The sequence below is a fragment of the Micropterus salmoides genome, unplaced genomic scaffold (genome assembly GCF_014851395.1).
Source record: "Micropterus salmoides isolate LMB-PRFRI ecotype aquatic unplaced genomic scaffold, ASM1485139v1 Ms_hic_scaffold_8, whole genome shotgun sequence".
In the NCBI taxonomy this organism is placed as follows: domain Eukaryota; kingdom Metazoa; phylum Chordata; class Actinopteri; order Centrarchiformes; family Centrarchidae; genus Micropterus; species Micropterus salmoides.
The window spans coordinates 22,291,007-22,351,954 of NW_024044570.1; the positions used below are offsets into that span (position 1 = coordinate 22,291,007).

The following is a 60,948-nucleotide window of genomic DNA, read 5'->3' on the forward strand; positions in this document are numbered from 1 at the left end:
ACAACCAGTGGAGAAAGAGAATTGATTTAATCCAGAAAACTGGCTAGATTTAGACATTATATCCCCAGTGGGGAAATTTATCCCTGTTTTGCTTTATTAGTGCCTCTGCTGGTGAATGCCAAAACTACAGCTTGAAGAGGACTAGCTTGGACTGAAATGTAGTTCAGGGTTGAGAAAGTATGGAGGGCTCAGGGTCTGCAGGTTTTTCACTCGAACACAAGTTCATTTAAAGTTACTGCTGTACTAAGAAAATCAGCTGATGCTGCCTTCAAATAGAAAAAAAATATGGCACATTGTAGCTTTTTTTGTAACATAAGTGGTACACTAAGTTTTGTCCCGTGCTCATCTATTTATATATGGATCAGAGTATTTTACTATTTTTGGACCTACCTTTGTGAATAGAAGAATGATAGAAGAACAAAAAGAAAAGCCATCAGCTGTCTGAGCTTTAAGCTGGAGCATCTAAATCTGGAGTCCCTTCAAGCAACTCGTTGCCTCTCTGAGATTTTCTTTTTACAGTACAGCAGAAGCTGTCTGTGTCTGCGTGGCCACGGACACATGGACACAGCCTCAGGGACAGGGGGAGGTGTGCTTACATGAGCTCCTCACAGCATTGTAATGAAGTCCTTTGGTCTGGGTGTCATTGTGGTGTATGGTGCCTTGGGGGGAAAATAGCTTCGAAAACAGTGCACTCTTTATTTTTCTCTGAAAGCTGTGAGCTTGATCAGCTGCAAACACTCCATCAAATCTTTCACTTTCTGCCAGAATATCAATGGCCAAAATGAAACAGTTGTGTTAGTTGTGATTGTGCACACACGAGAAGGTGTCCTCAGACTGTCTGTAAATATATTTGTGTTTGTGCACACTAGGTGGGGGGGGGGAGAAGAAAGAAAAGGATATTACTTTATATTATCATTAGACTGAATGCCAACAACAGAAGGCAAAAATACAATAACACGAGACAGTCTGCGCACTCAGAGGGGGAATTTCAATAGAGCTTATATGGATTTAGCTCGCAGCCTCCTTCATTGACTCTGCTTTGCGCAAGAGCTTTGCTGTTAGGGAAGAAATGCACACTAAGTTGTTTTTATTGCTCGGCAAAGACAGGGTGGAGTGGGGTCACCTTCAAACAGACACTCATACACTCTCAACAGGGGGAAGAGTCTCCTCCTGTTGTCATCGTCTTTATTTTATCCACAGATGTGCGAGAGCTTAGAAAGAGAAGACAGACTGCAGACAAACATATTAACTATCAATTAATGTCTACTGAGACAGCAAAAATGTAAGGAAACTTTAAAATTAAATAGACAGCATGGTGGCACCAGTGAGAAACCCAGGGGTGAGCGTGGACTGGTGCAGCAGTTAGAAATCAGTTTCAAACACATGCACGCACACACGCACACACACATCACACATAGAGAATAAGTTAATTAGACTGAATGGCTTTAGGGAATTGGCAACTAAATCATGTTGGCTTTTTTCTCCAAGCTCACAATGAAATTTAATTATGTAGTGAAACTTGCGATGGCAGAATACACCTGCAGAAAGTCAAGACTGAGTCCAAACCAAACCACCACCTAATATCAGCTGATGTTAGCTTATCACAAATATATATCGGTATCAGTGTATATGCTGGCCGATAAGTAACAAGAAGTTGAAGCCCAGAATTGCAGATGATATATTGAGGCCTACATTGTCCACCAGAGAGCACTGACTTCGACTGTAACATGTCCTGCTCAGTCGATATCTTGTTCACAATTCTAAGAAAACCAAGCAGCTGCACTAATCAATATTGTTAACAGTGGGTCATTGGATGTGTAATGTGAAAAGGGTCATTTTGACAAACCCACAGAGAATTATCACGTGCCAGCTCCAGCTCTCAGGAGGTTTTCAGGGACTTTCAGCTCATTGTTTTGGTTTTACAGCCCACAGCTTTACTGTCTTGCATCAGTCTCACTGCTGTCATCAGCGTTTTTTTTCCAGATTCATCAGGCAGCTGTTTTCAGAAAACAACCTCTAATAAACTCAAAGTGCCCTACCTGCCCAGCACCAAACGGCACACAGTTAGAGCTGCTAGTTGTGTGTCATTATAATGCCCCCAAATTACAAACAAGTAAACAAATTATATGCAGGTTTAAACGAATAGTTTGACATTATAGGAAATCTGTTTATTCGCTTTTCTTGCTGAGAGTCATATGAGAAGATTGATTGAATAAATATAGAGCTCCTGTCAGCGGCCACTTAGCTCAGCAGCTATCCTGGCTTTGTTCAAAGGTAACAAAATAAGCCTGCCAACACCTCTAAATCTCATTAATTAATCTGTACATCTTGTGCGTTTAATCCATACAAAAACCAAAGTGTAAAAAGTTTATGGGGTTATGTGAAGGACTGTTTATTGGCCTGGCACAGTAGCCTAACCTCCTGGATTCTTGTTGTCTTTAACTTTCAGTTAAAGTAAAGTGCTGGAAGGAGGATTTTGTTACCTCTGGACAGAGACCAGCTAGCTGTTCCCCCCTGTCCCCTGGCTTTGTGCTAAGCTAAGCTAACTGGCTGCTGGCAGTAGCTTCATATACTGACATGAGAGCGGCATCGACCGTTTAATCTGTCTCTCAAGAAGATAACCCATTAGGGTGAACTATTCTTTTAAGCGATCCCTTGAAAGATATGTTATGTGTTGAGGTTTAAAAAAGATATATTGGCCGATATATTGTTATGAGAGTATTTTAACTCCAAAACATCAATATCAGCCTCAAAAGTCAGACGGGCTATAATCCTTGCCACATGAGCACATTATTATCATATAAAAACTCACACAACTTATAAATTCAATCTGTTTTAGATGATTGCAGAACTTTGAGTGGCAAATATGAAGTCTGGGAAGCTACAGATCAAATAGATATATCACCATCATTAGCACCATTCTGCTCTTTTCTCTTTTTCCTCAACAACACCTTCATTTTGAAGAAGCTTCATATCCACGCTGTTTGATCTCCCTGAGAGCGCTTTGGGGATTAGTTAAAATGACTCTGCAGTTAGCTTTTAAATCACACAATGCCTCCCAAAAATAGTGTCCTCTCAGCTAATGCCTAATCATTGTGCATGAGCAGTGATAGCTTAGCGAAGTCTGCAAGACAGGAGTCAGCCCTGGCACTGCAGTGACCAATTTGTAGGATGCTAGTGGGCCATCATCTTGGTGTTTATGAAATATATATAAAAATAAAAAATGAATGGAAGAGGACAGTTGTTCTGATAATCCTATCATTATCTCTAAACTAATTCCTTTAATGGTTAGTCAGCTCACAAATACTGAAAAGGATTCATGCCACAATTCTTGCTTTAAATCACAACAGCTTGGTTGGACTCTCTGTTCAGAATTAATTAGTCCAAATCTTAGGCCGTTTCCAATGGTGGTTTAATACAAAAGAACAATGCATCTTAGTCAGGAACAATCTATGTTAATTATATTAAAACTGTTGATCAGATTTCCCTCAGTTGTCTTCTGCATTACCGTCAAGCAGCAGTCTTGGTAATTACATGCAGTTACTCGATGTGCCCACTAGAGGGAACTCTTTATTGTTGCACGAAACTAACAGGTGCCAATAAATCCTCCTCTTCAAGTCTCTGCACTGGCTCTAAAGTCCCCTTCCACTCAAAAACATATTTGACCTCCACAGTGCAGAATGATGTAAGTGCAGTCTGAGACAACAATTTTAATATTCATCTGCTGTGGCGGGAAGACGTGTAGGTACGAGCATGATAGTGCGACATCACAAGCCAGTTGTGGTGCAAAAATGCAACAAAAATGTGATGAAATTTGAAACTTTTCAGTGAAGTAGGAGACATCTTGTGTCCAGCAGTTAAATAAGAATATATGACTAAGAAAATAAAACATATTTGCATATTCATAGATTCTGGACTTTGCAGAGAGGATTAGCTTTTCTTTTACGAATTTTTAAGTAGTTTATTTAACTTTGCATATCAGACAAATTAATAACCAGAGCAAAGTGAAGCTGCTTTGTGTAGTTCTGGACCCAAATTTAGCATCTCTGAATCAGAGCAGAGGGACATCAATTCATCAACACGTCATAAGCACTCAGGTGTGTGTGATAATTTAACCACCCTACTCTATGTTTATCAGGTATGTAGGGCTGTTCAAATATCTTTGTCCAGCTACCAGTTTCAAACCAGAGTATTAGTACAATGACAAAGAAAAACCTGCAAACTCTCGTACAGCTGAGACAGAAATAAAAAAAACATTTGGCATTTTTGTCTTGAAAACTGACAATTCATTGATAATAAAAATAGTTACATTGACAGAAAATCAGTCGACTAATCGTTTCAGCTCTACTGCTGTGTTACTTTGGTGTGTGGTAGTGATGAACATTAAATGTAGCTCTTATCAGCCAAATGTTTTCCTGAACTCAAATACTCAACAAAAAGAAAGACAGGAGAAAATGTGTTTATTGCATAAGTTGCCATGGTTTTACCACTGCATCTCTTTTATTAGCAAAATCATGGAGATTAGTCCACTAATGTGCCCATCCAATGAAAACAGAGGGTTGGGGTCTCGGGGGGGGGGGGGGGTATGTAACTTCAAACCATCACAGATCATAATCAATAACAGTGCACTTGTACTCAGCCACCTGTCTGTCTATGCACTGAACACAGATCTACATGTGGTCCTACTGTCTGCTACAAGGCCGCCATTGGCATCCTCTTTTCAAAGCTTCTCTTTACTTTGTTTCAACCAGGAATGTTACAGTTTGTAGCGGTGCATCCACAACGTGCACTCATTAATTAGAAGAGAATAGCTTCTTTTGGTCGCTTAGAAAAATAAAACTTTGAAAGAGGATGACAAGTAGAGGAATAAAGTCCCTTTGTTTTATATTGTGCACACTCTCACACACACTCACACACTCAATCACAACAAAGCTCCCACTCGCAGCACACATGCAAACCACACATCCGAAAAAGGTTTACACACAGCTCTCACAGTATGTCAGAGTCAGAGTGAATTGGTCTACAGAGTGATGTGGTCTTGCTTGGTTTGTCCAAGGAGGCAAAAAAAAAAAAATGATGCGACAATAAAATAACCAGAAAGAAATGGATAATATGGACTCGGGGAGGCTTGTGAAGCATTCAATGGTAACATCTACATAAACCTCTAACATCTAACTCAACAAAAATAAAACACTGCAACTAAGGCATGCAAGGCACAAGCACCTACAAACGAAAAGACAAAGTGTTCATTCATGGACAAAAAAATGTCAAGGCCCCCCTTTTTATATAAAAATTTAAAATAATGATAATATGGTAAAACGAGCACATTTTAAAAACTGTGAAAAATCCCCGGCCATAGACATACAACGGTACAAATACTTTACACAAAATGTTTTTTCCTACACACCGTCTTTAAAACTTTTAGAGATGAACATAAGTTAATAAGAGGTTAAAAGTGACATTCTCAGCAGGGTCCATGAAGTTCCCTCCAGTCAGAGTCCCCTTGAATTAAGTCACTATGTAAGCCGGCCACCAGGTTGCCTGAACAGAAGACGACAAAGACACTATGATTAGAGGACAAAAATGTGACAGACCAGACCGCACACCACTGTCTGTCCGGCTCGTTCTTCAAGCTGCAGGCGTTACCTTTAGAAAAGGCCGCAGTCCTTCAGGTTGTTCTTGATGATGACGTCAGTGACGGCATCGAACACAAACTGCACGTTCTTGGTGTCGGTGGCACAGGTGAAGTGGGTGTAGATCTCCTTGGTGTCCTTTCTTTTGTTCAGGTCCTCAAACTGGCACTGAATGTAAGCTGCTGCCTCCTCGTAGGTGTTGGAGCCTGGGGGGGCACACCATTGTAAAATGGCCAAATAAAATGCGCCGTATTTGTATAGCGCCTTTCTAGTCTTTTTGACCACTCAAAACACTTTTTACACTACATCTGCATTCACACACATTCATACTCTGAGCCTAAGTGCTCAAACTAAACTAATGTGGAGAGCTTGTTTGTCTTTTACTCTTACAGAATTTGTGTCGAATTAGCTTAGATTTTAATAATCTGTGAAATACGACCATCAATAAATACTGGTGAACCTGACAAGGACACATTGTTAAACATAAAGCAGCCCACACAGTTCAGGAGCAGAGCAGAGGAAAATAAATACATATCTCTGTCATCCATAGAGACTGTCACGCCTTTGAGTGGCAACAAGGAGCTGCCTGTTTGAAAAATGGATCACTGAATGTGAGCGAGTATGTTTTGGACCTCACAGTCTGAAAACCAGACGCCTGTGTAGATTTCTGTGTTTATAGCGTTATACAAATCATATGTTTGTACAAAAATGACTTTAGACTGCATGTTGCTTTCAACTTTTCATTGTCAGGCTCCTTGGGTCAAATCCTCCGAGGCCTTTAAGACCTGCATTGCAATTTATGATTCAAATTACCTTGTTTAATTCATTTGTAACTAATTTTTTTAAAGATTTAAGGACTGGCAGGCGACCCTACTGATAAGCTCAATGTGGTCACTTAAAAACTCCAGATATACCGGATTGGTTTACAAACAACACTAACACACAAAGTACAGTATTTGCAGGTGCAACACACATGCTCTACATACAAGTGTTTCTATAAGCGTCTCTCTTACCTGCATATTCTGGGTAGCAGATTGTGAGGGGGCTCTTTTTGATCTTTTCCTCAAACAGGTCTTTCTTGTTGAGGAAGAGGATGATGGAGGTGTCCGTGAACCACTTGTTGTTGCAGATGGAGTCGAACAGCTTCATGCTCTCGTGCATTCGATTCTAAATGGGAGGAGAGAGACACGCAATGGTATCCAACCAGAGAAGCTGCACAAACCGAATTTAAAAAATGACATCAGGGTATTTAAAATGGTCAGAAGAGGTCTTACCATCTCCTCGTCCTCAGCCAGCACCAGGTCATAGTCACTCAGAGCTACACAGAAGATGATGGCGGTGACGCCCTCAAAACAATGGATCCACTTCTTCCTCTCGGATCTCTGTCCACCTACATCAAACATTCTGCAGAGATCACAGACACACACTGTTCAGTAAAACACCACACTAATATCCACTCATCAAGGTGTATCTCAACTTTGACTCTTCATCCTGTCAGTCATTAATCATAATTCCATATTTCCCTGTAGCCATGGTGTATCATTAGGAAGACCCTTGGACTCAAACAGGGGTAGGCAATTATTTCAGAAGCATTTTTTGTTATATTTGTTGAAATTCTCTTCTCATCCTGACAGCTGAATCAAAATGCACTGAAGCTGCTGGCTGCTGCAGGACTGCAAGTATGGCTGCTCGATTATGGCAAAAAATAATCACAATAATTTTGGTCATAATTGAAATCACAATTATTAACACAATTACTGATTGATTTAGGAAACATCTTGAATTTATTGAACTTTTAAAATTGAATGCTTTATGCATTATCCAAAATAGCCAATGAAATAAGAAATAGTAATCAAATATAATTAACTTTAAACAGCAAAAAAAAAAAAAAAAAAAAGGAGTCATTCAGCTTACTTTCTAGTTCTGTTGTTGTAATGTTAGCAACAGGAGAGGTGTATCGCTGTCTGGAGCTGCTGTGTTGTTCTGGGACCATCTCGCCCTCTGTTTACTTTGCAGCAGCAAGTAGCAACAGTTTGCTAACCCACAACCTAGCTAACATTAGTTAACGTTACATGCTGTGTCGTTGTTCACTCTATGTCATTGTATTTGTCCTGGTGTTGGATTTCTCCACAATTGCTTACCCCACCTTTATGATGCAAAGAAAAAGCATGAGTTCATAATATTTAATTGAATTTACAGAATGTTCTATAACGGGATATGTATTGTTAGTGGGATATGAATTTTAGTCATTTCGCACAGCCCTAGCTCGAGCTGAAGTAAACAAGCCGACTCAGAGGGAGTTTGGACTTTTAGGGAAAATGGTGATTAAATTTTTGATTAATTGCACAGCCCCAACTGTAAGCACTACCAATCATTACATTCGGTTCGGATGCAAACATAATTTTCAGTCCACACTTCTGCAATAGCTGTTGCTATGAGCAGTTAACATTTTTAACACTCAATATAAGAGTTATTTGAAGATGGACTTTGGGGTTACATTTTTCTAAAAATGTATTTAATTTTTATTTTACATATTTTTTGGACTGCAACCTGCACCAGGCACCACCACAATGAAGGCAAGATGAGAGAAGGTGAAAGCGTTTGGTGAATAAAACACGGTGTACAGAGGAGAGCTGTGCAACATATTTCGATTTAAAATTTACATTGTCTTTTAACAACATCTCATCCACACTTGTCGCCATTTTCTGATGTTATTTTTCATGAATAGCTACGCAGGAAAGTGACATCTTAATGCCACCTTAATGCCACTCTGACTGGTCAACTGTTTCTTTATCCCACTGAAACAGCTGTCAATGAGAACTACACCAGACCTGTTTGAATCACTGAACAAATCTGATATGTGGGCGGTGATTCAGAGGTGTGGAACCAGACTAGAAGAGAGCACCCCTAGTCATGATGTAAATTCAGTTAAGTGACTGGACAAACTGTGGCGGTTGTACTCACTTGAAGTGCAGGTCCTTGAAAGTGAAGTGCGTTTCCACAATACCAGTAGTTTTGACTCTGGTCCTCAGCACATCCTGTTGGGTGGGCACATAAGCTCCGTGGGATATCCTGTCCAAGTCATTCAGGTAGCTGTGGGAAGAGACAGAAAGAGAGAGGTGGACACCAAGAATTAGGATCATTCTGCCAAGTACAGTCCCACACTACTTCCTGTGTGTAGGTGTCAGTGCAGCCAACTCACTATGCTGCCGAGTCGTTGAGCTGGTACTCTCGGGAGCGGCTGAAGCAGGCCTGAACTCCTCCGTCTTTCCACAGCCGCTGGATGACCCCAGCTAGTTCGCCTGTCATAAAGCCTTCTTCTGCTGAACCCGCAAGGACGAACAGCTGCCGTGCATCATCCTGACGAGACAAAACGCTTCCGATAAAAGTCATAAGCAAGAATTGTTTAAATATAAATATTAGTTTAGTTTAGCTAGGGATGTGTATTTTCCAGCTGCGCAGTTCTTTACAAAATATTGAGACTCCGAAGATGAATAATGTTTACAGTGCATTTAATATCAAAAGAAACAAGACTAATGCTGCCCACACATACACAATGGATAACTGGGCTGATTTTGGGCCCGATTCGCCCCTCCTGACAATCGCGGGTGCGTTCCCGATTGGAACAGATCATCGGCCCTAATAATCCTGTCCCACAATTTTACAGACATAATCTTAAGGTTGCTGACTCCCCGAATTGTGCTTTTGTTTGCGCTATAAAATGTATAAGCCATGCTAATTCCTTCTTCTCAGCATCAAGTTCTTCCACAGTTTAATTATCTTTTGTTGTATTTCTGCACAAAACATAGAAAACACACGTGCAACTAGCGGTCTCCATGTTTGTTTATGTCTGAAGTCAAGTTGGATCCCGTGGGTTTCTGAAATCATTTAATATAAACACCATGTGCATGGTCCTGCGTCTTGACTGAATTGTTTGGTGTGCATTCTTATATATAAAATATCTAAAAATCGGTTAATTGTTATGCATGTCGTATCCCACGTTTTTAAAATCCTCCACCAGGCATTAGGAGCATTGTCTTGTCTAAATGTGTTGCATCATGGCAAAGTTACATCTATCTCTAATAATGTTATTAATCCTAACTGACTGAATTTGGACTAAATAAGGGGCAGTCATTTTTCATAACATCACAGTAAAACCTCTCCGATATACATGCCTGTTTGGAAACAATGTAAGTAATGAATTAAAAATGGCAAATTAGCTGTCGCTCTTTCAGCCTTAACACATAAAAAAATTTTCAGTTCAAAAGCTACAGTGTCTTAAGAAGGTTAGTGGCCAAAAGTTGACATCTGTAAGAGCATAAAAACACGAAAGAAAAGCTTTGGGTGCAAAATTGGTCACGTTGACAGAGCCAGGCCAGTCACGCTGAGCCAATGACTAAGACTCTTGTTATGCCAGGAAAGAAAAAAAAAATAATAATAAAAAAAAAACAGATTTACAAAATGTAACAAGAGGCTGTTCAGAAAAAATACACAGCAGTCTATTTTTCAACATGAGGTAATAATATACACTTATCCACACCAATGAGCACAAAGTCTCCTAAAGTCAGGGACAACACGAATGCTGCTGATTATTAAGTGTGAAACTTATTCTTGTTGACTGGCAGCATGAACATGCACTTGAAATGTCCTGGTCAGCAGCACAGCAGGGTGTTCGTATCAACCGAAGGACACATAGACAGCTCTCGTGTCTGCTTTAATGAAGCGTTTTGAATGTGATACTAAACCACTACCAGCTCTATCTGACCTGCTGCACAGGAGGCAGTGAGAAGAAAATTGCCAGGTAGGGAAGGGTGAAATATGACTAAGTAGTTGTTGCCCTTACAGCACCAAGCTATATATTTTCACAGAAATACAACCTGTAATGTCCCCAGAAAAACTTCACTCACCGCTCTGGCTGCATCGGCAAAGTCAATCTTGAGGCGCCCCATAGCTCTGATGATGGCAATAATGGACTGGATGGTGTTGCTGTAGACCACGGCCTTGTACTGCTTACACTCCTCCTCTGAGTAGCCCGCTTCATGGATGATCCTGACAGACAAAGAGAGGACATTAGCACTTATCTCCAAGTAGCTTTTTCATGGATTTGTCATCCAATAAATTATAGGCAAAAAATGGCAAACTTTACTCTCAAACTGAGAAGTGTTTTGCATCCTCAAATCTAATTCAACGAATAAAGATTATAATTTGAGCTATTTTCTGAAAGATAGATGATTTGTTTTATTATTAACCATTTTAAATGTATTTTAATTGTTTTAGAGACTGAGACTTTAATTGTTTAAGTTACTTGAAGTAATGAGTCATATTGAAAAGGTTTTCCACCCAAGTATACCTAGCAAGACTAAATACTCATACGCAAAGCTTCACCTTAAAAAATTACAGAGAATAATGAGAATAAAGTTATTCAACATAAAACTTGCACGTGATGATGATTATTAGGTGGCCGATATCTCAAGTTACTGCTAACTGTAGAGTAAAATACTGAGTGTCCATAAATATCAGGTAACAGTGAATGATTGAACAAGTGAATGGGTTCACACAAAGTTAATAAGTGTCCATCTGTTGATTACCAATAATCACAGATGTGTCAGGTGACCTGGTGCACATACTGTCAAGTGTCACGTACGCTCTATGTATTCTGAGGTCAATCAAACGAACTAAAACACTGCTCTGTGCTCTAGGTGACTCTCTGAACAAACAATACTTGTAAATGTAACCGGCATGATCGGTGTGTTGTTAAATGTGATGTTGACCATCCACACTTACTTCATCTGTTTAACAATTGTACTTTTCCCAGACTCTCCAGCACCTGAAACAGAGCAGTCGATACAGTTACATGACATTCATTATTTTAAAGTATACATCAAAGACAAGTAGGCACAGTGTTGACAAAATGCCCCAAAAGCAAGCACAAGTTAATTGCTGACTTGTGTGTGATATAAAACACACCACATCATGCATAAACAGCTGAATGAAGGGTTTGTTCTGACATGCAGCTTTGTTTATCTGTGTGGCACCAAAATACTTGAATGGATCATTCTGGTTTAAATTCATGCCAGTTGTCATGGCCTCTCTTGTAATTGCACTGTGTGAGCAAACATATCCATACTTCAAAACAGACATGCAAATCATAGTAAAATGAAGCTTTCATTTTTGTCATAGGTTATGTTTTATTGCTCTGTTTCCCATTCAATGGTGCGTGGCAAAGGTAACCAGATAAGAAAACAACAATAGTCCCTCAAAAAAAAGGGGTCACATTATCACACTTTTTGTAGACACTCTTTGTCAGCTTGGGACGGTTCTTTAAAGCTATATTGGTTGTATTTTCACAGAAATTTCCATTATTCTGCAAAATTAGAATGAGGATTGTTTTCACTTTAACCCAAAACTAGATACAATATTCAATAGTCACTGTGCAGTCAAAACAAAACAACATATAAATATATAAAGTGCTAAATTAGTGGGATGTAATGGCAGCTTATACCCCATACCCAAAACAAAAGACAAATCACAGTCAAATACACATAACTATTTACCAATTAATTAGCTATTAACTTTAACCTGCAACACATCAGAGGTTACCCTGTCACAGAATGCAGCGAGAAGTGCCAAAGTCCCAGTTTAGCCGGGTCAATTGGATTAATCAACTGGATCCTCTCGTCAATGAGATTATAAACAGCTTAAAAATCCCTGGGTTAGATACTCATGATGCATCAGACTGTCTGGACTCTAAGCTGTCAGATGCATCTCATGTGGACAATTTCATCTGTGTGAGACCGCTATGTGATGCAGTATGATTTCATCACAGCCTTAAAAAGAAATATGAGAAAGTTAACAACCATATAATGGTGTAAATCCGTGATCCATTTGAATCAGCCAAGGAATTGCTTGGTGCATAATCTCTCTCATAGTTCTCCCGCTACCTCTGAGAAACAGGCGTGTTTTCAGGTGAGCACACAACATTTTAATTACCATATCTCTGCAGGGACTCTCAGCTCCCCAGTGAGCAGAACTGTTCACCAATTCACCGTCCCATATGATAAACAGCCATGCACCACACAGCTAATATTACTGCAAACATTAAAACACTTAAATTTAATTTCCAAACACACACACACACACACACACACACACCTCAATGAGCTGCTGAAATTGAAGGGATTAACGGATGGCAATTACAGGGGGAAAAAGTGAAAGAGGCAAAATGGTTTGGGTTTAATCACTAAGCTAGGATATTTGATGGGGCAACACTGGCTGGACCAGGGAACACACATTCCCCTTAGGTCACATGAGATGCAGATGTCTCCCCAGCGAACAATAAACACTACGCCTGCATCTCTTCTGTGCTGCCTTTTCTGCTACTGTAGATGAAAACGCCGCAACACATAAAGATCAATCTTTATTATTTGCATTTGCGAGTGCACAAACAGTCCTCCCACTCAGAACACTCGTCGCAAGAGCATGTCATTTGCAGATTACTGAATTAATGCAAACACCCCCGGTGGGAAGCGCGACAGAGTAGCTGCAATAAGCATGTATGGAAAGCTGCAGCTCTCTCTGTCTTGCTCAGAAACACACAGAATAAACACACATCCAACGTCGCAAATGTAGAAGTGAAATACATCCATGTGTTTAAAGACATATGGTAATTTCTCCATCAGACAACAAACCCACAAACTAATCCCAGACATCTCATGCAGGTGCTTGTGGGAACAGAACCCCCCACAAACATGAAGATTCAAATCAGGTCCCTCTCAAATGACGCACAAACATACAAAACCCGATTGCTGTAGCTTTTATGTACAGTAGCTGTGATTCTGGTGAAATCATGCGTCTGAAAAATAGAACTGTGATGACACAGAGATCTAAATTAAACCCAAAAAATGCAGATTACTGTTTTTTGAAACAGCTTGTACGCTGCATGGCCCAGGCAGACATCCAGTTAGCATGCACTAGCTGTCTCTGTTGTGTGTATACAGTTGACACAGATGTGTATTGTGATCTGCCAGGGTGCATAGGTTGCTATGCAACCTTTTGCCCGTCTTTTACTGACTGTGACCGCCAGTCGTGGCCATCAAGCTACCAGTAATAGGGAGAACTGAGAGAGCAGGTGTAGCAGTTTTCCTTGAAACAATTCCAGATAAAACTGTGAGTGTAATACTGATATAGGTGAAAATGGATATCACCTGGAAGATTACTTATTGTTACATCCTACTATGACTTGAATGTTGTCACTTAACTTAAAGGCTGCATTACAGTTCAGTGATAGGATTTTCTGAACATAGTTGCCAGTTGTATCTGACTGAAGTGGGAGAGAAAGCCTCTGCCTGCTCTACCACCATATTCAAATATCAATGATTCTCCCTCAGACACACCATCTATATTCCCAATTTAAAAGGATAAAATCCGAGTATGAAATCACCATTAGTCTTAGACAAATCATGACATTAATAATAAAGGGTATAGATTAAAAACATTGCTTATTTCCTTCGAGGTCTAGAGTTTGCAGAAACTTCTAGTTGTGCAGGATAGTTTGCATTACCCCTAAACCCACCACTACATTAAGTAATATTCCCACAAACACCAACTTTAACGTCGTATGAACGGACATTTATTTAAAATCCGTTAAATAACATTAGCTAGTCTCCTCCAGTTTTGCAGATTAACGTTAAATTAGTAGACTGTAGAGTCAACCGGCCTGAAGTACGTTAGTGTTTATATTCTGCGAAACAGGAATAAAGCTAACGTTACTAGCTTCTAAATTGTAATTTTACAAAAAAGGCAATCTGTAACACTAACAGCGACAGTATAAACATTTCAGACTGGCAGACCTGTTGAGAAATAACATCGCAGACTTTGCTTTAGGTTACGCTTTCTGTAAACTAATCCGCGTTAGGGCGCTAACTAGCTAAGCTGCTAATTGCTTAGCTAAATTATCTTATTGACTTAGCAGCTCCGGTGGGAACAAAACTAACCGCACAGACAACTGATTACCAATGTGAGGACTGAGATAATTTGATTCGCTGAGAAGAAAAACAAAGAAAGAAAAGTCCAGCAACTAACGTTAACGTTACAACTTTATAGCTAACTGCATGGCCACCGTGCAATTCATACAACTTAACGTTAAAACCCCAAAATGTCTCAAACTGTTACCATTTGTTTGATTTAACCCCGTTAAGTTATTATTTGACTTTACGCAGCTGTTACATATTACACCTTTAATTATACTTATACACACACACATTTTAATATGTAACGGTTGGTTAACGTTATACAATTAAAGCACACGGTGGGCTAGGAAAGGTTCCTCCTCTCCAGCAAATAGCCCGAGCCCTCCGTCCATCTCGCTTACCGAGCAGCAGCAGCTTCACCTCCCGGGCTGCCTTTTCTCCGTCGTCCCGCAGATTCCTGTCGATCATCTTGCTCCGCTCCTGCGCCGCCTTGTCGTCCGTGCTCAGAGTACATCCCATCTTCTTCTAACCTGACCACCGAATAAATTAAATTTCAAATAAAAGATGTAGACTACAACACAACTTTTAACTAGGAGTGCAACGGCATGCAAAAGCTACCGAGCTAGCATCCAGCGAGAAGGAGGAGGCAGTTTGTCTATCCAACACTTGAGATTCAAACACGCCTCACCAAGACAAATGTCTAATACTAATTAACCACAAAGAGCAGCTTTCACGATAGCTGGCTCCGCGGCTTGCTCTTCAACTACTCGAAGGGGCCGAGCACAGCCAGTATCTTTCACAGGAGGAAGGGAGTCGACCGCAGCATCTGCGTCTCAAAATCTTCGCTTCCTGTTCCTCGCACATACCACTAGTGTGAACTGCGCATGCGTGGCAGAGCAACAAGCTTCTTGAAACATTTTAAGCTTGTTACTTATTCCACGACCTGTCTGCTGTGATTACTGTGGAAAACCGTTTACTCCAAGAAAGTAACAAAGTAGGCCTACGTGAAAAGTTAGGCAAATTTAAAAAAAGTCACACATTAATAATTAATAATAGGCCTAATTAAATTATGGTAAAATGTTGCATAAGATAATATATTCCTTTATTAATCCACCATAGGTGAAATTCGTGTTTGCACAGCAGCACAGAGGAATGTAAAGAACAAAAGTAGAAAGTAGAATCAGATCAAATTTGGATGTCAAAATATACCTTTTCTGATTCATTATGTGATGTTACTCACCATTTCTATTTTTCTAATTTTGATTTTATAAGTCGAAATATTGACTTATTTACTCAAAATCTGGATGTTTAATTGAATTACAGTTACAGTGTTTTCCTGGCATACTGTAAACATTTATGGAGTGCAGACTATCAGGCGACAAACAGGCAAATCAGCAGTAGCAGAGTATGCAACACATGAGTGGGAGAGAGATCAGTATAATGGATACTTCATCGGTGCTGTCAGTGCTGATTTGCATCGCAAGCCTCTGTCATGTGCTGCCGATGCTCAGTAACATGTTTGCATGTGCAGCTTATGCAGACACGCACTGCTTAAACAAGACACTTTTAGTCTTGAAATGTTCAGCTAAAATCTGATGTGTTCAAACAGATATGTAAATTTGGATTCAGGTGAAAGAGAACAGACTTTGATTTCTTTCTTCACCTCTTTTCACACAATTTACTAAACATTTGTCACATTTGTTTAAATTCTAAATGGACATATTAATGCTCAAGTTCAAGTTCCTAAAGATTATTTGTTATATTGTAACTTTAAAAATATACATTTGGAATGAAATACCGGACAAGGCTATAAAAAAAAATCTGACAGAAACATGAAAAATCTCAAATGTATCCACGTACAGATACAATACTTCTTACAAAATAGAAAAGCGGAGAAAAAAGTATAGCTCTTGTCAAAAACATTCTGAAGTTAAACAAAGCTTCACATTTAACACAGAATTTACAGATCCAGGTAAGAGTGACAGGGGCCACAACAAACTGCTGTCCAAAAGAAACATCACTGAATTAAGGCAGGTAAGTCAGAAAGAACTGAAGAGATTTATATAACATTGTTGGTGAAGGCCTGCTGTCCTTTAGTGAGAAGCATCCCTGTCAGGTAATGAAAGGGCATACTGGGGCTCACAAATGAGAGTTACACCCTGTGGTTAAGTTTTCTCCGCGACCACATCCAGGAATTTAAATGACGGGCAGATGACTGTGTGATTCAGGCATAGGAGCTCTGTGGCCAGAAGCACCTAAAATATGTACAGCAGAAATTAATAGTACATGAATTTCCAAATGATGTGATCATACATGAGAAGTTTAAATGTATAAAAATGTATGATTCTCATTACAGAGACCACACAATCACCTGACTGTGTGATCATGCACACAGGTCACATACACATTTGTGGCGCAAATATGGAGAAATATCAAATAAAATAGGGTGCCTAAAATAAATTTATTTTCATGCTCTCTTGTAATGATCAGAATAAGTTTGACCTCCAGTGAACCATAATATTCTTGATGGCTTATGTATAAACGTGATGGGAAAGGGGTTGCGATGCGGTCAGAATTCATCTCCTCACTTTACATGTGATTTCCATTGCAGATGGCCTCTGCATCATGCAAACTAGCACCATATTTCTTTCCAATCCTCTCTAAGTGAACGTGGAAAGATTTTCCTGTGCATGTATGACACAAGAGCAGGAGAGGGACATCAGGTCAACAGTACAAAACCTCTTTCTAATACAATATACAACAGAGCATTCAAGTTTCCAAAGGAGGGCGTGTTCATCTTTTTTTTTTTTTTACAAGTGGAGAGGGACGTGTGTTATTGTTGCCATGACACAACCATGCCACCGCACCCCCCAAGCAACAGGAAATGTTTTGACTCTTCCAAGTGATGGAGCCTCATGAGTGTGAGATTAATGTTGAAATGAAACTGCAGCTTGTCTACACTCATTGTATTCCAGAGATCAGGGCGTCCAAGTGGGACCTATTAGTGCGTGTGCATTATACAGGCCTCTATACCCGGCACAGATAGCTGCAAAACATTTACTGTCTGTTGTTTAAACTTTACTCAGGTCACACTGTGGGTTTCATCACATCAAAATCACAACATCACATCAAAGTCTATATTCAAAAGATCAATGATCAGATAGTCAATCCACAGTTACTCCAAGATCTAACAAGAGCACTGGCTGATGTGACTTTGGTAACAACATCAGCTGTCTGTGAACACCAGAACCAAACTGGTTATAGAGTCGACTGGGACATAATAAACGTCACATTACGTTTTATTATTGTACATGTATGAATAGTTGTAGGTGTTTTTTTTATATATATTTGTCTTACACTGGTTCATTCATGCTAGAACATTCATTGAGCTTAGTGTGGTAAGAAGGAGATCTCACCAGTAAAACAGGGTAAATCACACGTTTGATTGAAATTAGAGCAAAACTGATAGAGATCTGTATCTCAGTGTTATTTATATATTCCCAGTGGATTCTCCTTATTTTTAAAAGGACATTTTTGAAACTCTACGCTTAGAAATCACCTTTTCCCAGGTCCTTCTAACTGGATATCTGACTGGACCAACAGGAACTAAACCTGATGTCATCGACCCACAGGGCAGCAACCATGTGTTTGGTCAGCCTCCCCTCTTTACCACACCAACTACACCCACCGGAATGACCTTGACTCTGAAATAAATCAAAGTGGCAGGGAGGTAGTGCATCTCTGTCAGGCTTTAGGCCTGTACATAGTTAATAGTTCAGAGGGGGCTCTTTAGGGAGATACATACTGCTAAGCTTTTGGGTCTAATGCAGATGAACTGTCAGACAGCAATCCCCCTTTTAGACCACAACTAAATAAATGTGTTCTTTAAACTCTCAGGTCAAATGAGTGACACAAAAGGGAATCCAGTAAGCTGTATAAACTAAATCCTACTTACCGATGGGCCCCAGACAGTGAAGACATTCATCATGGCCTTGAACTAACTTGATCTGATCACTACCCATCCAAAATGGTGACATCTGGAAAGCACTTTTTTTTTTAAAATATGTACAAAGACACACCAATGAATCTAATTAATTTAGATCAGTTTATTATAAAAGAAACACTCCAAACATTCAAAGAAAAAAAATAAGACAATCAAAACCCCGTTGATTTCCCAGTTACAGAAAAATCTCCAAGGCCAAGGAAAGCTTGTCAGCTGGACAGCATTTTTTAATTTTTTTTGTATTGTGTCAGATGTTTTCCTGACATCTGTTGCAAAGGGCTCATTTCCACCATTCATATGAGGAGAGACAAATCAGACGCTAGGCCCTACCATGTCATCTCTGTCAGCAGTTATCTAGTCAAATTGTTCTGTAACTCTTTACAATACGGTACACAAAACTGTGAGTAGCTGTGAAGGAATAAGTGAGAAATGGATCTGAAATGATTTGATAATTAATTATTAATTAAGATCCTGAATATCTCAGAATTGAGGACTGTATAGATGATAATGGAGAGTTACTAGAGAACTGAAAGATACTAATGAATCATTACATAAAGATTAGTTCATAAATATCTGTGAATCAACATGCTGACCACTGTCTCCATGAGTATTTCCTGATTAACTCTGAATCAGCCACTGAGCGGCACAAAACTAGTAACAACTCAACCAAGTCCAGTTGCCCTTGATTTTAACCTCCCTTGGTTAACTATGACCTGGATGACTGAGAACTTTCACAGACATCTAGTAACGACTCAGTAATTACTTAACCATTAATTACTCTTTTTGTGCACCCCGAAGAAAAGTGTAAATCACTTCCACTTTTGGTCGGTTAAAATTTTCAGATTAGGAGGAGGAGACAGCATGAGGATTTGCTGGAGAGAGAAAAGGAAGACATTAGTCCTCCAGATGGCAGCAGAGTCATAAAGCAGCCAGTCAGTAGGAGACAGAACCATAAGAGCTGGTGACCAGTGACTGAAGGAGGGACTTTTATTGGGACCTTTCAGTAAACGGCTTTCATCTGTAAGATGGTTGTAACTGCATGTTAACAGATTACAGACAAACTATTCACAAAGTGTTTGCATAAAGATACATATGAGTCCTTGAGTTGGTGTCACTATCATTCAGTTTATACAAACTCCACCAATTTTACACATGAAGTTCAGTTTGTTTGTCACTAGCTACTAAGCTTGTGAAAACAGCTATATATTGCCTTTGGCTTCATGGTGTCTCAGTTTGGGATTGAAGTGGGCATCTGCGGTACAGAGGTTCTAATAAAATATGCTATTACATTGTATTATGGGAATTGTAGGATCCAGTGTTTTGTAGCTTGACCTATACTCGAGACAAAGTCAGGTATATAACCTGTACCTATATACCCTTGACCACTATGTTTTAAATCTGCCTCTTGCGACTCTTTACTTTAACACAATTCATTTGTATTATTTTGATAAACATGCATGAAGATAAATCATAGTGTCCTTTCACCATGAGTTATGGAACCTTCTACATGGTAATGGTTAATATTTAGTCTTTTGTCTTTTAGTTGAAAATGAACCATCAGAGATTAGCTGAGTGTAGTACCACTAAACATCATCACCATTTATTTTATGGTGATACTATTTGAAACATTTTTCTACCGTTAATCTACAAAGAAGATAACCGAAATTCGGTGGTCATATTTATCATTAGCCCTAGTTTGTATGTCTATTGTCATTAGATTGGAGTCACAGAGCTAAGCATTTGTTTAACTAAAAAGTAAATCTTTCAACATTTTAAAAAATCCAGAAGTTCCTTTAAACCTTTGACCATCTCTTACCTAATTCAAATACAGATGGTAGCCGGAAAGACTCATGTCTGTGTTCAGTTTGTACAACATGGAACAAAATGTAAAGGTTTTTGTCATGATTTTGGTCTGTCTGTTTGGTCTGTGTTTCTTGTTTAATGTGTTAGAATTATGTCCCTGCTTGTTTTGTTGTTTAGTTTAAGGTCTCTGTGTTTTGGGGTCTAGTGTCCTGAGTCCTGTCTGTTCCCTTTTCTGATTCGCATTTCACATGTAGCCTTGTGTCCTGTCTTCCTGATTTCCCCTGATTTGTACCACCTGTTAATCACCATACCTGCCCACCTTGATTACCTATTATGTCTCACCTGTTTGTTCCCTCCCTGCTCTGTATTTATTGACTGCTGTTCAATCCAGTCCAGTCCAGTCCATGCTGTGTGTCGTTTGTGCACAGTGTGTCTGATGACTTTGCCTGAAACCCTGCCTGTTTGGTTTAGCAATCATTGTTACTTTGCACTTTTATTTCTCACCTGCCTTTCTCCCGTGATTATTGTTAGATTTGTTTATCAGTCTCCCTTTGGATTCATGGCTCTCCGTTTGTACTATTTGTTGTTGTATTATTTCTGGACATTGTTGACCGGTGGCCCAAATCCCAAGGCTGAACACCATGATGAATTACAGCCAGTCTTTGATGAATCATCAGAGGAGATTATAATGTCACGATTCGCTCCAGGCCCCCAAAAGAGTTACGGTAAACGTCTGTGTCATCACCATTAACCTATCAGCTCATGATGTAATATATAATAATGTTAGCAAAGAAAAACTTTGATGATTTCTCTCTCTTTCTGTTAAACATTTTATGAATTCCACAGCTTTGTTGTTGATTACTGAATGCACCAGTAAATTTCAGAAAGTGCGAGACTGTCCTGTCAGAAGTGTTAGATAGAGGGCTGCTATTGTGTGTGGCCCCTCGCCATTCAAACAGCTGCTCGGGCTCCAACTAGATGACCTAATTTCCTTGCAGCCTTGGGGCTTTGCTTCATATAGTGAAGAGGAAAGAGCTTCATTGTAAGCTGTTTTTTTTTTTATTCACACAGAGGGGATGGCGACTTTGAATAGAGAGTGTTCTTCTTACTGTGAGGACACTAAGAGATGTATATAATTTTTTAGGACTTACGTTGCAAGACTGCTGTGCTTACATGGGCAAGAAACGGAGGAAGTTAACAAATGAGAAGAGAAGGAATGATGAGAAAGGCGATTTTGCGTGAAATGGAAATATATGTGTGCTAGGGGTGATGGCTTTTATCATACATTATTGCTATACATTGTATGCCCTGCAGCAGTGCATCCTTTATGTTTTCTGTCACTCAACACTTTCATTTCAGCCCATGAATACAGCAGTCTGTGTTGAGCTTTTGAACGTAGGTCAGCTTGCGTGTAACTTGACAGGAAAAACATATTCCATCTGACACAATAAAACAAAGGATGAAGCCTTTGGTGAAACTAAGCCCTTTAACCAGCCCATTCACATATGCAGACACTATTTAAGTGCTTGTGCGAGGAAGGAAGCCTTCATACAATGTTACTATGCAAAGCAACCGCCGGTGGCCAGCAAGGACTAGATACGACTGTATGACCCTTATGGATTATACATTCAGAGTCAGAGCCTTAAATCCAAATAAGGCATCGCGCAATGGAAGCATCATGAAAACATCTGTCTTGTTATGTTTTGACATTTCACTGGGAATCAAGATAACAATAAATAAGTAGCTACAGCCAACAGACGTTAGCTTAGCTTAGCACAAAGTCTGGAAACAGAGGGAAAATCCTAGCCTCGCTCTGTCAAACTATTGCTTTAACTATTTTACCATTCATATGTTACTTCTCATTATTACCAGAGCCTAATTCAACTTTTATTGTAAGGTCCATGTTATCATACATCATCAAATAATCCTTTGTTTTTTATATTAAGAATAACAATTATTGCAAATAAGAAGATGTGCTTGAGTGTCTTAGAAATTGGAAAAATAGGCCTTCTAGGAGACAGGAAACCAAAGACACACATGTAGTGGAGACACAGAGTCGAAGCCTCGTATTGATTTGTGTTCATGACAAATGGTGAAACAGCAGTGTGAGTGAAGCTCATGCCCATTGACACACCAATACAGTTTTCTACGACATAACCGCCCCCACATTACATTAATCAAATAATAATATGTGGTATTAAATCACAGTGATTACACAGAATAGAAAATTTGCAGAAGTCTAACACAGTTTACATTATATCCAAGCAAATCAATTAACAGACCAATGCTGATGTGATCAATGATACATCATCATAAGGCTGGACCGGGACAAGCACAATAAATCATTTCATATCAAATCATGCTTACGTGCCCGGCTCAGGCCTGTTTGTTGGCACGATCCTCATTTCATTTGCAATATTGTTTTGTGGAGAGGGACCATTATTCTTTGTGATAATTCCATCAAAGTAAGGTCATCCACCAACTGGGGCAGGCTGCGTCACCGGTTTGGTTAAAAGGTCAAAACAACAGAGTCTTAAAGGTTAACGTCCTGCAGCAACAGAAAACAGTGAGATCCTTTGCTTTTGTCCTCTTTTTAATAGTGCTTTACCATTTGATTTCATTGCCACAGCCACTCAAACTTCTCTCCACATAATCGCCTACAGCTTTGTAACGCAGGAGAATATGATGCGTTTATGCTGGAGAGGCCAGTGCTTTCCATGGTCCTGAAACAAACATCTGTCTCTGTCTGTCTCCGTCTCTAGTTTATTCAAATTTGCGACCCTAGCTTAAGGGATACAACACAGCAGTCACTAATAGCCCCCATAACCCCTCCCTGCTCTGTCCGTCAGTCTCTCTTTCTCTCTCTAACACACACACACACACAGACTTACTCACTGGTTCTTGTCAGAGGAGGAGCGACATCAACGTAGGGTTACTTTCTGCTTCCCTGCTTCAGTGTCTCAACAGAGGTGAGAGTAACATGGCCCGAACTAAAACAGCTCATCCATGTCATTCACAGCAAAGAAGGTAAGATGACATTTCTCTCTGTTTTTTTTACCAAACCTCTGCAGGTGATTACACTTTATTTGTAGAAAATTAACCTAACTTGTGGAACAGCTACCTGGGACAGATTTTAATAGCTGTTAGCTCAATATAAGTATATTTTGTATAAAGTCAGAAAACATTTTTCCTGTATTTCAGTTTTCACATGAATCCCTTCAGGGTGTGATTTTTTTTATAACCATGTTAAGCTTTCTTATGCTGTAAAGTAGAAACGCTTGATTTAAACAATCATAGATCAAATTAGGGTATTAGGGTAAATATTGTAAAATTATATATATATATGTGTATATATATATATATAGAGAGAGAGAGAGATAGATAGATAGGTAGATAGATAGATAGATAGATAAATAGATAAATAGATAAATAGATAGATAGATATTATAAGGACATTAAAATATGATGAAAATGTCACTATAAACTCATAGACACACTAATGTGATAACTTAAAAATTGAATACTTTGCTCTACATGCAGTTCCAGTTTCTATTTTCAGAGTTTTATTGTTCCCCTAAGGCTGCTCCAGAAATGTTTATCTTCATCACTGTCCTGAGCTGAAAGGTTTCAATCAGCCACCGGCATCAGATCCCGACTCTGGATTCCCCTGTCTCCCTGCTCCCGAGGAATCCCCCTGTTTGTGTTTAAGAGGGAAATTAGATTTGAAACAGGCAGCTCCTCCCTGAAAACTGTAGGCCTAACAGATGAAATCAAGTTTTTAATCTTTGCTCATTACCCTCCTACTTCCTCTGCTTGTGTGGCACTGCAGTTGCCTTGCTTTAAAAAACGCTGACAGTTTTTAGAAATGATTTTCATCTTTTGCCTCCCTTGTGTGTTAACTTCTCTGTACCTTTTCACCTCAGTTTTGTAGTCCTCATAAAGTCCCTCTTTTCCCCTTCTCCTCTGCACTTTTCTGGCTCCACTGCAGTGCAGCATTGGACATTCAATGGTTTTCTCTTCTCTCCGTTACACTGTTGTGCGAGGCCAAAGCTCAGGCTGATGTGAAATTTCCCACTCTTCAGATTCAAGACACACTTCTCTGAAATCACAACTAACTTGTGTGGCAAACCCACTTACAGTAACTACAATAACAACTAACAATAACATCATCAGAGACTTTTGCCTCAAAATACTGCAGTTAAAAACAATTTCAAGTCTGTCAAATACTACAAATGACCATAAACAATGCCTGAAACTAAACATATGTACTGTATTTTTCTAGGTCATTTTGTCTCATTTATGGTCATTTTTTGTTTCATTACTCAACATATTGTGTATTTACATGCTTTGCAGTTGCTGTTTGAGCTGGAAATCCATCTGTAAAAACATCCAAAATGATGTTACAGATTCTCAGTTAGTAACATGTTTGGCTGACAAAATACAGCAAACTATAAAATACATTTATGAGACAAAAATCAATTTTGCAATGAAACAATTATAAAACACAACACTTTGATCCCTTGTAGTCGTTAATCCTCCTTGTGATGAAACTGTGTACTCTGAGTAACATCCGCAGTCGCAGTCCACACCTGCTTTTGTCTCTGCAAACAAGCCCCTTGTTTCACCATTTCATCTGCCAGCTCATTACTGACTCTGTAGCTGACTGTTGTATCGTTCATGATCTCAAAGACAGTGCAGACTTTTTAAAGCAAAGCTCACCCTGCCAGAAGAGTACTACTATATCCTAGAAGCATATTACTGGTACAGCTGTTGCAGGCAGCATCTGCTGGATCTAATTACTATGTTTCTGTGCCTGTCAAAGAAATACTGTTTGCCTCTATGACTCTCTCCAGTAGCCCTGAATAACAATTAGTGAGGTCCAGTAATGTGGGTCTTATGTGAATGAAGGGAAGAAGTGAGGACGGGCTATATATATAGGTGTGTGTGTGTGTGTGTGTGTGTGTGTGTGTGTGTGTGTGTGTGTGTGTGTGTGTAGATAAGGCAAATGTAAAATGCAGTGGCAAACAGAAAGGTTTTAAGCCCAGATTGAAAAGATTTGAGAGTGTTGTGGTAGTTCTCCAGGTACGTGGTACATAAAAACTGAATACTTCTTCTCCATGTTTAGTTTGGACTATTTAACAGTAAGCAGACCTGTCCTAGATGACCTGAGAGGTCTGGATGGTGCAAAACAGAGCAGCAGAACAGAAATGTATTTTGGCCCTAAACCATGCAGTGCTTTATAAACTAATAGTACATTTTAGATTTATTATTTATTTGACAAACAGGAAACCAGTATAAAGATGGTGTGATCCACTCTCCTCGGCTTGGAGCTGTTTGACTTCTTACAGAGACCTGAAAAGACAGCAGAATTAGTTGAGCCAACTGAAGATAAAGGATAAACAAGTTTTTTCTAAATCCTGCTGAGACATAACCAATCTTTTAATTCTTAATATGGGGCAGCATGGTGGTGCAGTGGTTAGCACTGTCGCCTCACAGCAAGAAGGTGTGTGTGGTCTGCATGGGTTCTCTTAGGGTGCTCCAGCTTTCTTCTCCGTCCAAAGACATGCGGACTGTGTCAATTGGTGGCTCTAAATTGTCCTTAGGTGTGTGTGTGTGTGTCTGTGTGTGTGTGTGTGTGTGTGGTTGTTTGCCTATGTGTGGCCCTGCGATGGACTGGCAACCTGTCCAGGGTGTACCCTGCCTTTCGCCCGATGTCAGCTGGGATTGGCTCTAGCCCCCCGCGGCCCTGTCCGCAGGATAAGCAGTTGACGACGGATGGATGGATGAGTTAATTCTTTATATGTTCTTAAAGTGATAGTTTTTGTAATGTGTTAATGTGGATGTTAAAATTTAGCTCTGAGTTTATGACTGCACCATGATTTCTGGCCTGGTTTGTGATCTTTAACGTTGAAGCTGAGCGCTAATTTTTAATTGTCCAAAGACAATTATTTCAGTTTTATCTTTGTTATACTGGGGAACATTTTGGCCCATCTAATCAATGATTTGAACGATGTACTTACTCAGTGCTCTTATGAGACCATCGTCATCTGGTTATATTGTTATGTAAATCTGTGTGTCATCTGCAAAATTTATTGTTTTACATAATTTGCCCTAAAGGGAGCGTGTAGATATTGAACAGAAGAGGCCCCAGAATGGCGCCTTGGGGAACTCCACAGGTTATTTTTGTAAGCTCGGATATCTAATTACTGATCGACACAAAGTAATCATCATTCAAATAAGATTAAAACAAGTTCAGCCAGAAAGTCCCATCCAGTTCAATCCCAACCATGTCGAATGCAGCACTGAGATCTAATGACACCAACGCTAAAACATCAAAACAATTGTTAAAGACCAGTTCAGTAGTTTTACTTATAAATTGAGGTTTAATAGCTTCCTTGAAAAGATGCCTACAACCTCAAAACAGATTGAAGTTATCAATATAGTTGATCCCTTTCAGACCACATGTTTTTCTGAGCCATGTATTCTGCTGAACCTGTTGATTCCCCTGTTGTCCAATGTTTGTCCACTAATAAAAAACAGGGCTTCCACTTTTTTCCAGAGAGTTTAATGAAATTCTGCTTTAGCACTACTGATCGCTCTCTGTGAATATCATTGGCCTCCCATCCGTAGGTCAATCTGATAAATATTGAGGTGTTACTTTATTAACAGAGGCCATCTCCACTTCTGTCTCTTTGAGATATATTAATGGTTGAAACCTGTTTTCCAGTTGTTATGTATATGTTATATATATATATATATATATATATATATATATATATATATATATATATAAGGGGTAGTATAGAAAATTATGATTTGAATGTGCAGTTCCCCTCAGCTTTACAGAGCTTTAGAGTGCGTTTCAGCTCATTGTTTAGCTGTCTGGCCGCAGCTTTACTCTTTTGATTCACTCTCACTGCTCTCATAGTGTCGTTTTCAGCCGTGGCAGGCAGCTGTTAGAGAAAAGGCTACAATACCTGCTCAGAACCAAACATCTGGCAGACACAGTTAGCGACTAGCTGGTGAACACAGTGGAGAATTTAGCAGATTAAGAGCTAGATATTTCCCAAAAAACAAAGCTAAAAGAGAGTGAATATTGGACCTACTTTTTCCAGGTGGCTTGATACATGATTAGCCACATCAACCTAAAAAGGTGATGATGGTTAATGTGTTAACAACTTGTTTTTGCTGCAGTTATTGCTGGTATAAGTAATTGTTCCTGATTACATTTCTGTACTTTTTAAAAAATTTAATATTTTAACTTTGTGTTGTTGACACTTTGACTTAAAAGGACCTAGACACTTCTTCCACCACAGCCTAAACGTACATTGCATTGATTCACCTTAATTCCTTACTGACTTAGAGACCATATGTTTACCATTATTGTTACATGCCTTACTGCGGCCCTAAACCTAACCTTAACCTTCACCAAAAAACAAGTCTTAACCATAAAATGTAATAGTATACCCAGTGGGGACCTGATTTTGTCCTAAAATGAGAAGTAAATCCCTTTGATGGGATCACGTGAACAGACTATTTTCCCCACAACCTGATTAATGCAAATACACAGGCATGCCCTGAACCTAACTTTAATTTAACCCTGATTCTTATACTAGCACAATATTACCCAGTAACTCCAAATTCACTATGAGACCAACATGTCCTCATAACTCAAATCTAAGAATCACAGGCTTTCAAGGTCCTGAGAATTATAGATGAACTAAACCCTCACACACACACACACACACACACAAACACACACCCCTACTCTTTCTCATGTACGACAGAAACAGCCCAGAATGGGTCTTTGATGAGTAAGTGATAGAGTTAGAGATGCTCTAATGAAGTTTCATCTTGCTGTAAGAGCAGGAGGGAACCATCTCTCAGGTACAGATTGATGTTATCATGTGGCCTAATGGAGTCACTTACAGGGTTTTAGCAATATGCAACAACCCTGATGGTCTCTTTACATTGATTTTCTGATCACAATACATCAGTTAATCACATTGTTATGCCGTGTATATTGTTGGCCATCACAGCCCATTATAAATACAAAAGAACATCTATTTCCATATGCATATCATATGGTGTTTAGTAGATGCTTTTATCCAAAGCACCTAACCCTGATTGCCGGAATTTTTAGTGTAGGTTGTCCCAGTAGAAATCTGTTTGTACACTCACTGAAACAGTCTTTCATAACTCACAGAACAGGCAGTTTCTGTGCCAAAGACGTAATTTCCCCCCACTTCTTTTCTCACTCAGAAAGCAGAAATTGTTGTGCAGGTAAACGTTTCGCTTCAGAGAACCTGCCCTGGCTTGACATTAAAACCATGGCTTCCATTTAGGTTTATTTGGACATCTGTCTCAAAGAGCAAATACATAAGCACACATAGACACATCCATGCACACTTGGACACACAAACTAGGCAGTACCTATTCCACATCAAGGAGCAGATATGTTGTTAGGAAATGAGTCCTCTATGCCTGCAGGATCAAGTTAACAACTTGACATTTTTGAATTGGCTCTTACGCACATATTAGATACTCTAAAAGGGCATTTTGTGACTTTCAAAGCAGGACTGGAAATTTAAATGAACTCTCAAGAGGTGTAGGTGACCTGGTAAGATGCTCCTGTTCAATCTGTCAGTTCAGATTTGAGCAGAGTTAAGATTTCCTGGTCACTTAAGCTGTGGGTGTAGACTTCAGCAAGGAAACTCACATCAAATAGTGCAATGGCTTAAAAAATAACAAGTAGCATCTGCTTTTGAATTTATATTTGATACTTTTTTGTGTTTGACCATTCAGGTCAAATCATATCTACAGATGATTAACCGATATAAGATCATAACCATAGACTGTATATGAAAAGATAAAAACACATTTCAAGCCTTTTTACTCCAAAACAAGTTTCAGTGTGTTATTCCTGATATCAGTATGTGGTGCCGTATATTTTTAAACACAGCTGCTGCGGCCTTTATTTGCTCACCTGTCCATCCTTCACACCTGGGCCAAGCCAAAGGCTCAAAAACACTCAAAACACCTGCCAGATGTTTACACGCTGAAAGTTACGCATGATTTTGTATCTGTAACTGTGCAGACAGACAAATGCACACACAAATTGTCATCACAAAAAGGCAAACTAGTTGGCTAATTATTTTATCACCTTTGTGTTTGACAGGTATTGTACCTGTAAGAGTCGAGCTTGAAGCATCTGAGACGGAAATCCAAAACTAGACAGTATGGAGACTCTGAATTCATCCCACACCACCAATATCAGCAGTGGTAATAACACCAGCCTCTTCTCTGGAAGTCCGTACACAACTGTGGAGATTGTGCTCATCATCCTGGTGGCTGGATCTCTGAGTCTGATCACCGTCATTGGAAACATCCTGGTTATGCTCTCTATAAAGGTTTGGGTTTTCTTGATTATTCATGATTAATGAGTGTATTTAAAGCATCCATCTCTGGATACCTTGAAAAGTATGGAGAGTCATTTTATTCAAAACCCCACCCAAAGTGTGTGTCTGGTAACTTGTTTGAAACTACACACATCCTCTCCAGTGATCCTGCGGGGCCACTCAGCTCAAAGCAACCCAATTGGACATTGTGCACCACCCAGCTGGGTAGCGCCAATTGGACATAAATTAAATCGGCTCACTTAAAAAGGAAGTAGAGCGAGAACACACCCTGAATTCTTTATAATTTTTAATAAATCTCTTTCACTAAATCAGGTCTGTACTTGGATTTGATTCCTCTTGGAGTAGTTAAAGCTGCTACTGAATTGCTGCATATGACTGAGTTGTCTGGGATATCGTCCCCATAATATTGCCAGCATCTCTGCTTTGAATACTGACATCTACTCTGAAATTCTATGTCCGTTTTTAATTCTTAATTCAGGAATGGTTACTCCAAAAGCCACTTCCCTAACACTCTGGATCCTATCGATCCCTCTGTATAAATCTTTAAATATGCACTCCATTGTTATTGCAGATGAGACTTAATTTCCTTGACTACATCTCCTGATTTCTTTCTTTTGTTATTATTCAGCATGTATGCATAAACTTCATTTTCTGGGATTAGCCATGATGGTACAACTAACTAACACACTGCAGGGCACAAATTAATGTTAATACCTATTTCCTCTGCCTTAGATTTGAGCTTATTTTCAAAGTTTGTCTCTATCCAATCAGTGCAACCCTGCTGGGTGGCAGCACATGATGACTGATTAGGTGATGTCTGCTAACTGGATAGGTAGCCTGCAGTTTGGGAGGGGTTTTGAATGAAATGGCCCTCCCTAGAAAGCACACCCAGACTCAGAGATAAGAATACAGCATGTGCATCCCTGTGCACAGCCGTAATCTAATAGAAATGAGAAAACACACATCACATTGCACAAAAAAAGATTAGCATCTGACAGCCTGCTCCATGTTGTCTCTCTAAAGGTAAACAGAAACCTGCAGACCGTCAACAACTACTTCCTGTTCAGCCTGGCCTGTGCAGATCTCATTATTGGCGTCTGCTCCATGAACCTCTACACTGTCTATATAGTGATTGGCTATTGGCCTTTGGGAGCAGTGGTGTGTGACCTGTGGTTGGCTGTCGATTATGTTGTCAGCAACGCCTCAGTCATGAACCTTCTCATCATTAGTTTTGACCGTTACTTCTGTGTCACCAAACCGCTGAGCTACCCAGCACGCCGCAGCACCAAGATGGCAGGCCTGATGATTGCTGCAGCCTGGGTCTTGTCCTTCATCCTGTGGGCTCCAGCCATTTTGTTCTGGCAGTTCATTGTGGGCGGGAGAACCGTGCCGCAAGGTGAGTGCTACATCCAGTTCTTCTCAAACCCAGCGGTGACATTTGGGACAGCCATAGCAGCTTTTTACCTACCTGTGGCCATCATGATCCACCTCTACTGGCGCATCTCCAAGGCCAGCCGCAGCCGCATTCGAAGGGACAGCAGGAAGACTTCAGGTACCAGTCTGGGAGAGGGCACCTATCACAGCCAGGAGAACGGATGTGAAAGCCAGAAACACTGCATCACAACAAGAGAAGCTCAGGAGGAGGCTGGAGATGTGGAGGTGAAGGAGCAGCAGCAGAACGGAAGCGGGCCCTGCATGGACGAAAGAACTGACCAGGTGGACTCCACGGCAGACAGCATCCACGCTTCAACATCTAAGGACCCTGCGGCCCCTGTTTCAGATGGCACAGATTGTGTGAAAAAGACCAACCAAACGCAGCCACCTTCCCCAGAGAACTCAGCCGCTGACAGACAAAGTTTGGTCACAAGGACACTGTTTAAGGTAAATTTCATTACTATATAAAAAGCTTGTACATTGACTAACAAAGACCACGGCAATGTGAGGTATAAAAAGGGGTCAAGAGGAGAGGGACGAAGCGGTGAAGAAAGGAGGCATGATGAGATCGAAAAGGGAGGTATGAAGGGGGTTGTTAAGGGTATTTTTGGCCGTAGAGGCTAGGAACAAAAGGGGCGAGAATCGAGGGCTCATCTTTATAAGCAGCTTGCTTATGACCCCCCTGTGGTAGAAAAAGAACAATTACTTGGTGGATGGAATTACTTTGTGAGACCTGAGACAAATGGGAGACAAAGGGGTCAGGCGAGTTTATATTCATATGTGCAGGTGATTGGATTAGGGAGCCACAGGTGGAGGAATTGAATGAGGCGCGGGTGGTTGGATTAGTGAGAGAGAGAGGTTTACGGTTTTATTTATTTATTTGACTAACTGTGTGAATTTAATTCATACAGTTCATTAAACACACACACATTTACTGTATTTTTAAATTTTAAATCTATTTTTTATTTAAACACACACACATGTTTACTGTTTTATTTTATGTTTTTAATGAACTGTATTAATGGAATTGTTCTTTTGTATTTTTCTTGAAGCTTTGGCAATATTGTTCTTTTGACAATCATGCCAATAAAGCAAATCAAAATTGAAAATTAAAGAGACAGGTGTGGTCTTGTTCCTGAACTTTAGTTATAATAACTTCTTTTGAGATTTAGATGACTAAAGAACACAAATTATCAATCACAAATTTCACCAAATTTGCTAGCAGTGGGGCCCTCTAGGGATGGCAGTGTTGACCGCATTGATCCAGACTGAAATGACTCAACTATTGGATGGATTGCCCTAAAATTTTACACCTATTTCTGTAACAGGATGAAGTCTAATGACATCGGTTATCCCCTGAATTCTCCTCTGGCACCACCATGAGGTTGACATTTGTGTTGGATTAACTGTTGGATTAATTGCCATAAATTTGGTTAAGACATTCATGTTGCCCTCAGATTGAACTTTAATGAACTCTTAACTTTCAGTATAGTGTCATCACAAGGCGAAAAGTCTTTTTGTCCAACACTTCAGTTTATTTAAATATCTGCAAAAATAATGACATTCCCATCAATCTTAACTGTACTTTGTGTTTACTGCTAATTAACAAACAATAGCATGCTAACACGCTAAACTAAGATGATGAACACAATACCATAAACTTCAGCATGTTAACATTGTCAGTGTGAACACATTAGCATGCTGATGTCCAGTTTAAAGCAGCACTGTGCATACGTGCAGCTTCACAGAGCTGTAGGCTCTTGGTCTTATTAACAAGACTTACTTTTACTCTAGTTAAATCAAAACAGAACTAAAAGAGAGTAATTATTGGACACACTTTTACCAAGTGGCCAGAAAGAAAACTCAAAAATAAACCTAATATTGCTCTACTGGATGGCAACTACGACCTGCGTTGTTATGGCTAACAAATTTATAAGGTGACAAAGGGTGATAAAGGTTATGTTTATAGCTTGTTCCACTGCTATCACATTAAAAACTACACTGATTTTCCAGGTAACAAAGCAGAGTGCTGTGGCAAAGTGGAGAAAGAAAGGCATTTCTTCCAGGGAGAAAAAGGTGACGCGCACCATCATGGCAATCCTGGTAGCTTTTGTCGTGACATGGACACCATACAACGTGATGGTCCTGATCAACACTTTCTGTTCCATCTGCATCCCAAACTCCCTCTGGACCATCGGCTACTGGCTCTGCTACATCAACAGCACCATCAACCCGGGCTGCTACGCCCTCTGCAACGCCACCTTCAAAAACACCTTTAAGCACCTGCTTCTGTGCCAGTACAAGAACATACGTACGGCACGATGAGGGCGAAAATACTGACTCGTGTTTGTGATGGAGTCATAATGTGATAAATCTTGTCAATTGAGATGACATATGAACATATTGTTAAAATGTAGAGTATGCGAGTTCTTATTGTAAACTTACTTCATTTATTTTCAGTGGTAGTGCTTATTCCCTCTGCTGCTGAAAATGAAATGTGTTTTACATTTATTTTTATATCACACACTTCACTTTTACTGATTTTAAAAATACATGTATTAGTTCTCAAAACAATGCATTCTGGTGGGAATGCACTTTATTTTGAAAAAGTCCAATTGACTATGGGTGTAAGTTATATATAGTATATAGTATATTTTCCTCTTTACTCCTTCTACAATGAGCTTGTGCAGTATGTTCTTTGATGTTCAATCTGTTTATCCCAGTAGTAAAATTGTGGTAAATGTGATGGGTCTGTGTCCAAAACAGTGATTTTAAATCTAGGATAAAAGTACTTGTATAAAAAGAAGATATTATACTGTGGAGAGAAACACTTTATTATTGACATGTCATGCCGTAAAGCGTTATGGTCAACACTGAGCTGTGAAACGGGATAAATCAGCTAAACTGAATGTCTGAATGAAATCTTGTCTTCAAATTGAGTTACGAAAAGAGAGAGAGAGAGTGTGTGTGTGTGTGTTTTCTCTCTGGTCAGATTTACTCATATTATCATATTAAGCTGATGCCATCTGTATTCCATGTTGTGAAATGAGCCCGAATGTGATATTTGTCCATATCTATCCCTTTTCCCTTATGTATTAATTAATACATGTTTTCTGTAAATAAAATAGATTATGACAGAACATTGAGTATGTTGTCAGTTTTCTTTTTCATAACTTGTTTCAAATGGGATTTATTGCCTCTAACATCACATCTGGCTTTAGCTGGGCATCACAACCTTTGCCCAGTTCCTGCTGGGTTGCCGCCTGGCCAGAGGAACTACATACTGCACAACAAATTTAAAATGAATAGGGGGGGGAAAGTGCAGTACTGCAGTACTGTGGGCACCAGACGAAACGGGGGAAATCCAGAGTAGCATGTCTGAAAACAGAGCTGCAGTTCAGTTATTTAAAATTTCAAACTACCACTGCTGAACTGGTTGGTTGACAAGGATATGACTCTGAGGCAGTAACTGGTCCACAGTCTAAAGCATCGCCTACAATATATAACCACTGCAGGTGTAGATGGAGGTCAAGATCTGTTGCTAAATAGGACCGCAGAGTTTGATATTTTTTTGCACCTGTGTGTCATTTCTACGGGAACATAACACGAGATTAATGGAAACTAGAGCTTCATTCTACCCATTTAGAATAATGAAAATGACTTTGCAGTATTCAAATATGATAATTTATGGGTTGCTAGAGTTTAGCTATTTATTCACGCATACAAGCTATATTTTTTTCCTTTTCTGGCTAACACTCACTACTTTTGTCTCATATCTAAACTAAGTCCTAAACAAATGCTTCACAGCAAAGTGGGCAAAAACTCAGTTTTTACACATACTCATTCACACATATAACGTACACTTCCACATTAGCATATTCATTCTCTGGATGCTCCTCTCATTTCCTTCCACAGTCAAAAGACAACAAGTCCAGTGTCTCTGTAGGCTGTATATGTTCATATCCCATCAGAAACTTGCTGGGTAGAAAAGACGAAAGTTACAAACACAACCAACCAAGTCAACACTAATTTGCTCATTATTTATGTAAAAGCAAACCTGACTGTAAAAAAAGAGAATAAGATAATAATAATAATAATCCTTTTTTGTAGAGCACTTTTCAAAAACAAGTTACAAAGTGCTTTAACAAGTGTAAAGAATAATACAAACAAAAAAAACAAGATAAGAGCATAAAAAATGTATATAAAATTAGAAAAATACAATAAAATAAAAGGGATAAAGTAAAGTCAAATAAGATCGGGAAAGGCTCTCCTATAAAAGTATGTTTTAAGAAGGGACTTAAAAGAGTTCACTGACTCAGCCGACCTGATTTCCTCGGGCAGGCTGTTCCAGAGCCTCGGGGCCCTGACAGCAAACGCTCTGTCCCCTTTAGTTTTCAGTCGACACTCTGGAACAGACAACAGACCTCTGCCCGAGGATCTCAAGGTACGTGCTGGTGCGTATGGGACTAAAAGGTCAGAAATATAACAAGGTGAGAGGCCATGAAGAGCTTTAAAAGTGATCAATAGAATTTTAAAGTCAATTCTAAAACATACTGGGAGCCAGTGTAATGAAGCTAAAATAGGAATAATGTGGTCATATTTCTTTGTTCTGGTTAAAAGCCTGGCAGCTGAGTTCTGGACAGTCTGGAGTCGATCAATAGATTTTTGGGTTAAACAGGTGAAAAGGCTGTTGCAATAATCCAGGCGTGATGAGATGAAGGCGTGTAAAATGGTCTTGGTGTCCTTAAAAGTTAACATAGATCGAATTTTTGCTATATTTCTAAGTTGATAAAAATATGATTGAACAACCTTTGTGGTGTGCTGCTCGAAATTTAAATTACTATCAAACCAAACACCAAGGTTCTTTGCCACAGGCTTAATGTGATTTACTAGGGAACCAGCAGATGGCAGTATTTGATTTGCCATCTGTTGAGACCCGATGACCAGGATTTCTGTTTTGTCTGAGTTCAGCTGGAGGAAATTATTTGACATCCATTTTTTAACTTCACAAAAGGCAGTTGTTAAGTGAACTCAGCATTCCAGGGTCTGTGGATCTGACGGGCAAGTATATTTGTGTGTCATCAGCATAAATATGAAAAGAAATGCCATGTTTATGGATAATATGTCCAAGGGGAAGCAGATACAAGGAAAACAAAATGGGTCCTAAGACCGACCCCCGAGGCACACCATATTTAACTGGACAGAATGAGGAGACAGACACACAAAACTTCCTATTTGACAGGTAGGATGAAAACCATTCTAGAGCAGTACCAGAGATCCCCACCCAGTGCCTCAGTCTGTCTAACATGATGTTGTGATCAATGGTGTCAAAAGCTGCTGTCAAAGGACTGAGCACATGCCTTCATCAGCAGACATTAAAAGGTCATTGGTGACTTTAAACAGGGCAGTCTCAGTGCTGTGGTACTTCCTAAAACCAGACTGAAACTTTTCAAATATTTTGTTATTTTCCAGTACAGTCAGCAGCTGTTTGGACACAATTCTTTCTAGAATCTTTGCAATAAAAGGCAGTTTTGAAATTGGTCTAAAATTTTGGGAGGGAGGGATCTAAACCAGGTTTCTTTAAAAGTGGGTTCACGCAAGCCGTTTTAAAATAATCAGGGACACAACCAGTAGATAGGGAGCTGTTGAAAACAGAGATCAAATGGGGCCCAACAGAATCCATTACTTTCAGTAAAAACTTTGTAGGTATTACATCAAGTGGGCTGGAGGACACTCTCATTTGTGATACTGTTTTTAAAAGCTCAGACAAGTCGATGGGATAAAACTGGTTAAAACTCTCTTGTTGCTGGTGAGGAACCTCTGAGTAAGAGGCCGCGGGGGTAATAGAGGCTCTGATTGACACCACCTTATGGTAAAATAAGATAAAAACAATTCACAGTCATCATTACTTCCAGCTGAGGCACAAGGAGGGGTTGGGTTTACCAGCTGATCCACAGTCTTAAACAGAAACCTGGGATTGTGTTTATGTGTAGTAATGAGTTCAGAAAAATAGTGTGTTCTCGCATCCTTAACCATGTTATTGTAGTTAATTAATAAATCCTTCAGACTGAGGTAATGGACTTGGAGACTGGATTTTTTCCATCTGCGCTCTGCTTTCCTGCATTCCCTTTTGAGGCTGCGAATGCTGTCATTTATCCAGGGTTGCTTACTAGCTTTAGACATAGGCCTAACCTTTAGAGGAGCAGTAATATTTAGTGACGACAAGCAGATATGATTGAAGTGATCGACCAGATTGTTGGTGTTGGAATCAGACAGGTGTTGGCTTTGGCTCTGAAAGAATGCGCAAAACTTTGAAACACTTTGTTCATTAAAGATGCGAGAACACACGGAGCTTGGTGAGGCGGCATGAGTAACAGGCGAATCACAGCTAAAAACAATACATCTGTGGTCAGATATGGTCATGTCCACTAATTCCACAGAGGAAACACTGACACCCAGGGTAAAAACCAAGTCCAGTGTATGACCACGGTTATGTGTTTGCCCTTTGACATGTTGTTTGAAGTTAAAAGAAGAGGCCATATTTAAAAGGTTAGTTGCATTAACATTGGTGGGGTCATCAACATGAATATTAAAATCGCCACAAAGAACAATTCTGTCATAATTTAAAACCAGAGTAGATAAAAATTCTGGAAGTTCTGATAAAAATCCTCCAGGCGGTTTTGGGGGGCGATAAATTATAACAAATATGATAGGTTGCAGCCCTCCAACTTTAAGAGTGAGAACTTCAAAGGAGCTAAATTCATCACAGCGTACTTGATGACATTTAAAATTTTTCCTATACACGCTCACTAGCCCACCACCACGACCACTGACCCTCGGTTGACTAAAACAGTCATATTGAGGCGGACACAGTTCAGCTAGCTGGCTATAGTCATTCATCTGCAACCAGGATTCAGTTAAAAACATAAAATCTAGATTTGCAGACAAGATAAAATCATTTAAGATAAAAGTCTTACTTGAAAGTGATCTCACATTGAAGAGAGCCATTTTAAATGAGTTTGTTCTGGATGCTGGAGTTGTTGCAGTTGTCCTAATCCTTAAGAGATTACTATTATTTCTGTGTGGGATGTGCACATTTCGGTTTACTGGTCTATGCGTGATGATGACAGGAATAGAAGTCTGTGGAACAGCGCTGGGAGCAGACGGCTTTACATGCCAGCAGGTGGAGACAGTTGTTTGTGGCAGTGAGGCAGAGATCTGTTCAGTGAGCGGTGGTGCGTCCAGGTGTGCTGCATGAATGATTAGTCATTCACGTAAGTCATGTGTGGACCGCACCACATGCTGTATGTGCGCAGCTAACATTTCTGAGCCCCGTTTGTTTGGGTGAAGTCCGTCTGTCTTAAAAAGAGACATTCTTTGCCAGAAAATATTAAAATTAAGGTTGAGATTTCACATTCTTCTTACTTCTCTTTTCCAGAGATTTGGAAGAACACGAACTGAAAGTCTCTTTCAACGGTGAGTTGTCCCCATACCTAACCCAACCATCTATTTGAATCTGAAAGTAACTGTAACCCTTAAAAAAAAAAATCATTTACATTTTTGTAAAATTGTAATACAGGTTGATGTGGAAGATATTATATAAAAAAATGAGCACAGCCTACCTCATTGGATTGAATGTTTTTATAACTTATTTTCAAATTTAATGATTTTGTTTATAAAACATTTAGGCTTGAATATATTGAGTTTTTATTTTCACTCCTAGATGTATCACAAAAAATGGAGACGACAAAATGCACAATTACGCGCATTGGTGGAGTCTAGTGACTCAGATGAGAATCCAGACCCCTCTTTTACTGATAGCCCAAAAGACATACAGACACAGGAGCAGTCTGATACAGGAGAAGACGAGTATCGAGATGATCACCACCCGCCGGACAGTGATGGTGAAAGTGATTCAGAAATTGGAACTTTGTCCGAGGAGGAATCAAGTGATCTAAGAAGTGATTTGGCAAAATGTGCTGTAAAAAATAAGGCGTGTGTAAAATTGTTCTGTGAAATGTTGGCACACTTGCAGCCATGAAATAAAGCACTTTTTTTACGCCAGTGAAATGTCTTTATTAATTTGCTTTGACCAATCTGCTTCTTTCTAGCTGGCATGTCCGCAACCTTAGTGTTTATGTATCCATTTCAAGGTGTTTGGTGTTACTGTTGAACACATCAATACTTTAGTGAAAACAGTTTAACAAAATAAACTGTTGAAAAGCAGGACTTTATAGTGACGTTGAAATTTCAACGTTGATTGGATTTGCAAAATCTAAACTAAAATCAATGTTGATTCAATGTTGGCGAATTCACCTATGTTGAGAAACGTGACGTTGGAATGACGTTGCAATTTCAACGTTGATTAGATTTGCAAAATCTAAACAAAATCCAACGGTTATCCAACACTGGCACCTGACGTTTCAACAGTGACTCGACGTTAAAATGCCAGCTGGGTCCACATAACACACACGATGAGCCCTGCAGGCGGACTGGAGCCAGTCGTGGAGGCCAAGGAGTCTACTGAAGCGGCCAGCACCGCGACCAACTGTGGGAATGGGACCAGAGATAAAAACGGACTTTCCACACTGCTTTAAAAAGTTAAAAAGACAGTTAAAATCTGATTTTGTCATTTGTTCCGACATGGACTATCACTCTTGTGATGGAGGATGGGAGCGACGGCATCAGGTCCTGGAGTTTTTTTAAAATGTCAGCCGTGGTGGCACCGGGGAAGCAGCGAGTGGTAGCGTTAAAGAAACGGATGTTTCTGGTTATGGAGTCACCAATTATTAGTGTGGTTGGGGAGAAAAGGGGACGAGGAGATGCCGGTTGTGGGGATCCAGAGCAGGACTGAGCAGAATCTGCTTCAACACTGCGTGCGGACTGAGGATGGAGTGTGTGAGCTGCCGAGTGTTGTGTTGGAGTAGCAGTAACAGACCTGAGAGAAGGGCTACCCGACGGTGCAGGGTAGAGAGGGCCTCCGGAGCGTCTGAGCACAGCCTCCTTCAGGATCCTACGTCGGGAAGCGGAGGTTTTTGACCGGGATGACGGCCGCCGATCAGGCCTGGCGGCAGACCGGCGGCCCAGTGCGGGAGATGTAGCCGGTGAAGGAGATGCAACAGTGTCGGCAGGCACTGTGCGCCGAAAGAGATCCGTATCAGGGAGACTCCAAGCCGCAGGTGCATCCGCTGGATGGACCGGAGTGTCGTTAGACAAGGCTGCATAGCGGTTGGTAGTCGAGCAGGATGAAAGCCTGGGAAGACTAGAGGGGTCCCAAAACACGGTGTCCTGGATGTTAGCGGTTGCGCTAAGAGAAACAATCTGCTTGGCTTGTACTGAAGCCACATCCATAAAGCCAGTCAGCAGGGAATCTTTCTCTTTGAGTTCCTCTGAAAGTCGTTGGATGTCTTCCATAAGGTCAGCAATCTTCTTGTTCACTTTCTTAAGGCATGAGCAGTCCTCATGGGGCAGAGTTATCTCGGCTAGCATAGTCACCGGAGCTTTGTTGCGATCAGTAGCGTTGATCGCGTTTTTCCTTTCGCGTCATCTAGCTTAAAATCCATGTCAGATGGCTAAAATCCTTAACCCACGTAAAATTTAAGTTAAAAACTTAAGTTAAATAAAAAGGATATAAAAAATGTAACGAAAAAGAGTGGATTAAAACGTGCCAACGCATGCGCAGAGTGCAGATTAAGTCAGCAATTACGTCAGAGATCTTGTGAAGATCTACTGCTCAATGACAAATAAGTGAAACCATGAAATCATGATTGACTTGAAGGAAGAGGAGAGGCAGCAGGCGGACGTCTTGTCACTTTGTGCTGCAGCTTAGTGTGTTATTCCACCAGTGTTTTTGAGGGCGTGTCTGACTAGGCTTGGCAGCATTAAGACACGTGCTTTGCTGTGACGTCACAGCAAAGCGGAAGAAAAGGCTGGACTACAAACAAGCTGTTTTCAGGCAGTGTTTTCTGTGGGAGATGGGAACTCCCTTTGGGCTGGACTTTGGGCTTTTTCACTTTGCAAACCTGTTACATGCACAAAATAGATATAGCTCAACAAAGAAGAGAAAAAAAGCCAAAAAGCATAATATGACCTCTTTAAAGGGTCCTACAGTGAAAACTTTGCTGGCCACTCACTTTTAAACGCCTCCCAATTTAACACCACAGTCTGAAATTCCTGCATTGAACAGAAAAGAGGAACAGAGAGAGAAAGATGGAGAACTGAATGCAATATTGACTTCAACTCCTACTGCTCCTCTCTCTACAACGAGTGTCATTAAGGTCTCCTGGTTCCTATCAGACACAGAAACAGAACAGACAAAATCAAACTGAAATCGTCCCACAGCCTTCACACCAATGGAAGAAAGGATAGATGGTTTGTCTGCCTCAGATGTGGGCACACTCCTCTAGACAGCTGTGGAACTGTTCTGCCCTCTAGTGGAACAAAAAGTCACATCTCCTATTGATACTGCACTGCACCTGAAGGCTCATTGGTGGAAAAACTTTAACAATGTTGCATTGTTGCAACATGCATTTGTTAAACATTTGGGATGTGTATGTAACACTGTGAGAGAACGTTTCAAAATGTGACATTCTGTGTGTTTTTACTGCACAAGAACTGATCAGACGGACAATCATGACACAAAAATCAAACAGTTTCTTAATTAAAAGAAATCTTATTATGGCTCTCACCATGGTTACAGGCAGAGACCAAAGTCTCTCGCTGACCTTCACACTGATCCACCTCACCCAATGTATTTTTTTTTTTTTTTTTTTTTTTTTTTTTTTAAACCTGTCCTGCCCAGCAGCCTGGTATAGAGTATAATGACCTGGATACCATATTGTGCCAGACAGATTTTACTTTAACAAGAGAGTATTAAAATACTCCTTTGTCTGTTTTATTATTTATTTAATTATGTATTGATTTGTCACCGGGCCGGACAGGGGGGCAGACACGGGGATGGGGGGGCACAAACAGACAGCACAGAGAAAGGACAACACCTGCAAGAGAAGGGGGAAAGGGGGATGGAGGGTGGGGACAACAGGGAAAAGCTGTGGGAAACACCAATTGCAGAAAGCAACGAAACCTGCAAGAGAACAGAGAGGGGGGCTTGGGGAGGAGAAAAACAACAACAAACAAACACAAACAAAAAAAACAATAAAAATAATAATAATAGTAAAAGAAAACCAGCCGAACAGCAGCAATAAACAGCTGACATATTAATGACATATTAAGACAACTAAGAGAACAATGAAAACAAGAAACAGTCACACACACTAAATAAGCAACACAACACAGCCACGAGAGCTGGAATAATAATTAATTTAAATAAGTAACTGAAAGAAAGGCATCAGGAATAATTCTACCAGGGACAACCTAAGTTTGTTTGTGTCTGTGTGTGTCTGTGTGCGTGTGGGTGAATGTGTCTGTATGTGTGTATGTACATGTGTGTGCGCATAAGCCTGTTAAAGAATGTAGTTGTTAGAGAGAGTGGGACGCCACGACTGTAACAGGCAGGCAAGAACCCCAGTAGCCAATAGGGGTGGAAGAAAGAAAAAGAATAAATCAAATCAAAAAAAAACAAAGACTCCCAGATGCACCGCGATGCAAACGCAGAAGACCCCGACCCAAATGCCAGTTGACAACGTAATGCCGACGGAACGCAAAAGAGGAAGAGCAGCGCCCGGACCGACCGCGTCGCAGACACAACATAGACCAGTGGCCTCCCCCATCCAGCACCCCACCGCCGCGCAGCAAACAACCACAATGCCCAAATGCCACGCAATCATCAACACCAATGCACAAGTGACGAGCCCAACACGCACACTGCGCGAGCACGGCGACACCCATGCCCAGCAGCCCCCCGCGAATCCCGCGTGCGAGGTCGGGCAAATGAGAGAGAGCAAACGGAACAACACGACAGCGAAAGCCAGCGGAGAGAGACACCAGCAGCAAGCCCCAGCCCGGCAGCAAACGCGCCGCACAGGTCACCGTGCACCCGCCAATAAAAGTCCACCGTCCCCCCAACTGCCGGAAAAAACTAAGGCCGCCGGCGCCAGCCGACATCCCCCATGCCCAGCGCGCCCCCGGCCGCCATGCAACACCAGCCAAACCAGCAACGAGGCAAAATCAACTAGCTCAGCTGCATGCCACCAACAACCCACCCATCCATCAAGGGCCGAGAACTCCAGGCACAAACCCAGAACAAACCGGAGCACAGCCCTGCCCCGCACCCACACTGCACATCCCGAAAACTAACTATATACCTCAGTATCCAGAGGGGTCCAACAACTGGCCGACAGAGAAATGGGCAAGCACGGATCCGAGGCCAACGAAGCAAAACAGGAACGCAAACAGGTCCCTCCAAGCCAACGAGGAGATGCCTCCCCCGGACTCCAACGCACAAACTAAACGCCCAGCAGCCATCCAGAGACCCTGCCCAGGGAAAAAGTATAATACATCAAGATGCATCGATAATCGTCCCACAATCCCACCGCAGACCCCCACCCCCAGAAGCCAGGACACCCTGCGACCCCCCAAAGCGCAAAGGACCCCAGACCGCATGTCCAGGGAGAAGCTGTACCCCGCCCCAAGGAAGAACAGCAGAAAGCCGTGCCGGGAAGCTCGCTACCGCCAGGGAGCGATAACGCGGGAGAACCAGGCCAACGGTCCCCCAGCCCAGCCAGAGGCATCCCTCCCTACAGTGCAGCCAGTGACAGCAGCCCCCGAGGCCGATTTCATCCCCAGACAGGGGCCCAGCCCCCCCCAGTCAAGCACCCCCAAGGAGGAGCACCAAAACCTACCCCGACAGCACCGGTCATGCGCCCCAGAGACTCCCGAATGCCCCACCGTGAGAGAGCTGGCAGGGGGAAGCAGCGGGAGCCTCACCTCTGCCGAAGAGGGCCCAGGCGAGGAGAGGAGACAACGGGCCCCCAGGCCCAGGGACACACCACCCGCCCAGAAATGAGCAAAGGCCACAAGCCCGAGTCCGCAGAACCCTAGGCCAAGGGCGGGCCCCCACGCCAGGGGAGCCCCGACCCCCCCCAGCCCACCCCAGATCAGGCAAGGCCGCCACCAACCCCACAGCACCCCCAACGCCCGGGGCTCCAGGGGTAGGACACGAGGCCAATGAGAATCTCTCCCACTCCTTCAACCCCTCTGCCTGCCTCTGTAAATGTATTGTTTTGTGTTGGATGCATGTCATGGATTGTGAAGTGTTGTATGGTGGAGTGAAGATAAGGTGTGTGGTAACTAAGGTGCAACTAAAATTGGAGGGTAGTTGTGACACAGGCACCCCACAACTGTCAGGTAGTGGAGCCTCCCATCGTGCCCCTCCCACCCCCCAAGCCCTCTGTGTCTAATGTGTAATTAAAATTGAGGGACAGGCAGTGAGGGAGGAAGAAGTGCGAGGCCGCAATAAAGCAGCCCCACCCCCCAAACGCCCTGCAGGCTGCCCGTCCCCCAGGATCCTAAGGGTGTATGTTGTGAGACATGACCAAAGGAGGAAAGGTGAAGGAGGTCATAGGGAGGCTAGAAGACCAGATTCCTGACTGGCCCCATCATTTATTCAGTCCCGTCCCCCACCCCCCTAAGCAGGAGGACGCCAGGTCCCTCCAGCCCAGGGCTTATAGCAAGAGCCCCTCTAGCACCGGTAGCACCCCAGAGTCAGTGACAACCCCGCCCATCCCCAGGACGGGCCCAGGGGGGCCCAGCCCCCCCAGCGCGCAGACCCGCCCCAGACCCAGAGGCTCCAAAGCCCCGTGCCCCAGACCCCCACACACTCCAGAGGCAGGTCAGTGCAGCCCCAACCCAAAGTCCAACAATCCCCCGTCCTCGCCGGGGCCCCTCCGGCAGCCCCACTGCTAACCCCTCACCTCACCGCTCCCCCACAATCAGCAGCACTCCGAGCACCACCAGCCCCCAAGGGAGCAGGTCCGGGGCAGCAAGGACCCCACCCAAGGACAGAACGGCCCAACAGCCCAGATCCGAAGGTCGGCCCACACCCAGGAGGCAATGCCACACAGGCCAGGTCAGGCCAGAAGACCCCCACCCCCGCTCCCTTCCCTCCCTAGCAGCGAAGCATCCCACACACAAACCCCCACCGTCCCCAAAGAAAAGAGACAGCAATCACCCCACGACAGCAGCAACAGCCCCTCAGCCCTAGGGAGTCAGCAGATGCAAATCGCCCCTAGGACTCAACACGACCACACTCCAGAGGGCCGCGACGCGACTGCAAGCAACCATCGACACACCCCAAAGCACAATCCCTCCATACACAGGATCCCGGCACAACCACCAAGCATCCAGTCCGGGCACTAAAATCCAGAGGAGACACCCCCCAACCAGCTCAAAAAGGACCAGCCCGCACCCCCAACCCACCCCGTCAACCCCTTCTTCCCGGTCCCCCACCCCTCCAACAACCAGTCGCCAGACCCCTCAGAGAACCGAAATGCAATTATCAGGATGCACAGCATGCACACCTCACCCAATGTAAACTAAAACCTTAACTTCACTAACAACCTAAACTTAAAGCAAAGATGCACAATTTGTATGTCTGTCTTAAAACATTAGTCAGGTGCCCATATGACTTTGAAACACGTTTTGCTTGCTGCAAACATCCATCCTGTTCTTGCCTTTAAAAGAGCCTTTCCTATTGCGATGTAATGGGGGTGATGGGGGCCAGAAACATAGACTGTATAAAACAGGGATGTAGTGCTCATGACGTCACTCATACACGTCTGAAGAGCGATGTGGGTGGCTCTGGCCAGCACAGTCTTGGCAGTGCCTGATTCGCCTAACTCTTGGCTAATCCAAAAGACGCCTGGTTCCTGCGGTAAGCCACCTGTGACAACCTCCACCTGTCACTCAAAGCAGCCATGCCTTTAATTAAACATGACTTTAACACTCCATACTGCAGTTTTTGTCACTTATGGGTTGGCTTAATCTTTCAGCCTCAGAGGCTACTACTTGAGCAAAAACCCTATTCAGCATGTTTTGATATTCCTATGGGAACCTGACAATTGCTTTAAGGACAGACTTGCAAAATTAACGTTTCCTTTAACTATTACCATATCCTCATAAAACCACATTTAACTTCAAACCTTAACATTATGTACTTCATATCTGATAAGTAAACCAGCCTATTTAACAAATGTGGATATCAGTGTGATATTTAGCCATTACGTTTGGCACGCTCTCGTCTTTCAGCCTGGCAAAGGACAAGTAAAGTGAGCGGTCAGTCAGCGTGGGGGCAGTATTGATAGTGGTTGGGCCCTAAGTAAACACATAATTTGTTATTCAACCATCTGTTTGCGTTGCACACATGTCTCTGTGTTGTGTGATTTCAGCCAATGTTGTCAAAGACAACACAAAAGTGGCTCTGCAAGTCTAAATGTCTGAGGTCTTGAGTATAAGTGCTTCTTTTTAACGCAAACCTTTTAGTACAAAAGACTACATGAGTGCACATGTTGACATGGCACTTTGGTAGAAGTGAGCTACATTCCAACATTTCCAGGTTACGTTTCCCTCTGTGATAAAAAAGCAGTGCTAACATCAGTGTTTACCATGTACACACAGGATCCACCACTAATTATCTTCATTTAGTCATAGTAACGCACGGACTGCTGTTTAGAGTAAACAGATGCCTTGTAGGAGGAAACAGCGAACATATGTGGGCAGGGTATGATGGTATGGCATGTAGCCGTCACCTGGTCTGCTGTCAGATCACTTGAGAAGGAATCTGACTCACTTCATTACTGGCTGTCGACGGAGCCATGGAAAAGGAGAAGGACCAGACAGAAACCTCCTGGGAGGACTGTTCACTACCTGATGAATATCCTGAACCACAAATGGAGGACGGAGCTGTGCTGAATGGAGAGGCAGATGAGGGTGCTTCTGCTACCAGAGAGGAAACCATAACTGATCAGTCCGTGAAATGCAGCCCTAACCTGCTGCAGATTCTGAAGGCAGCTGAGAGCAGGTGGACACCTCGGGGTCGAGACAGCAACGCTTCAGAGGCTGAAACAGGAGAGCTGGTGACTGAAGCTCTGAAGACTGGCATGGTGAGCAAGCACATACTGACTGAGTTTGATCAAGACATTATGTGCATCTGTAAGCATACTCCACAGGATGCGCAAATCTGCACATACTTAGGCTGTTAATGATTTTAGTTACAATGTGAGGTTTCTGTGAATGTTCGACCAGCACTCTCACACACATATCATGTTTGAAAAGACAGGGCACAGTTAAAGGAGAAGTACTCTGATTTTACACATTAGTATATTTACAGGTCTGGTGAGTGTTACTGTATATGTTAGAATTCAATCTGAGATTACTATGATGACGTCATTATGACACCACCAGTTTTTTTTTCTCTGACTTTAGAAAGCTCCTCCAGAGTCACTGTCATTCCTAGATGGTTGTTGCATCAATGTGCCCACTGTGCACGTGGGAGACGTGTGCCTTCAGAGCCTTTCATAAACACAGTCACATCCAAGACTTATTATTTTAACCCAAATCATGATCCTTTCCTAAACCTAACCAAGCAGTTTTGTAATGAAAATAATAAGTCATCTATGTCTAAAAACAAGTTAACATTTACGTTGGTTTCACAAAGGACATGAACCGAGGCCTCCTGGGTAAAAGTCCTGTGTTTGATCCATTACAACCTCCTCCCTGCATGGACTTTATACTAGGTCTAGTCCTTTAAAGTAATTCAGACGTGGACATTATTACAAAAAATTGTTAAAATATGTTTAACAGGTTAATAACTTCACTTTGCCATCCTTAAATAATTTTATATTTGCCATTGCTAGAGCGTGCAGAGCCAGGTGTGAGAGTTTTGCCAATCCAGGTTCACAATCTAGACACGACCCAGAGTCACAAAAGACATAACACTACAGTTTTTACAGGCTTTGTTTTTCCATGACAGGTGAACACATCAGAATGTGTAAAATTGGTGGAGACTTATGAGAACACTGCAGATTTGATTTAATCATTTAGTGGCCAGAAAACAATGACAATATAATGTAAAGTGCAGCTCTGTTGTGTGACTTACTTGAAGAAACCTAAGCTGCCATCTGTGTCCCTGAATGAAACTACAAAGCTTGTGTTTTTTCACTCTGCTGGTTCTTCAATCGCCGTAGCTGCGCTCTTTGTCTCTCTCACAAACAGATAATAACAGATCATTTAAGATATAACCTGGGAGAGGGGTACACTTAGCTGAGCTTCTCTCTCCTCACTCTCTTTCTGCTCTTCATCTCTGTAGAGTATGCAAGTTCTTATTGTAAACTTACTCCATTTATTTTCAGTGGTAGTGCTTATTCCCTCTGCCGCTGAAAATGATTGTGTTTTACATTTATATTTATATCACACACTTCACTTTTAATGATTTTTTTGATCTGTAAACCTCACTTTCTTCTCTCTGTCTTCTCTACTAGAGCATATTAGGGCCATTGTAATAATTATGGAGCCAGAGAGGGGGGTAATAGTCTGAGAAAATATTAAAGTGGTAAATTTACATAGAAATAATGCTGAAAAATAGTGTTTTATCATTTATTAGTCAGACATTATAAGACAAGGGTCAGTGAGAAGAGGTGGAGCTTTCAGACAGTCAGGCACTTGTGCGGGACTGCAACAAAGCCACTTGAAAGCATATGTATCCCATTTTAGTCATTTATAAATGTCTGCAGCTTTTTTAAAACTTTTGGTCTTTGAACAGAAGGAAGTATCTCATAGTATTGGTTGGTGAAATGAGCTTATATGTGATGGCTGTTATTAACATCTGATTTAAGAGCCTTTAATAACAAGCACATCTGAAAAAAAGTTTGTTTTCTAGTAAATTTGTGACTTTAATCTCAGAGAATTTGAGTTTTTCTCACAAAGGTATGATGCTATATTCTCAGAGAATAGTTTTTTTCTCTTCAATGTACGACTTTATCGAAATATTACCTTCCTCCCAAGGCTCCGTAATGTTTTTAATTATTTATTTTTACCTTCAATGGCCTTAGTTTGCCCTTGTCATCCTACTTCTCTCCACCTTTCACCTGGGCCTGTTGGGCGAGGGCGTGGCATAAAGCGCCCCTGCGTTCAGTTCAGCAGCATCAGCCTGCAACTCTGCAGAGTTGCTGTGGTCACTGAGGGAGCTCTCTGCCAGCATGAAGAAAGTGTACAGTCTAGTGAACATAGCTAAAGCCAAGGACCAAGAGGCAGTGCAGTCCATCTGCATCAAGGTATCACTGCTTTTATTTTGGAAGCGTTGTTACTCTCTTTATGGGAACCATTTTTGAGTTTTCTTTTGGAAGGCAGAGACTCAGGTCATCATGTTCAATTTGGTGGAAGCAGTGGTGGAATTTACACTTACTCAAGTACTTTACTTAAGTAGACGTTTGAGGTACTTCTATTTCATATTTCTACTTTACGCTCTAAGTTTAAGAGGGAAATATTGTTCTGTTTATATGACATATGAAGCGATTATACTACTTACTATACTATACACACTAAGATTGTTGCAAACAAAACATACGAAGAGCTTAGGACATATGTTTCTTATTATAAATTAAACTACTTTCCTGACAATATACAAACAAAAAAATTAATTGCAACCAATTTGATCAATTGTGCCATTTTTCTTGTAAAAATGTCAAACCATCTAATGTTTACAGCTTCTCAAATGTGAAGATTTTCTGCTTTTCCTTGTAATTACTTTAATATTTTTTATTTATTTTGAGGTTTCGACTACAAGTTGGAAACTAAATATTGCGAAAGTGTCACTCACAGTCAGTCAAACCAATTACTCGAGAAAATAATCAGCATATTAATCCATAATTAAGGAAGGAAAACTAGTTGTAGCTCTACCTCAAGCAACAGCAACAGTAAAATGCTGCTTAGACACGAATAATGACAATCTAAAGATAATAGTGTGACAGTCTTTGTGATTTTTCTGTTGCTCTACTGCTCTACTGGTTTTTCTTGGGTTATGTTGATTCTAAGGGAAGAGAAGAAACTTTTTTTTAAAGTCTTTTTCATGCTGCAAATTTCCCCCTTTACATATAAGCCTCTTTTCCACCACTGACAACCCACAACCACTTAAATGTAAAACAATGATTGGCTTTCATTCTACTTTACTACTTGGTTTGTGATCATTAAGTTAACTTTCACACTGGTCCAACTCACAGCTTAATGTCTTTTGTGTTAAAGATTAAGCAGCTGCTTGAGTAAGTGCCTGCCGTTACACATGTTCTATATTATGTCTTCAGATGATCATTACTTAGAACAAAAATAGTTAAAATGTGTCTGAACAGGCACCAGTGCTTGAATTTTGTTTTATTTTAATTCCATGGTGTGGGAATATTATTTTTCATTGATCTGTCTAAACTTTTTTTATTCATTGTTTTCATATTAAAGTACCAAGTCAGCAAAGTGGATCAATTTAGATTTTACTTTAAAAGAAGTTGAATTGAAACCTTTATCAGCCAATCAAAGTGGAGCTTGTTGTGCTCCTGCGTGTTTTAAATCTGGTGGATTAAGATGAAAATATAATCAATTTATGTGAAATATGTTAAAAACATAAAATAAAACACAAGTGATGAAGTGGAGGTGCTGTAAATATGTTTTAATGGTGACTGATAACAGATTTAGTTTTTTGTGAACAGTGGGACAACAGACAATAAAAATTGCAGCGCATAACTTGTTTATATGTTGCCTTTTTAGATACCAAATGTAACTGACAGGAAATGAGGGGACAAAGACTGGGATCACACCCCTTTGTGATGTCATACAACATATAATATGAAAATAAAATAAAAATCAAATTAAAGTCAGAGGAAAGCAGAGTGCTGAGAAACCCCCACAGAGATCCTCAATTTAAATGTCCATCTCAGCCTTAATTGCTCCTAACGAGGATATGAGTTTTGATTAGCAGCATGACATGACAGATGCCTCTCTTAATCCTTAATGATAGTGATGCCTTGACCCGATTCAACTGTAATGAATGTCACTAGTTATGAGCAGAGAACTTGAATATGGAGACTTAAATTAAACTTACATTTATTATAAATTATACAAGCATTCTTTATTATCTTGAAGTCATTCTTATATTACACTGTAATATTCAAATGTAAATTTACAATGCAAAACCTTGTTGGAACAAGTTCAACTTGTTATTGTTATACATTTTGTCCCATGTCATTTAGCCCTGAACTTCATATTTTGTAATCTTGAATCTGTTTGTACTAAAATGTCTTCCTAGATTCTTCTGTGCACTCTAATCTAAATGACCGAATGAACTTGACTTACTTTAAAACTGATGAAGGACTCATTGTGACAAAGTGTTGAGGGACAAAAGGTAAAAATCTGCACTTGAGACAAGTTTCCAAAAAAACTGGATGCTTCCTTTCCTAGAATGTATCTTTTGTTATCCTAGCTGGTAAATCTTTCAAAGTCCTCATCCACTTTATAACTAAAGCTTTGTGTTAAAAATATGTAGTCTCCAAGCCCAAGGAGCAGTATGTAGCTCCTCCTATCCTAGGACTGCATTTGTAGGACCCTTGTTTTCTTTGATACTGCCAGCCAACCTGCTAGCAGACAGGGTAACCTCCTTTGTGTTGCTGTGCATTACCACCACCAATCCCCTAGATGGCGCTAAAAACTATGGTCCTAAAATTGCGATCCCAGGATTGCGGGGGTCCTGAAACTGCAGCCTCCAGTACTGCAGCAATATAATATTGAGCCCAAGCCGAGATAACCCAGATGACATCACCATGACATCACCAGGGTTATTTTCTCTTGACAAAGTTCCTCCAAGACATTACTTTCACTGACTGGGTAGTGCTCCCAGTGAGTAAACAGGTGGAGTGCCCCTTTAACTAAATGCCCTTATTTGATCCAGCACTGTGTGTATATGCATGAGTATAATATACCTGCAGAATAGGATTAGGGTTATATGCTAATCCTGTCTAACTAAACTATCCCATCAAACTTGCAGCTCTATAGCTCCAAACAGTCAATGCTTTATTATCTGGAGGTGGGGTCAGCTTGGGGGTGTATACATGCACAAGAAAAAGAACAAAGGCATAATAAAAGCAGGATATTGTAGTAGGAGGGAATAAGCACTTTAGTTGAGTTTGCAGATTCAGGCGGACAGCCAGGTAACGGACATGGACAAATGGGATTCCTGTGGCAGCAGCCCAGCCTTCAAACAGTCACACTGGATGGTGAGGCAGCAACAGATGTAGAATCAGAAGAAGAGAAGGAGATCTGTGATTGTGACAGGTTGTGAGCAGACAGATGGTAGTTTATTCGAAAATCAGCGGTGAAGGGTGCAATTTTGGCTAATATGGCTACATCAGGTCTGAGACTTTATGCTTGTGACATGCAGTGAAGCAACAAGTGACATACTTGGTACTTTTCTCTCTCTGACTCTCTGTTCATTTTGTCTGTCTGTGTCTATTTCTTGGCTCCACAGCAAATACAGTTCACTGACCAGAAGCAAGAATTCAACAAACGTCCCACCAAGGCTGTTCGTCGCACTCTGTCTCGTTCCATCTCACAGTCGTCCACAGATAGCTACAGTTCTGGTATGGAAACATGAAAACAAACACACATACGCTCCTAAGTCTGATCACATGTCTTTGATATATAAACTGAGCTGGTTCTGACCCCAGCAGCATGAGAACTACAGACCCCCGAGGATTAGCCTTGGCGTGTTCTCCTTCAGCTAAAACCTTAATTAAAAGGAAAAGTCCACTGAAGAATTAAGTCTCTTTAATTTGGTCCTACTCGGCTCTGTAAGCCTTTCTCATACGTGTCAATCACTGCCAGAGTCTATACAGACTTCAAAGGCTCAGAGAAAAGACTCACCTAGCTAGAGTCTGATTCCAAACACTGTAGTAGAAACAGCAATTAAGGCTGGAAAACCAAAGCCAACTTTAAACCACGACATTAGCTGATTGTTTTTATATAAAATGCCTAATTTCCGTGTTGCAGTGTGCAGTGACAGCTCAGAGGATGAGTCTTCTCCCAGAGACAAGCTTCAGAAGACGTCCAACGGCCTGTCTGACTTCTGTGTCAAGAACATCACACAGGCTGAGTTTGGACGCAGAGAAATAGAAATAGCGCAGCAAGGTAAAGTCAAAGAGTCGTCAAACCACTGTTTACGTCTTCCTGAGTGATCATGACAAAATAAAATATCATTTAGATAGCGCCCATCCAAGAAGACTTGACAGAAAAGTAAAGTAACACACAAGAAGAAGAGATAAAATTAGAATATTAATCCATGATTAAATAAATATGCGCCTTCATGATGTCTGTTTACAACTTCAGTGTCACTTGTCTACTGATTGTGATATTTAGAAATGCCAGCACTGATGTTCCTTAGGAAAAGAGCCGGTGGGGAGAAACCTCTGGCTGGAGCTAAAGTGGTGGGCTGCACACACATCACTGCACAGACAGCGGTGAGTTCAACAAATATGGTCTTATCAGAGTGTCTGAGGAGAAAGGGGAGTTTTTATTTATTCTGCATTAGAAATAAGAGAATTATAATGAAGTTTAAAAAGACTAACTGAAGGTTTACATGTGTTTTGTTGACTCTTGCAGGTGTTGATTGAGACCCTTTCTGTGTTGGGGGCTCAGTGTCGCTGGGCAGCCTGTAACATCTTCTCCACTCAGAACGCGGTGGCTGCTGCTCTGGCTGAAGGAGGTACAACCGTCAGAACCGGACTCATCTGGCTTTTGTGCCTGCTTAATTTCTCTCTAAATTATTTCACCTGCTCTTTTTCTTAGGCACCTCAGTGTTTGCGTGGAGAGGAGAATCAGAGCACGACTTCTGGTGGTGCATTGACCGATGCATCGGTGCTGAGACCTGGCAGCCCAACATGGTACTGTGATCTGTTACTGAGATGTTCTGGACATGGCCACGTGACCTGAAAGCAAAGAACAGAAAGTACTCAGGATTAATTTTGAGACTGATGGGCCAAAATCTGAAACTGTAGTTTGTTAGCATTTGACCAGTGGTGCTTAACAATTCATGAAAATATTCTTATGGAAACTCAGACATTCTTGTGACATTTTAAGATATGTGAATTTCTGAGTAAAATAGTCATTAAATGTGGAAAGACATGTTTTTGGTGCTTTGATCTGAGCTGAACTACAACCAATATCTCCAGCACACCACAGAGGAACTGGATAGATTTCGATGGATACGTTTAAACTAAGTTTAACTTTGTGTTTGGCTGAACTGTGCCTTTAACTGACCTTTCCAGTTAAGTGTTTTTTTGAACAACCACGGTTAGAAAGGCTACATTACATACATATACCCCCCCCACCCCCCCCCCCGGTCAGATTTTGGACGACGGAGGAGACCTGACCCACTGGATCTGTAAGAAGTACCCGAGCCTGTTCAAGAAGCTGAAAGGCATCGTGGAGGAAAGCGTCACAGGCATCTATCGGTTGGTTTCACAGACACACACCCACACACACTTAAATGATGTTCCTACAAGTTTACAAAGTAATTCTCCAGCTCACTCCCATGTCTCTGCCTGCGTTTCAGGTTGTACCAGCTGTCAAAAGCAGGCAGGCTGTGCGTCCCAGCCATGAACGTTAACGACTCTGTGACCAAGCAGAAATTTGACAACCTTTACTGCTGCAAGGAGTCCATACTGGACGGGTAATGAATCATGTTGTAAATGGGCAAAATCCACTGGTACAGTACAGAGCAACAGCCTGACTGTGTTGAACTCTTCTTTCAGGTTGAAGCAAACCACTCAAGTCATGTTTGGAGGAAAACAGGTGGTGGTGTGCGGATATGGTGAGGTCAGTAAAAACAAAATCATGTTTCCAGCGCTACTGCACATATTAAAGAATTATTACATTTAAGCAACTCTACCAACCTCTTGCCTCTTTCCTTGTAGGTTGGCAAAGGTTGCTGCGCCGCCATGAAAGCGTTGGGTGCTGTCATATACGTCACAGAAGTGGATCCCATTTGTGCACTTCAGGCTTGGTATGATGCATTTCAGCACAGAGTGTATTTCACTCTTTCCGTGGTACACTGTAGCTAAACATTGTGACCCCTTCTGTCCTCTCCTCAGTATGGATGGCTTCAGAGTGATTAAACTCAGTGAAGTGGTCAGACAGGTGGACATGGTCATCACCTGCACAGGTAACTGCTGTCCCCTGCTAAGTAGAATTAGCTCTTATGAAGACTATCAATATAGTTCCAGTTAGCTTTTCTATCTGTTTCTGTGCAGGCAATAAAAACGTGGTGGGGAGGGAACATCTGGACAGAATGAAGAATGGCTGCATAGTCTGCAACATGGGACATGCCAGCACTGAGATAGACATGGTATTAACGTAGACTGTGTGTGTCTTTATGCATGTTTTTTATGTGTGTGTATATAAACCTGTATACGTGTACTGTATGTGTGTGTAAATTATATGGACTTATGCTTCTTAGGCGAGTCTTCGCACTACAGAGCTGAGGTGGGAGCGTGTGAGGCCTCATGTGGACCATATAATCTGGCCTGAAGGCAAGAGAATTGTCCTACTGGCTGAGGTGATGATACTATTTATTATTGTTATACACCAGCATAATGTTCAGAAACCTGTTTATTGTGAAATATAGCCCCACAGTGTGCTCTGAATTAGGGTCTTGATCACCCTGAAGAGGCTCCCTGCACATTATCCTGTTTATTACAGTCACTTACAAAATACACAAATCACCTGACATGAAATATTGATTTAAATGATTAAGTTTGATAAGTTTGATATCCTTTCGTTTGATATCCAGTCTTATCTCACATAGCTTGAAGCTTCCCCTTGTCACGAATGTGTGGTTGCAAAGGTTGGTGGACCCAAACGCAGCAGGTAAAGTTCAAAGATTTAATTAAACAAAGGCGAGCACACTTACAAACAGAGTGGCTGAGTCCAGGGTATTCAAAGTAAATAAAAGAATCCCAACGAACAAATAATCCAACTGGAAAACCAAGAACTGGCGGGGGAAAACGGGCAGACAGAGGACATCACAGGACAGAGCATTATACACTATACGCTACACTCTACATGAGACAGAGCATCTACACGCTACAATGAACAGACAGGGAATGAACAGGAACACCAAACATTATACAAAGGAACTAAGCAGGACGGGAGCAACACAGGTGACAGGGATCAGGACTAACAAGACAGGCAGGCAGGCAGAGAGACAGCAGGGGAAAACAGAGAGACTGGCAGGCAGGCAGATTACTGTGTGGGAACAGACAACACAAGTTACTGAACACTAAACATATATGAATGACAAACTGATACAGACACAAGCAGACAGATCACCAATAACTACAACCAACAGGGAAAACAGACCGAAGCTGGGATTAAACAGAACTCAGAGCAGACATGGGCAAAACAACACAGAAGTACACAGACCAGAAGTAAACACTAAAACAGGAACTAAGGCACAGGACTAGGAACTAAGATAAGAGACAAGACGGTACTAAGTAAACTTAAACATGCGAATGAATAAAATAATAAGATAATAACAAGGCTACACAGAGACTAAAGCAGAATGATCAAAATTAGATAATTTAAAGAAACTAGCAGAGAACATAAATTGGCACCTAGCAAACAGACAGAACTCCAGCATGATGGTACAGAAACTAATACATGAGACAGGAACAGAACTGAACAAGAACTAAGGCAGACACAGATATGACAGAACAGATCAGACCAGAACCACCACACAGAACAAGCAGAAGACAGAACAACATCGACCAACTCCACAAGACATAAACAGACAGGACCAAATCTAAACGCAAACACACCAAGACTGGATACATAACCACAGATAGACAGGATTGAAAACCAAAACCTAACAGACTATATAACAGATACCTAACTGACCAAAAACTCACAGAGTGCTAAACTTAAATATAGCCGACAGGCAGAATGTGACACCCCTATGGTTAATGTTAACCAGCATTAACCATACAGAACCAACAGAATATCTTTTTGTAAAAACTGAGAGAGGATGACCTTTTCTACATTGCGGTACTTACCATGCTGCTTGTTACTCTCCTAGTTTATTAAAATGACGTTAACGTTACAGGGAGCTTGACATTTTCCGTTATCAGTGTTTAAAAAACTGGCTAGACGACAGAAGTTGGATCTTATGAAGAGGAATTAAAGGCAGCATACTGCAACACCTTCCAATAACAGTGTTTACACATACCGGTGTCTTTGTGTTTTTAAAGTTGTGTTTTCACTCCAAACCTACTGCACAGGTTTAAATTATAAAGCTGATGAAACTTATGAGGTTAAAGTCATGCCTGCCTGTAACTAGATATACACACGCACCTGTCTAGAAATAACAAGGGCTCAGCTTGCTTTATTTTTGTCAGATCAGAACTGAGCTTTGAAAACTGTTTCATAGCAGTGTTTCCAGTGCCATCCTACAGCTCTTCTCATGCACATCTGATCCTAGCTGAAAAATGAAGCTGATGAGTTTTAGCAGCAAGAACAGATTTACCTGATATTTGTTAAAGTCTGTAGCTCTTAATTGGATCAGGTGTGCAGCAGAAGAGAGAGAGAGGGATACTTGAGGACTATTCTACATAGTTATTGGAGTTTATTTAATAAACTTCACAGAAGTCTTTAGGTTATTATCAGTGGCTGCTTACATTACAGTATGTCATTTCATTTTTTTTGAGAGTTTGTTTAAATTTTATTTTATCTCAGGGCCGTTTGCTGAATCTGAGCTGCTCCACAGTGCCTTCATTTGTTCTCTCCATCACAGCTACAACTCAGGTATGATGTGTTTTATGTTATTTACTTATTGAAACATACCTTTTAAAATGATTTTCTACTTTCTTTTACAGAGGAAGCATCTGTAGCTTTGTAGTCACTCGGCTGTAGTTTTGTTAACACAGACTTTCACCTTGTATATCAGGCATTGGCCCTCATAGAGATGTACAGCGCTCCAGAGGGACGATACAAACAGGATGTCTACCTGCTGCCAAAGAAGATGGGCAAGTCCTCAGCTTAAATATCTGAAATAATTTTGTGATTTTTAAATCTTTATATTCAGAAATGATAAAACCATGTATGTTCATAATTTTAGATGAGTTTGTGGCCAGCCTTCACCTGCCGACATTTGATGCTCACCTCACAGAGCTGACTGATGAACAGGTCAAGTACCTGGGCATCAGCAAACATGGGCCCTTCAAACCCAACTACTACAGGTGAGGACAAGTACACTTTACACAAACAACACACTCATGTTTCTTTTTGTATTTAACAGAAATTATTTTTCAAATAGGTATTAACCCTCTGGACATAAAGCTGAGAGACAGAAGCTCTTCAGATGTGCTGTTGTGGATGTTATTTTGGAAAAACCCTCACAGTCCTGTAGATAGACGGCTGACGCCCTCTACAGTCTGAATCTTTGTCAATATTGTGGAGAGATAGTGGATGAGGACTCCAAAATTTATTTACTCTCCTTGAAATAATAACCATTCCATTTATTAATTGGAGTCAGTAACATATATTTAACAGACCACATGTAGACTATAAGTTGACATCTCAAGTGATCAACTGTCTTGTCTTTGACATTTGTACATTTAAAATAGTTTAATGTCTCATGTCCTATTACCCTGATTTAAATCTATTATTATTACTTTTAACTAAACTTAATTTGAACCTTAAATGAAGCCTCTGACCACGTACCAACACTCTATTAAACATTTGAAAAGATATACTTGACAATCAGCTCATTGCTAGTTGATGTACAAATCCTAGATGGTGAACTGGTGTTGGGACAGTGTTGTTGGTGTTTGAAATCTGATGCATTGTTGAGTCAATGATGGACCGTCAACATGAAGGAATGACAAAAGTGAACATTTTCATTGACTTAATGCTCTAAAAGCTCATTGTTGTAATTAAGCACAAATCAAATATAATAAAAAGAACGACTTATCCCTCCGTCTCTGTCTCATAATTGTAATATTACAGAAATAGGACAGCATTTGGACTTGTACTTCTGAACTATAGAAAAAAAGAACAACGACTAATGGCAGAGCTGACCAGCTGGGCCTGCTCGATCAGCTGTTCTACAAAGGCTGCAGAGCCTTCCCCACTATGGGGTGATTGAGTGATACTTGTAATGGGCATAATTGATTATATGACTATTATAAATTATTGATGAATGATGATTAAATGTTTTTTTTAGGATGTTTCCTATGTTTTACTGTTTGAGTATTATTTATTATTATTTTACTACGTTGTTGCTTTTGTTTTATTGTTGTTTCTTTACTATTTTTCCTTTCTGATGGTCTTATTTCTTGTAAAGCACTTTCTGACTTTGTTCTGTGAAAGGTGCTATATAAAATAAACTTTACTTACTTACTTGATTTGCTGGACACGACAAAAGAAAAGCTAAATCCAGGATCCAATGACAGATGACATCCAACATTGACAGGGCAAACTGTCACCACCTTTGCACCACATTTTTTTAATTTTACAAGTATGACGGACTGCATTTTTTCAGTCCAGTTTAGAAAATGGGCGATAAATGCATATTATCAAGTAATATTATCATACAATATTCAAAATATGCTGGTAAAATGTCATATCCAGCATTGTACTGGTACTCATTGCACTGTTGTTTGTTGACAGAAAAATGTCTAATTGGCTCAGAAAACATATGTTCAGAGGGTTTTTATCAGATATTGAAATTCATTCAATACATTAGTTTATTTCTGCACCGGTCATTTTGCTCCAGAGGCCTCGTTCTTGCTTCAAAAGTGTGCTCTGCCTCTCTACTGTGACTATTGTGGTAGAAACAAAATATACCTTGGGATAAAGATGTATTTAACCAGTATTGTATTGTTAAAAAGCAATTAGTTTATCTATAGAGAGAGCTTCATTAGACTACGTGGTATGTGTCTACAGTTATTGAATTTTAAATGTGATTTGTGGAGTCTGTACACTCCCACAGTCATCCCTCCGCTACTTAATATTTGTCTCTGCCTTTGTTTACTCTCTTCAGACCCAGAGAACAGGAACTCAGCACAATCAGGTGATCTGGTGTCAGTTTTTATTCTGACCTTTTCTCTCCATCTTCACCACCATACACAACAACAAAACAGGAGTATTGTGTCCACAAGGTTAAAGCCTACAGTAAAGGCTAAAGCTGATACGTTTTTGACGTGTTTTTTATATTGAAAAACACTCAGAACAACAAAATTTCCTTTTACTTAGTCTCAGTTAGCTTTGGGGCAGAATTTTATTTTCACCTCTGATAATTCCAGTAGCTGTACTTGCTGAATTAGTGGTCAGAATTAGTTTTGGTTCCTGCTAGACACTAAGTAATTAACTCTGTTCCAAGAAGATCCAGCTGGTCATATGCCAATCATTATCTCTTTTTCTCGATTGTTGCATCCTGTCTTTCTCTGATCGTGAAGTCCTAAAAATACCCTGTCCCTGGATTACTGTAATCCAGATTCTCCCTGTGTTTGTGTGTATGCCATAGCATGGCCTGAAGATCCTTATTGAACTGCACACTGTTTCTTTAGGGCAGCAGACTAAAGGTGAGTCACTAATGCCTGACTCTTTTCATACCTCACTGACAATGAATAAACATCGTTTTGTCCAGAGGAGGCGGCAATCTTTCAAGTGTTCTCTGTATTCTGACCTAATCTTCAAAATAC

At 40.9% G+C, this 60,948-nt stretch overlaps 3 protein-coding genes across 8 annotated transcripts; 2 read left to right on the plus strand and 1 right to left on the minus strand.

Annotated features, from left to right (window-relative positions):
• Nucleotides 1-4,457: 4,457 nt before the first annotated feature.
• LOC119893459 (guanine nucleotide-binding protein G(i) subunit alpha-1) lies at nucleotides 4,458-15,461 on the minus strand. Of its 2 annotated transcripts, XM_038705640.1 has the most exons (10): nucleotides 15,221-15,461; nucleotides 15,004-15,132; nucleotides 11,418-11,460; nucleotides 10,541-10,682; nucleotides 8,836-8,993; nucleotides 8,598-8,726; nucleotides 6,908-7,037; nucleotides 6,647-6,800; nucleotides 5,647-5,839; nucleotides 4,458-5,541 (listed from the first exon to the last, which is right to left on the minus strand). In XM_038705640.1, exons 2-9 carry the CDS (start codon nucleotides 15,119-15,121, stop codon nucleotides 5,649-5,651), a joined length of 1,065 nt encoding a protein of 354 aa, XP_038561568.1. In that variant the 5' UTR covers nucleotides 15,122-15,132; nucleotides 15,221-15,461; the 3' UTR covers nucleotides 4,458-5,541; nucleotides 5,647-5,648. The 2 variants fall into 2 exon arrangements, with proteins under 2 accessions (XP_038561568.1, XP_038561567.1); XM_038705639.1 differs by having other exon boundaries at nucleotides 15,004-15,460.
• Nucleotides 15,462-29,590: 14,129 nt separating this feature from the next.
• On the plus strand, nucleotides 29,591-34,407 carry LOC119893052 (muscarinic acetylcholine receptor M2-like). Its single transcript, XM_038704980.1, has 3 exons — nucleotides 29,591-29,818; nucleotides 30,851-31,708; nucleotides 33,275-34,407. Exons 1-3 carry the CDS (start codon nucleotides 29,648-29,650, stop codon nucleotides 33,584-33,586), a joined length of 1,341 nt encoding a protein of 446 aa, XP_038560908.1. The 5' UTR covers nucleotides 29,591-29,647; the 3' UTR covers nucleotides 33,587-34,407.
• Nucleotides 34,408-46,942: 12,535 nt separating this feature from the next.
• LOC119894341 (S-adenosylhomocysteine hydrolase-like protein 1) lies at nucleotides 46,943-59,221 on the plus strand. 5 transcript variants are annotated; one of them, XM_038707035.1, is made up of 17 exons: nucleotides 46,946-47,319; nucleotides 52,722-52,833; nucleotides 53,243-53,380; nucleotides 53,609-53,709; nucleotides 53,852-53,954; nucleotides 54,038-54,132; nucleotides 54,596-54,702; nucleotides 54,804-54,920; nucleotides 55,003-55,066; nucleotides 55,165-55,253; nucleotides 55,342-55,412; nucleotides 55,501-55,595; nucleotides 55,707-55,805; nucleotides 57,980-58,048; nucleotides 58,191-58,269; nucleotides 58,362-58,482; nucleotides 58,560-59,221. In XM_038707035.1, the coding sequence occupies exons 1-17, from the start codon at nucleotides 47,032-47,034 to the stop codon at nucleotides 58,564-58,566; spliced, it is 1,755 nt and encodes a 584-aa protein (XP_038562963.1). In that variant the 5' UTR covers nucleotides 46,946-47,031; the 3' UTR covers nucleotides 58,567-59,221. The 5 variants fall into 5 exon arrangements, with proteins under 5 accessions (XP_038562965.1, XP_038562964.1, XP_038562963.1 ...); XM_038707038.1 differs by lacking the exon at nucleotides 46,946-47,319 and adding an exon at nucleotides 49,280-49,488; XM_038707036.1 differs by lacking the exon at nucleotides 58,560-59,221 and having other exon boundaries at nucleotides 46,945-47,319; nucleotides 58,362-58,486.
• The last annotated feature ends 1,727 nt before the right edge of the window (nucleotides 59,222-60,948 follow it).

What these genes read in the sequence shown, in the direction of transcription:
- LOC119893459 (XM_038705640.1), bottom strand. Translation starts at nt 15,121, where the DNA reads ATGGGATGTACTCTGAGCACGGACGACAAGGCGGCGCAGGAGCGGAGC. An exon ending in TGGCTGAGGACGAGGAGATG is followed by an intron (nt 6,801 to 6,907) that starts GTAAGACCTCTT and finishes CCTCCCATTTAG; the next exon opens with AATCGAATGCACGAGAGCAT. An exon ending in CTGCTACCCAGAATATGCAG is followed by an intron (nt 5,840 to 6,646) that starts GTAAGAGAGACG and finishes GTGCCCCCCCAG; the next exon opens with GCTCCAACACCTACGAGGAG.
- LOC119893052 (XM_038704980.1), top strand. Translation starts at nt 29,648, where the DNA reads ATGGAGACTCTGAATTCATCCCACACCACCAATATCAGCAGTGGTAAT. An exon ending in TGGTTATGCTCTCTATAAAG is followed by an intron (nt 29,819 to 30,850) that starts GTTTGGGTTTTC and finishes GTCTCTCTAAAG; the next exon opens with GTAAACAGAAACCTGCAGAC. An exon ending in TCACAAGGACACTGTTTAAG is followed by an intron (nt 31,709 to 33,274) that starts GTAAATTTCATT and finishes CTGATTTTCCAG; the next exon opens with GTAACAAAGCAGAGTGCTGT.
- LOC119894341 (XM_038707035.1), top strand. Translation starts at nt 47,032, where the DNA reads ATGGAAAAGGAGAAGGACCAGACAGAAACCTCCTGGGAGGACTGTTCA. An exon ending in AATAGAAATAGCGCAGCAAG is followed by an intron (nt 53,381 to 53,608) that starts GTAAAGTCAAAG and finishes TGTGATATTTAG; the next exon opens with AAATGCCAGCACTGATGTTC. An exon ending in ATTTGTGCACTTCAGGCTTG is followed by an intron (nt 55,254 to 55,341) that starts GTATGATGCATT and finishes TCCTCTCCTCAG; the next exon opens with TATGGATGGCTTCAGAGTGA.